Genomic DNA, 70146 nt, shown 5'->3' with positions numbered 1-70146 from the left:
ATGCTTCTCTTACAGGTCCAGGCAATTGAGAGATTCGACCATGGTTTGTTGATGCCTTGTCTTCGTAGTGACACTTGAGATTAATAGTTTGGCTTTTACCTACCAATTTGAGAATCATGAGGTGAGCAATGCAACTATACTCTATTTTTCAATAAAGAAAGTTTTATTAACTTTATCATTATATCAAGGTGATATAAATATATAAAAATTCAGCTTCTGCATAGCTCGGATGATGCACATAAAAAAAAAGATCGGAAAAATAAAGATTACCACTACAAGCCAGCAAAAGAAAAAACCGAAAAAGTCAATACAGCTGGTTATAGCGAAGCATCAATTTGAAGTCTAGATTGGCATCCAAACCGGATAAATATATCATTGATCATCCTCTCTAGCATAGTACATGCCCATGCCACCATATGCTGATCTCTTATCGCTGCAACACCACCCATATACATAGTCACTCGTATATGTATAAATAAACTGTAAAAGAGAGTTTAATTTTGTCTTATTGAAGTCAATATCATTTCTACATAGTTATATCGATCAACAAAAAGTTGTTGCCACTACTATTAATTTGTCTTTCTATTGCTTACTAAGACCACAAAATCAGTTACCAAATATACTTGAAATACTACTTGGTGGATAAAGATTCAAAGTCAGTCGAATGATAAACCATACAGATCTCGAAAATAATAATAAAAAAGAGATACTTAATTATCTTATTTTTAATGACAAAAGCAACACTTCTGATCACATTGCCATTACTTTAATTAGGTTATCCTTTGTTAAAAGTACATCTTTGCGTAGGTACCATATGAATACTTTTATTTTAAAGGTACTTTTAATTTCCACAGTTATCTGTTCATCATTGGTACATCACAATGTACAGGTGCTCTATATAGTGAGTTTATTGTGAATTTTTCAGTTTGTTCAAATTTCAATGAAATTCAACAGGCACTTGTGTCAGAGTGATATTGCTTAAACGAAATTCAGACAGATTTTGGTTCAAAATCCAACGAGTTTATGCGTCACATGTGTTCATCGTACTAGAGGCGATGAAAAACAAAATCAGATCTGAGATGGATCTTCATCACAGTGTCAAAAAATTCAGTTGGTTATTGGACAAAATAAGTTGATGCACCAACACTTCAATTCTTAACGCAGTTGATAATCCATGGCATCCATCTTTTATTTAAAGGGTGAGACAGCCGACCGAGTGTTCACTTTTATTTAACAATCATGGAGATTGTGATTTTTGCGCCTGACGAACCACCGTGTACGTTCAGGGAGGGCTGCAGGAGAACGAAGCGACCTCGAGCGGGAAGGAGGCGCTGCTAGTGTGCTCGAAGACGATGGTCTCACCGGGGGCCATGGCGACGCCGTTCTTCATGATGCTGTCCCCGGGGCTGATGCGCCTGAACTCGTCTGGGAGGACGAGATCCTCGCTGTCGAACTCGCCGCGGGAGATGTGGACGTCGTACACCAAGCGGTGGAGGGCTTTGTTTTTTTTTAAAACGAGATTAACTCGGCTGTTATTGAAAGTCAATATAGGAGCATCCAGACAAGACAACAGTATCCATGAATAAAAATAAAAAAAAAACTAGGTACAGCTAGCGACTAGGAATAAGATATAAACAGCATATCAGAAAACTAAATACAAACATTATATATAACTCGGTCAGACAAAAAGTAGCCAAACATCACAACAACAAAGGTGGGAACCAGCAGTTTGACCACAACAGATAACAACAGATACTAGCAGTATAAACAAATAAGGTGAGGTAACCATTGCAAATCATTGGTACTCCTCTAACCTTCTACTCTTCTCCTCCAAGTAAGAGTCCTAGATCATAGAAGCTAAAACTCCCATACATTAGATTGGGTGGTATAACTAACTGTTGCACCACTCTATGAGCTACACTAGAGCTGTGTCACATTTCTCCTTGTCGCCCTTCTACCCTGATTTGCCGATAGATTAAGTTTCTGACTTAGCCAATCAATAGTAAATTCATCAAGGTTCCTGGGTTGTCTAACCAGCCAAAGCATTCCCTAAATCCACTCCATGTGAAGATAGCAAGAACGCATCGGAGGAAAATGTGATTCATATTTTCTTCATTGCCATAGATACAGTAGGCATCATTGCCCTTCTAACCTCTTTTTTTTTAAAAAAAATGGTTGCTGTTTGGAGTCTATTGTTAAACATCTGCTAGAGAAAAATCTTAATTTTTAGGGACTTTGCTTTTCCATATTTTCTCACTGATTGTGCTTCTTATCCCACTATCCAAGATAAAAATGGGTATAAGGATTTAGTTGTGAAATTCTAGACTTCTCTAGCGCCCAATCTATTTCATTGTCCAGCTCATCCAAGTGAATTGAGTTTATCATCATCCTTAACTTTTCAACACTCCCTAACTCTGAGGGGTCAGAGCTCTCCTGAAATTGATCTTGAAGGTACCATTTTTAAAGTAATCAATCATCTTGGCAGTTGCATCCAATGTCATATTGTAAAGATCAGAGAATTAGACTTTAAGGGGGTGATATGAATCCATGTGTTAATCCAAAATCTAATCATTTTTTCATTGTGAACTTTATAGACAACCCCATTGAAAAAGATGCTTAACCTTGTGTAGACCTTGGTAGAATTGAGATGAACCTTTTCTCTTAGACCGTTTCTAAGGTAGTCCCTTCGCGGACGAGAATCCCTTTGCGAAGGGATTTTCGTTCTCTTTAGCGCTTCAACGGTTTTCTTTCATGATTCTCGTCACGAAGGGATTCGCAAGGATATTCCCTCCGGGACGGGATTCTCTCTCCTTTCTTTTCACAAATCTCTTCGAATGGAAGCTATTAGAGATAAGAGAAAAATAAAAGGAACGAGAACATGAAAAGGAATCGAAAAGGAGACAAAATTAAAAAAAATATGGTTGAAGATGGTCTTGGAGCTAAAGAAATCCCCATCTCTGATATACTTTGTATTAAGTCTGCACCAGAGGTCATCTCTGAAGGACCAGAGGCCAGGCTCGCCCAGCGCAGGCCCACCGTCATACTGACTCGCAACCCGAGCTTGTGGTCGCATTCATTATACGTACGGTTCGGTCTTAGGTGCTGAGAAGCTTGCGGATGTGCGCCGATGGCTGATGCTGCTCCACTGGGGAGAAAGATGGATCGCCCAAAACTGCAGCTGGTCGGCAGGCAATGTTGAGTAAGAGTTATCATCGAGACATAGATAGATAGATAGATAGATAGATAGATAGATAGATAGATAGATAGATAGATAGATAGATATAGATAGATGAATGTAGAACTTGCATACCATCACAAGCTAGGAAAAGGAGAACGCTAACGACCACGACAACTGCATCACGGTTCCATCTGGATACATGGTATCGAACTTTCTCCATTGGCTAGCATTAGCGGGATGTCAAAGCCATGTTTCATCCTTTTTGCGCTTATCGAAATGCCAACACATCAGTTTAGAGTCCCTAGGGTTTGAGTACAAACACTGCAAGTGGAAGATCACTGGCAGGTACAACATCACCACGGTAGGATTTCTTCTCTTCTTCTCCGTGTTGGAAGAAGTGTCTTCTTCGTCACGACCAGCATCACTCTTCTTCTTCTTGGCGGAAGCATCTTCGTCCTCACAATAATCATTCCTCTTATACCGACTTGCATTGCACACTGGGCATCTATCCAAGGCTTCATAATCTTTACGGTAGAGGATATAGTAGTTCAGACACGCATGTATTTTTTTCACATCCAATGACAACGAGTAGATAAGCTTCTTCGCCTGATAAGTAGTGGTGTGTAAAGAGTTAGGTTTCGGAAGCATATTTGCCAAGAGACTCAACAGATCCGAAAAACTCTTATCGGACTATCCATTGCTAGCCTTCAGCCTTAGAAGTTCAAGCACCGAATGTAACGCCGTAAACTCCTTTATCACAGCCAGTCGATTCCTCATACAAAAGATCCTTCAATGCCTTCTGTAACACCTTAAAATTATCTAAATCTCTCATGTTCCTTAAAACATGTGGTTCTGTATGACGCAACATTTCCTCCAGATCGAAATCAGTATCATCATCCATCATAACATCAGTGTCGCCTTCGACTACCTCATCATCACCATCCCCTTGGTCAGCAGCGATGTCGCCGTTTGGTTCGCTTGCATGTTGTTCACCGTGATTGAACCAACATGTGTAATCCTCGATAAAACCTCTCAAGATCAAGTGTGATTTGATTATGCTTGATTTGTCCTATAATTTTTTGTTCTTGCAGTCAAAACATGGATAATATATTTTTGTTGTCTTCTTAGTCAAGGCGTCAATATCGGTGACTTCAATAAAAATAGAGAGTCCTTTGATGTATATTTCTCCATATCTTGACGCATCGTACATCCATGCTCTGTCCATCTTTAACTTCAATCACAAAATTAGATACATAAATTAATTAATTAATAAGAAAATCATAATTTAAATTTTTTTTGAAAAATTAAAAAAACTAGGCATGTTATGATTATAATATGTCTACACAATTGAATCTACATTAGCGCAAATTTATGACTTAAAAAAATATGGATTCATTACTCTATCCCTCTACATCTAGATCTAGATCTATATAAAAAAATTCTCATTCATGATAAAACCTCCTAGAGGCTAAAAAAAACATCAAATTGAAGCTACATTTTTAAAATATAATGCTAGAATCATGTGAATCTACACAATTGAATAAACATTACCACAAATTTAAGCTAATTTGAGGATCTAAATGGCTATAACCATGAGCATCTCTAGAACCTATTCAAACCCTAAATAAGCCATAAATCTAAATCTAGATTTTAAAAAGATGCTAGCTAGGGATGAGATACTCTTACCTTAGTTGTCTCCTCCAAGGAATTGAAAAACAAAACATTCCCCTTTGTTTTCGAATTTCACGGCCGCCTTTTGAGCTCTACTGTTCAAATAATAGTGAGCTCGATCTGAATGGAGCTCCTCGCGGACAGGAACTATTTTAATGAATTATTTTCACAGACGATTCCTTATGTAAACCGCCTGTAGAAATAGACTATATTATCACAGGTGGTTCCTTATGTGAACCGCATGTGATAATGGAGCCATTTTCACAGCCGGTTCACATAAGGAATCGCCTGTGAAAATAAGTTTTCACAGGCGGTTTGAAACTGCACGGGCTTCCAGCCTACTACTCAGGCGTTTTGTCATATAAAACATCTATAGAAATGAATCTATTTGTCTCGAAAAATAGCTTTTGTAGTAATGATTCTTCATTGTTATCATTGGGGATCATGCCAACTAGTAAATAAGTAGAAATTGGCAATATTTTTTAGTGGCAATACTGGTGAGCTAAAAAACAGGATGTACATGAGCAGCTGCCATTACAAGTGAAGCTTTAGGAGAATGTTATTTGGATTTGCCAATAGTAGTGGATTGTTCAACAAATGTGGTTTCCTATTTTGTTGCTGACCGAATGCGCACCCATGTCAAAGGTTGGGGGAGAACCGAACCTTAGCTGTGCCGGATGAGAAGTACTTCTGAAGTCAGTGTCGCAAGCCATGCCGACGCGTTCAATGAGCTGTTTTAAATTACAGGCAAATCATTGTCAGAAGATGGCTTCCTATATCTCCAACTTTTGGTGGGGTATCTCGATCGATTGCAATATAATACATTGGTCAAAGTGGTCAAAGTTAAACTCGGTTGAAAGGTGATGGTTACTCAAGCACTGAATGATAATTTCGTGCAGCTGGACGTGGATGCCATTAAGCAAATCAAGCTTGGTCACATAGTCATTGATGATGTTTTGGCTTGGGCATATGAAATAAATAGTACTTACTCGGTAAGATCGGCGTATAGACTGCTGAATGATATTGAGATGATGGAATCTGGCCATTCTGCAGGCCTCCCATCAACCTCAACTGGTGAGGGCTATGGTGGAAACATGTGTGGAAGATGAAAATTCCACCGAAAGTGCGTATATTCTGGTGGTGAGATATTCATAATTTCCTACCAACTAAGGCTAAATTGTTTCATCGTCATTCTATGAGGATTGTGAAAATAACTTTTTGTTAAGCATCGGATCCCCTCTCCCTGGGTCTTCATTGGAGATCTTTTAACGGGGGTGTGAACGCCAGGGATCGAACCCACGGCAGCTGGTGAAGGCTCCCGTGCCTTACCACTGGGCTAAGAGCCCGTTCGCATTGTGGAAATAACTCAAGATCGGTTTATCATGTGGCTTTTGAATGTTCCTTGGCACTTCGTTTCTGGCAATGCATTCAGGAGCTAACAGGGAAGAAGCCGCCAACCTTGCATCCACTAACATGGGCCAAGGACTTGCTGGTTAAGAACCTATTCTCACCAGAGGACGAGACATTGTATGCTTGCTGCATCTGGTCAAGAATTCCCGTCGTCATGGGAAATAACGGTGGAGTTCCAATGCAACGACCATCTGTGTTACGAGAATGGTGGATGATGTAATGCTAATCCACTAGAAACCGGAGAGAAAGGCTACAATCCCGACGCACTGGCGCACGCCTGAAGTGGTCTTCTTGAAGTTAACACTAACAACGCCTTTGGTCAGCGAACCAACAAGGGAGGTATATGAGATGTTCTGCGTAATGACCATGGCGAGTTGATCATGGCACAAGCATGGTGGTATGAAGATGTCCCGGGCGCTCTCACAATGAAGGCAATGGCTGCTCGTGATGGCCTGGCAGTGACTGTGTTTTGCCAGTTAAGAACTAGGGATTCAGAACCTAGTTCTTGAGTCTGACAATGTATCCATGGTAAACATTCTTTCAGCCTCGGATGGCGCTCTTTCCTCGAGCATCTGCCAAGATGTCCAAGAGCTCCCATGAATTTTACTTCGTTTTCTTTCATTCTTGTAAATCGGGAGGCTCACATGGCGGATGAGTGCGCGAAACAGGTTAAGCCTGATAATAATCCTTGTAATTGGTCGGGTGGTGTCCCAAATTTCCTTGAGGGATGTATTTGCCGAAGACTGTACTCCTGCACCTGATTATAGAGCTCATGTTAAAATCGGAACAGATAAAGTAGGTGTTTAGTTTAAGGTCAAGCTAAAAGTTTTGCTCGTTAAAATTGAGGCAGTTATTTTGAGCCCTTAAATCTTATATAGCTTTGCTATAGAATTTTTGAAGTCCTACTTTGCTAGTTTATTTCGTTGTACACTAGCATATACTCTAAAAACTATTGCCAAATGCATTCTAACCCTTGAGTCAACACTTTTATGCAAAGCGAGAACAGAAATGTAAGAAGGATTCGATGTGTTGCACTTACATCGCACACACACCTCTAGTCCTCACATCTTTAGTGACAAGTGTGACCCGAGACACATGCTTAAAACGCTGAACACACTTGTGTACATGAATAAGTGATCATGATTTAAATTTTAGTGGGTGAAATTGTATTGTAAAGGCTCCACCATGATACCAAAAAATAGTTCCATTTTGAATAACCTTTTTTATGAGTACTACTTTCGTAAATCTGAGCGAACCTTATGAAGTCAACATACAAAATAGAAAACCACTTTCCATCTTTATAAAATGTTAAATCGAATGTAAGATTGTTAGCTTTGCGGTTCATATTCGAATTCGAGAAAAGAAATTTTATCGAACCTGTGAGGTCAAATATAAATTTCATCATTTCCAAACTCCCAATCTTCATCCACTAAAAGGACAAAAAAGTAGCGCGCGAGTGTGCTTTTACACATAGTCCACATACACCTCTAGTCGTACCATATCTACTGACAAGTATGACAGAGACATATGCTTAAAATGCTGAACTCACTTACTAACATAAATATGTGATCATGATTTGAATCTTGGTGAGTGAAATTGTACCGCAAAGACTCCAACACGATAACAAGAGATTGTTCCCATTTTGAATCATTTTTTGTGAGTGCTGCTTCCGTAAATCCAAGCAAATTTCATGGAAGTCAACGTATAGCATAGAAAACCAGTTTCATCTTCCTAAAATGTTAAATCGAATGTAAATTCCATCATATCTTCGTGGTCTATATTCGAATTCGAGAAAGAAATTCCATCTATCCTGTGACTGTGAGTTCTAATATCCATGTCTCCAAACTCCAAATCTTCATCCACTAAAAGGCAAAAAAAAAAAGAACAAAAAAATAGAAAACCCACGCATACTATCGGTGCCAGTTTTACATTTACCCCCTTCATTTCGGTACCTGTACCAGTACGCCGCACCTCACCAGCCCAGCCTTCCCCAATTCCGGTCACACCCGCGACGCCTCCGCATCCGCCTCCCCGCTTCGCTTCCCGTGAAAGCTTCTCCGCCGCCATCTCCCTCCTATCCTCGCGCCCCGCCCGCGCCGCGATTTCTCCAAACCCCCTTCCTCGCCTGCGCTGCCTCTTCCACCCGACCCCCTATCCGCCAATCTGTCCCCTCCCCCCTCTCCCATTCCGTGCGGGTTCCATTGCCGGCCGTGCGATTGGGGGGAGGGGAGGGGGTGATCCGATCGGTGTCGCCAGATGGGTCGCGACGCCGAGGAGGCCTCGCCGCCGGTGTCTTTATCGGAATTGGAACAGGAGGAAGACGACAACGACTGCTACCTGAGCGATCAGGAGGATGATGCCCTAGAGGAGTCCGTCCTCCAGGTCCTCGAGGACGAGCACCTCGAGGACTGCCATTGGTCCGCCACCTCCGTACGCGCCTTGCCCTGATTTTTACACTCCGCGTCTGTGTCCGTTGTAAGACCCATCCACCGATTGCTTGCGTTTTCCTGACGGATTCGTTCCTTGCTTGTGCTTGCAGGTGATCACCAAGGAATCCCTCTTAGCGGCTCAGGTGACTTCCGGGGCTCTCCCCATTCGATTTCCACACTGTGCACGATTTCTGATGGTAGTTGTTTTCTTTTTCCGATTTCGTTTGCTGGTTTGGGCCACTGGGGTTTGTAGAGGGAGGATCTTAAGAAGGTGATGGAACTTCTAGGATTGAAGGAGCACCACGCCCGGACGCTTCTCATCCACTACCGTTGGGACGTCGAGAGGATTTTCGAGCTTCTCGATCAGAAGGGCAGGGACAGGCTCTTCTCAGAGGCTGGTATTCCTCTTCATTACACGAATAATGCCGCTGGCCCACCCTCCTCAACGGAGGTGACCTGCCTCGTTTGCTACGATGATGTGCCCCACTCGGCCGCCTCCAAGATGGATTGCGGCCACAACTACTGCAACGATTGTGAGTAATGACCGTTTAGGATGCCTGAAATGATTCCAGCATTTTCATCTTTTGTTCTTGTCATTTAATTCTGATAGAAAAATTGTGTAATTCATTGTTCGTAGTAAAGCCATTGGGTGAATGCCACCTTATGACTATTATGCTTATTAACATTCTGAATTTCGCTCATTAGAAGTTACAAATTTATTCAGTGTGTGGAAGGTGTGTTGTTTGCTAACAACTTCCCCCTCTCATAGTAACAAGAAAACAGAGTAGCACTGTTTCTTCCTTTAGCTCACCTGTATAATTTTGAGGCATCTGCATCATGCATGAAACAGACGTTAGGGGAGTAGGAGGTATCGGTGTATCACTTACTATTTGCATGAATAGTCATTATGTTACTTTTATAAACCATTGCATCCTTGTGTGCATTTTTTCAAGAATGACCTGCTAATTCATATACACTCACCATATACTTTATCTGAACTTTCTATTAAGTTGTCTTTCAATTCTATCATAGTTTAAGTTGTATGAATGACAACTTCTATTTATGCCCCCCCCCCCCACACCCACACAAACATACCACCACCACCACATGCACAAAGGGACAAACATCCTATGAATTAGCTCTGTTGCACTGAGTTTTCTCTGATTAGCCATTTACCTGTGCGTTCCCTGTTCATCACTTAGGTTGGACTGAATATTTCATTGTGAAAATAAATGAGGGCCAGAGCCGGCGTGTCAGATGCATGGCTCCAAAGTGTAATGCTATTTGTGATGAGGTAATAATCCAGAAACTAGTCACTGCAAGGCGTCCAGATATCGCAGGACGCTTTGAAAGATTTTTACTGGAATCATATATTGAGGATAATGATACGGTCAAGTGGTGCCCAAGCACACCACATTGTGGAAATGCTATTCGTGTCAAAGGTGATATTTATTGTGAGGTGGAATGCACTTGTGGATGCCAGTTTTGTTTTAACTGTTCCTTAAAAGCACACTCACCATGTTCCTGCATGATGTGGGAGCTCTGGATCAAGAAATGCCGTGATGAATCAGAAACAGTTAATTGGATAACAGTGAATACTAAGCCCTGTCCCAAGTGTCACAAACCTGTGGAGAAGAATGGTGGCTGCAACCTGGTTGCATGTATATGTGGACAATCATTCTGGTGAGATTCCTTATGCTTCTTCATCTTTGCTTCTTCCATGCAAACAAATTCCCAATTGTTGCTAGCTAATAAATGCTTTGATTTGTGTTCTTGTAAACTAAGCATTTCATACTTTTCTTCTTCCTCCTTGCATGCATGGATTGCTGAAGAGCTTACTGAATCATTTTTCTTATTTTCAAGTCTGTTGATGTGCTATGAAATGGTATAGCATAACAGGCTCATGTGATCGTCTGAAGGTCTATGGCTTTACCTTAATTGTGTCGGATCCTTTTTCTATGGCTTGTGGTGTATCGGTAATTTTAGATATGCTCCAGTCTACTTGGGCACTTGAGGCCTTATGATCACTTGAATTGCCATTGAGTTGATATCACTCTGTTGTCTGTATCCTTTCAGTACCATGACACTAGAAGCTTGTGAAAGGAACAAGCTGTTGCTTCGATTTAAAGTACTTTATTTTTTTTCCCCTGTCACAAATAAGTGATTGTTCGGACATTGACATGGTCCCCATAATGCCATTTTCACCAATTATTCCTACTGTATCATATCTATAAAGCCTTCTAAAGTTATGGATTATATGAAGTACTTTTCAAGCCAAGTCTGCATATACCGATTTTATATGCCAAATCTAAATATTCATAGAGATATGGATAGCCAAAGTTTAAAAGGTTGATTGCACAAATTTCAAAACGCCTTTTATTGTTTAGTAGAGTGGGTAGATGATTACCAAAGGAATACATGTTCAAGCATCATGTTTCGTGATAAACTTTGTTTGTATTTTACATCAACAACACGGCTGTTCCTGTCACTTTTAGTTATCTAGAAGATGGAGCTGTTTATTGTCAAAGGGAAGAATGATAGTTAGGTAGTTCCTAGATTTGATTAGCCTGGATGGGGGCGTTCTTTGTGTGATGAAGTCTTCCGCTTTATTATTTTGGCAGTAAAACACTATTTTTCTTGTTTTTCTAGTTTTTTGTGCTGTACATTATCATTGTAATGTAGTTTAGCTGCTGTATTATAGCATGGTCACACCTTCATAACTAGTTGCAAGTTGTTTCCTGAAAAATCTTGTGAATTTACCTTCTTCTTGTATCAAAGCCTGTAAGTAATGTATGCACAAATGATTCAGGTTATTGTCTATGGAATATGCAGACATAGTAAGTTAAATGTTAACAAGAGCACATAGTATGGTGGTAGTCTCTAGATCTAAACCATGAGCGTATAATTAAATGCTGGTAAGGTACATAGTGTTAGTCTCGTTGATCAATTAGACCCTGATTCATTTAGCACTGATTGGTAGCTTGCCTACGGGATGATTGTTGTCAATATTGCTAAGCTGGTAGTACCATTGATTGTTCTTTTTAAGTACATGTTTGATAAGAATAAGATATTTGTTAATCGATAGTTTCTTTTGGTTAGAGATCACCGTTTAGATTGTTACAGAAATTTAGTCGCTAGTGGAGAGAATGAATAGAGTCTTTTGCCTGTTAGTCATATGTAGCATTGACAGAAGCATATATGGAGGTGGTCCTAGTTGCGTATTCTTATTGATCAGGATTGTAGGATGGGCATATAACATGGCGGCAAATCCCTTATTGAAAGTACTATAGTTTTCTTTATAATTGAGCCCACTAGAGGCTTGTAGGAAGTATGGAGACCGAATGCATACGCTAGTACAAGAGACACTACCGACTTAATTGTTTTTTTAAAGAGTCTAGATGGGCCCTTCATAAGCATGTGGCAGATAGGCAGAAAAGCTATGTTAACTGTTAAGCCTGGTGTATCATTATGTTGTCCTGAAAGTTGCATGCTCTACTGATTGAGGATGTCTTACCTTCTTCTTTCGAGATATTATTCCCTCCCTTTTGTGATTAAGATTTAAGTGTTATTTTGCTGATGTGATGCTTTTGGATGTAGTTGGTTATGTGGTGGTGCTACTGGTAGAAACCATACATGGTCAAGTATTAGTGGCCACAGTTGTGGCCGGTTCACTGAAGATCAGACTAAGAAGACAGAGCAAGCAAGGCGAGACCTTTATAGATATATGCACTACCACAACAGATACAAGGCTCACACCGATTCTCTTAAGCAGGAAGCAAAGCTAAAGGGTGACATCCAGGGAAAGGTTTCCATTTCTGAAAATAAGGAGTCCAAAATAAAAGATTACTCTTGGGTGATAAATGGATTAAACAGGCTATTCAGATCAAGGCGTGTGCTTTCATATTCTTATCCTTTTGCATTCTACATGTTTGGTGATGAGATTTTCAAGGACGAGATGACTCCCAAGGACAGAGAACTGAAGCAAAACTTATTTGAGGATCTGCAGCAACAATTAGAATTTAATGTTGAAAGACTATCTGGTTTCCTTGAGAAGGATTTTCAAAATTTTACCGATGATGAGGTTATGGATACAATGAAGCATGTCATCAATCTTTCCAATGTGGTAGATAGGCTCTGCAAGCAAATGTAAGAACTCTTCTCAACAAAGTTTGGCGGTTTGCCTTCAAAATTATTGTATTGAGCGTACTGTTTTGCAGGTATCAGTGCATTGAGAATGATTTGTTATATCCTCTGCGCACGCCTCACAACATTGCTCCATACAAATCCAAGGGCCTCGATAGGGCCTCAGAGCTCCATATTTGTTGGGATTCTGCTGAACAAAGTTCGCAGCCAATAAAATGTAGTCAGGATGTACACAGGAGCCAACCCGGTATGTATAATAATGAATCTGGTATTTTATATGACATTTCTTTTCTTATCTCAGCTAATGATCATATGAGAAGGATCACCAGACCTAGAGTTATTTCATTTATTTATTTTTAGTTGCTGATGCATATTTGAACATGCTTTGTAGGATCGACTATTCTGGGAAAGCGGCCTATTCTTCAGTTGCATGGATCGAGTTCTGATAATAGGGCGCACCCATCTCACAAGCGAGAGAGGGGAGATGCTAATGGTGGAGGTGGTGCGCTTTTTGATCTCAATGTGCCAGCTGAAGTGGCAGACAAGATCTGAAACTTCAATATTCGATTGCACATTCCTTGCATTGCAACTGTACAGCTGACCTGAGCTTCTTCAGCTACATAAAGGAAAAATACTGTTCTTTTTTGGTGCCTTACCACCATAGGTGTGCCTTCATTGCAAATTTTTTACCCTGGTGCTAGGATCCCAAGAAATAGAGTAGAAGTATTTCGACCCAATGTTCATAGTTCTGATAAAGCTAATTCTACCCCTCAAGCAAAACGATGACATTTTGGAAGAGAGCTTTACCATCCTTGTGCTGCCAATTTCAAATATAATCTAATGTATGCAGCATGATGAAGGAACTGGTTTTTAACTCTCATGTGGTGTTTATTTCCTGGAAATGGGTGATTATAGTGACAGTGTACAATGTTCTACAACTGCTACAGATTCCTCATGCTAAATGTTACCTGCGTGTGTCAAACTGGTTAGTGGCTACTGTCTTGTTCCAAGACCGGCTGATTTCTAGGTCAGTTTTCAATTCCAACTCGGATAACTCAGTTTTCTGGGCATGCATGCCTGGTTCTATGGTGAACCGTGAGATGCGTTTGTGGAAACGGGAGGCGCTGCGAGATGTCAATCTGGTGTTCAGGGCACTTCAGGTAAAATCTTAATCTCTCTTGTTCAGGATAGGTTTCGTCGCTTGCACTAGCTAGGTAGCATCTTGCCGTGCTAGCTTTCTAGAAACCGTGCAAGAAGACACGCATATGGTGACCCATTGGAATCGGGGGAGCATTTGTACGATTCATACACTTGGGAATCTAGTGCATGAAAGAACACTTTATATCCTCTTCGATAGGAGATGTCTGTCCTTCAGTTTGTAAACTCTCTAGCTTCTAGCTTGCTATGTAGCCGAGGAAAATTTTGCTCCAGCTATGCAGCCGTCTGACCTCGCCAATACGACACAATTGCCATCGTAGAAAGGAGTATTCACTCTACTGCAGTTGTTGGTAAGTTTAGTCTCTGACAGCTTGGAAAACCGATGAGAAGAATCTTTCTGGATCTCGGCCTGAGAGGCTTCCATAATCAAATGCTCCTGGAGTTGGTTTCAAATGTGCATTGCTACCACATGACTCGGATCCCTTACTGCCGGTATTTCACTTCACCTACTCTTTCTAGCGATTATTTACAGCCAGCAGATGATCACACTAGCAGGAAAAGGGTCCAGGAGCACATGAAACCTCGAGCATGTCTGTCGCCGGGACGTTTCTTTAATCCCCCACTAAGATTTGATTATCCAGATAATTAGGCTTACCAAGGTTCCCTTTGTCGTTATAACTGGCACGGCTTCCTTTGTAGTCATTGGCAGCATCATTGTATCCTACTTGTGGCCTCTGGTCCTGATAATGATCATTGTAACTGAGCTGGGGAAAGAAAGCAGCAACGGGCGTGCGTTCTTCTGCCTCCTTTGGAGAATTGGAGACGCACCACCAAGTGGCTAGTTTACGGAACCATCTTTTCTAAGACAATGGAATAAAACGATACCCCGGACTCTTCCTCCGAAGATACACACAGCACGTCAGAAAACCATCGTGTTATACACATTACAAATACGAACGGCTTTTGAGCAACTATGATTTTGTAGCATGATTTACAAAAAGACGGGTCCATTACTTGTGCAAAACCAAAAGAAGCTGATCAGATATTGCTGTAATGCGCTTACGCGTGCGTTGTACCACGCGCGCATGCATGTGAGATGGGACGCTGCCCCTGCATCCTGTTTCTGGAACAGTTGGTGCAGGCCAGTGACGCCATGGCAGCAGCTAATTGCATTGGGATTTGAGGCACCCAAAGCACTGAGATTCTGTGACAAGCAGAAGCAGCTACATGACACGTGGGGCCGGAATACCTTGGCGCACTACAGATGGTATTGAGCACCTACCAATCCAGCCGATATACCTTCCGTTTAGGCATGATTGGCACGATCAAGCCATGTGTGCACTTATCTAACCTGCAGTTTCTTCTGAGTAGTGTTTGGTTCAGGAAACTTTGTTTATAGTAACTAATGCATCTCACAACTGTTAATAATAGTTGAGGCACTTGAGGGTGGAAAAGGAAATGCTACGCAGGATTGGTCAAAACATGAGGAGCTGTAGCAGGACAGTGGCTGTGACGTCCTTGTGACTTTGTGAGTACTGCTGGTGTGCACCGGTAGACTGTACGATACGTGACCGTCTCACATGATCTGCCAAAATTCTTTTGGAGGCACAACAGAGGCAGCAGGAGCAGTGTGCATCAAGGCAAAGGAGCGCCTCTTTCAAGGCGAAGCGATGATGAATTTACCCCCATGTAGGGATGGGGTAGGTATAATACCCATAAGGACATGACCCATTCAGATTGTTGTGATCTGGTATTTTTTGGAATGCATGACCCATGGTCCCGTTTGAATTAAGAAACCACACAATATAGGCAAACACATGGTGACCCTTTTCTCTAATCTTTTTTTCAGAATTTTGCTATTGTAAGGAAACGAGTTGAGGACCTACAGTTCTCCTTAAACTTCTGTGCTTGGTGGAAAAGATACTCCACTACTCTGATATTTTTAATTTTGCGAGAGATTGGATCAATAAGTGAAGACAGTCTTATTTTTGTAGGACTATTATTTATTTCTGTTATATACACTTTCATGAAACCGCATAGCTACTCTTGGTAACAAGGGAAGGAGAGGGTATGTGGGCCCCACATGTCAAATTTGTGGAATAGGTATGAGGGTATAGATAGACTAATTTTATACTCATCTCTCTATACTAGTTAAATTTAACTTCAAACTACTATCCATATCGGCGGATAAAATATCCCCATTACCATCCCTAACCCCATGGCCGGCGGCCCCTTCACCTCAGCAGGAGTAGTCAGTTGTTGTGGCCTGTCCATTTCTTGGCCGCTTCTATGGACTTCCTGGCAGTCCTCTGCCTCGTCGGTCGCTACACCCTTTGGTCATGCCTGTGGTGTGTCCGTGTATGGCCATGCAGGCACATAGGACGACTTCCATCAATTAGCGGAGCAGGGTCGTCACAGGTCAAACAAGAGCAATGCATGCCACTGTCCTGCTTACACCTTACAGAACTTTTTAGGTGAATTACCTCTATACCATAAAAAAATAGCTCTTCACTCTATACCATCAAAAATTTCAAACTTATCTATCATCATTCTCTTCCTCTAGCCACTCCATCACACCTCCGGTGAAAATCACTGTACATAAAGCACATTTAAATAGGTTGCTGTCGGTGTATCAGGAACCGGGGGTCCCTGAGGTCCGAGGCCAGGCCAGCCGTCTGCCACGTGTCACCATCCCGCGAAGTCCCTCCCGCGGGATGAGGAAAATCTAAGTTTCGGGAGAAGGTGCTCGGGGCCACAGCCTCTGGTCCCCGAGCACCCCAGTTCCCCGATGACCCGCAGAGTCCAAGTACCGGGAAGAAAGTGTTCGGAGAGGTGCCCGGTCACCCCCGAGCACCCTAGTCCCCTGACGATCAGAAGAGCTAAGTTCCGGAAGAGAGCGCTCGGGGGGCTGCGCGCGGCAGGCCCCGAGCGCCCGGTTCCCCGAGGGTCAATGCAAAAGTGCTCGGGAGAGAGTGCTCGGGGTTGCACGTGGCAGCCCCCGAGCACTCGGTTCCCCGAAGGTTCGTGCGAGAGTGCTCGAGAGAGAGTGCTCGGGGAGGTAAACAGTGCCCCCGAGCACCCGGTACCCCGAGGGCAAGGGTAGGCATTCTCGGGAGAGGGTGCTCGGGGAGGTGAACAGTACCCCCGAGCACTCGGTGCCCCGACGACCCAGAAGGGCCCCCGAGGGGCCCGCCGATGAGGTGTCAGCCAGTCAAAGGTCCGAGGCCGCATTTAATGGGCATGCGCGGCCTGACATCCCCAACTGCTCCCGCCGCAGTGTCAGTTCCTGCCATGCTTTGGCAGAGAGGCGTGGGGCCATTAATTGCACGAGTCCCGTCCCGTTTCATCCGGTATGTCTCGGGATAACATCGCCAGGATCAAGACGTTCCGCCTGCCGCCCTGCCGTGGCAGAGGAACAAGACAGGGCGGGCACACCGGGTGCCTCTGTGGCTGCCCGGTGGGCCCTCTCAACGGTGCCCGTCGCCAGGGGCGCCCACAGTGACAAGTGACCGGACGCGCGCCGCGTTTTTTTCCACCGCCCCGGTCACTTCGCCCAGAGGAAATGATGACGCTTTTCTCAGTCGTGGCGTCTTGGAACTTGTGCCCCTTCCTTCCCGTTCGGGGTATGTCGCGACCGACGAGTGCATAAAAGGATCGGCATACAGAGAGAGAAAAGAGGAGGAAGCCCAAGCAGTCAACCGGGACACCCAGACGAAGAAGACGAACCCCACAACGAACCAAGCCAACAGATAGAGACATTGTGAACGGGTTTGAGCATAGTTCCAGCCGAAGAACAAGGAGCCTCAAGCTCTTACATAGATCATCTTTCTTGCAACCAGATACATCCTCAGGGGACATTCCTCAGGATAGTTATTGCATCCATACAGGAGTAGGGTATTACGCCCCCGTGCGGCCCGAACCTGTCTAAAATTCCGGTGCATTTACTTCTTTCCGCACTAGGTCGTCCCCCACCACCGGCCGTCGCATTTACGTTCACTTTCATTTATTTCTCCGACGAACTTATTCAGGATCATCCCCCGGCCGAATCTCTAAAAAGGGGTCTCTCGGGATCCCTGCGACAGGAGTTAATCCTCCAACAGTTGCACATCAGACTCTTATTCCTTAAAAATCAGTGGTATTCTATTTGTAAAAAAATTCTATTTACATATTATATAATCCATGTGTAATCCATTTTAATTGAATTTACTAAAAAACCTATATCAAATTTAAATTAAAATTCTTTAAAAATTACCATTTTTATAACTTCTAACCATTGTTACGGCCTCAAATAAATTATTATATAATTAACTAATTTTTAAATTATTTTAAACCCTAGGTTATATGATAAAAATAAGTTTATTTGTAATGTTCTATTTATAATTAATAATAAAAATACATATAAGTAGAAAAATATCCATGAACAATGATTTTCGACATGAATTCTGCTAGAGGACTAACGGAGTGGCAACGAGGGAAAGAACTATTTTTTTTTATGGCAGAGGGAATTCGCCCAACTTTTTATCTGCATGTGAGCTGCTCATCTCATCATTGCTGGGGAAACCTTGCATCCTACAATGAACCATACCGCCGTTTCTATCGACAGAAATAGCAAATATCTTTTTCTTGAAAGATCAAAATAGGTATGTATACTAATCAGGAAATGAACAAAAACTCATGCTCTAACCTCACCGTGAAAACCTTTTTTCTGAGCCAAACTGGATATGCTTAATGTGGTAGAAGATTCTGTTATGTAATCGATTTCTGAATTCTGATACGATGTGACAGAGCAGAAAAGGTCAGCAGCCTTGGGCCAAGTAAAAATTTGCCTGTGTGCGTAAAACAAAGTAAATCGGACAGATCTGGATAGAACACAGTAAGGCCCTTTCTGAGCTCTGGCCTCTACCTTGCACACAAAAGAAAAGGAATTGGTAAGTCTTATGACAGACATAAATATAAACTTACCACAATAAATAAAGTATCGGAATAGCCGGACACACAGGACCGATCTGGAGTGCTGTCCTGAATTTCTGATATAGCCTCAGGAACAGTACTACTAATAGTGCCACTGTACAAGCAGTGGAGTGGAGCTCCTCAAGTTCATCACCCTCCTCACACTACTGCTCATTCCTCTCCTCTCAGAGAAGGGACCTGAGAAGTAGAAGCAGCTTTTGGACAAGAAAAGAAGGCAAAGGTATCAGCAGGTCAAAGCTTTAGTAGGTGATCGACTCCTCATCAACAACTCCAGGCTCCACTTGTTGTGGATGATTCATCTGTAAGGTAGATGGTGCCTCTCCCTTTATAGTCTCTACCTGTACAATCTGCTCTCTTCAGTTCTCTAACCTGCAAAGCGGCTACAGATTTCAGGGGTTTGCCTAGCTAGCCTCCCTTGTGCAGGCTTGCAATGGAGGAGGGCTTCTTGAGCTCAGTGGCGGAGACCTGCAGAGGAGCTGTAACCGTGTAGCCCCCTTCCTAAGCAGCAATGTACCACAACCGCTCCAAGAGGTGCGCACCCACTTTGCATTATGCAATTTAACAAGCCTGTGTATAATACAGTGTATTTTACTTTGCTTAGAAAACCCTGTTGGAGTATCGATGCTGTCAAGTCACGGAAATTAGTCCCAGCAAGATATTATTTTAGTAAGTAGTATTTTAGAAGCGGTCCTTGGCTAATGCTCTTGGGGAATTTGTATCGGCAGTGATTCTATTAGAGCGCTCAGAATGGATAGCGTGGATTCGTCTTCTCCGAGGTGCCATGCTCGGCATCAGCAGGTAAGTTTGCGGCTGTAGAGAGAATGGCAGATTGCCAGATTACCTCTTGCTTCTTCACTTTCTTGAAAGTATTTGTTATGTGCTGTGGAATGCACCTATTTTGGACTAGACATCATCTGATATTTCTCCTTGCTCTCTTACCATTTCTGTTGTATGGAATGGAAGGATGTCGGAGAACTGAAGGATCAGAACAGCACCAGCAAGATGCCGTCCCATGCTTCTGAGCTTCCATGCTCTTTGAAGCGAGAGGTAAAATCAGATACCAGTTCTTTTATTCTCTAAAATAAATCCCTAGAAAAAGTATGTCAGTTATTTTTTAATTGTCTTAAAATGTTCCTTCCTTAGGACCATAGCCCGGTTAGTGTTTATTTCAGACCTCTCTCGGCCAATTGTTTCAGAGTTCCTATTCTGCCATGTTTTCTTCCCTAAATGTCATATGTATGGATTAATTTGTCCGTGTAAAGTTGGTAATGATAAGAACGACAAGATTAAGTTGGCCATTAATACTATAGAATTCCGTGACTAGCACAATTCATCCTTGCAATGTTAATTTTGATATTTCTAATTAGCTTTGATACTTATGATGCTAATTCTGCAGGTCCAAATCCTTGAGGAACGACTAAATGATCAATTTGTCATGCGCCATGCTCTTGAGAAAGCATTATGTTACAAGCCTTGTGCTATTCGTTCATCAAATGAGAGCTGCATTCCAAAGGTGAAAATCCTTTTCCGATCTAGTGAGTCTAGAAGAGACAAAAAAAAAAATTGTTTTTACCATCTCATTATAGTGATTTACTCCGAGCAGTAGTGGTGAGATTGAAGTGGTGTTTTGAACGGCCCCCGCGTCGCCCCCCTCTGGCGACTCGGGGGGTGATTCTCTTTCTCCGCCCAGCTCCACTGAAATCTTAGCTAGATCCCGGCCGCCGCCGTTGACGGGCAGACGTTGGCAGCGGCGGCCAACAGCGGCTTCGAAGCCGGGACCGTTGCGGTTACCTCCCCTTCCTTTCTCTCCCTTTCTGCTTCCCTCTCCTTCAGATCTACGAGAAGTTGTGCCTGGTGACGCGCCTGCTTGGGTGCCTGCTTGGGGTTAGGGAAGCGGAGGTGACCTCGTCTCCTCCTGCGCCGAGGTCGAGTTCGTCTTCTTCTCCATCGTTGATGGCATGTGCCATGCTTTGTATCTACGCGCCCGCTAGATTCGGCGCCGTTGCACCCGGCGTGGCCTTTCCTCTACGAGGGGCCGTCCGGGGCTGCGGTGGGCACTACCGGGGTCGAGGAGGAAGACGGGCCCTGCTTCACTGCCATCAGCTCGTTCTCTATGGCCTTCGTGTTGTACCGTGCCTCCTCGCCGTCGTCCTCTCGGTCGCCTTTCGGTGACGGGGTCATCTCGGTCGTTACCAGTCCAGGACGCCCAGGTCCAGGGGGGGGTGCCGCGGCATGAGGCCTATGCTGTCTTTCCTTGTTCGTGATGGCGGTCGGAGGAGGCCTCGACAGCGGGCTGGTGGAACGAGGCGACGTCGGTTGCGTGCATGGCGCGGACGTGGGTGCAGGTGGCCGCCCTCCTTCCCGTCCATGATCTAAGCAGTCAATCTCCGTGTCGCTCAGATCTACGGCGCCGGGGAATGGGGTCCCGGGGTCACGTGCTACTGGTGCTGCTGCCTCGAGGTCCGCTGTAGTGCCGTGCCAGCGCCGCGATCTGCTGCCGCCTCGTGTGCTGCCAATGTCGTGCTATGGCCGCCAGTGTCGTGCTAGGTGGTGGAGGCTTGCCGCGGTTTGCTCTCGCACTGTCACAACGTCCCGAAGCCATTGGGCTCATCCCCCTACCGATCTGTCTCTCCCACTAGATCTGGCTCATGGGGAGCCCGGTGGTTGCCGGTGGTGGGCGGTGCGTGCGCGAGGTGTCGGTCATCGCTCCTGGGCGGTTTGCAGCGGGTCTTCAGTGCAGGTACTTGGGGGTGGGGAGTTGTGAGCGAAAGCTCAACTCGGCTTTTGGCTGGTGTCAATGTCAATGACGCCCGCGGGCGCCATTTCCTCCCTGGAGGCGATATTGTAGCGACTCTCCCGCCCTGGGGCATATCTGGGTGAAAACCTTGGCCCGGTTTTTAGTCAGGCGTCGACGACATTGATGTCGCTACCTTCCTGAAGGCATTGTGTCCGGAAGCACTCCTGCACTCGTTAGTGGCTCCTGGTTCTTCTGTTCGGGATGTACCGAGCCGTTTGGGCCTCCGTCTTCTTTTGTAGGTTGGCGATTACGCCTCCGTCCGGCGTGGCGGCGTTTCCAATTCATGCGGCATTCCCAATATCAAGTGATGCCTGAGGCACACTCTGCGCCCACCGACTGTCTGAGGGTTTGGTTCGGCATGGGAGCAGGGCTTCGCCAACCAAGCTGCTGCTAGCGTGGTTGCAGGGCTCCGCCAGCTTGTTGCTCAGTTTGTTGGTTTGGTGCGCGAGTTGAGTTAGGTTGGGCGTGACTGTTCGTTGGTTGCGCCATGTGTTGTGGGCATCGTTATGATTGTTCGGGGTCATTCTTCGCTGGCTTCTTTTGTAGGTTCACCCCTACGTCATCGCTTCGTGGTGGCTCTTCCTTCAGTTTGGCGCTTCCCGATAGAGTTTTGGTCCAATGCGTACTCTTCTGAAATGACGTGCTGACGACTTGTGTGATAGTGAGGTGCAGCGTTGGAGCAGGGCTCCGCCGGCCGAGTAGTGTGGGTGACAGTTGTTTGGTTGATTGCAGGCGAGTTGAATTGGTTAGTCCTGTCTGTTATCAGGTTTGTTCTTCTGGTGTGAGTGTCGCCTGTGGAGTTGTGGTCATATTGTCGTCTCGAGGTTGTGAGGTTTTCAAGCCCAGTTTTCCTTATAAACTGTTTTTTAAAAAAATAGTCAATGCTTTTATCGTTCTTTCGAAAAAAATAGTGATTTACTCCCGAATTGTAATATATACGTTTTTTAAAGACAGTTTTCCGTTAGTAACACAACAAATTTCTTTCTTTCATGATATCTCAGCCAACTGAGGAGCTAATAACGGAGATTGCAGTACTAGAGCTAGAGGTCATATGCTTGGAGCAACATCTCTTAACACTCTACCGAAAGGCCTTTGAACAACAAGTTTGCACTGTAAATTCTGCTTGTGACATGAAAAGTAACAAGCAACCAGCAAGGTCTTTTTCAGGCATACTATCAGAAGCTTCAGAGCTCGATTTCTCAACCCCAAGGAAGCACCAACTGGTGCAGTCCAGTCGAATGGTCCTGGCACGCAAGTCGACACCGACAACTTCTACAAGTGAAAACAGCATCTCACAGCACCACGAAAAGACCAATATTGGACGCAGTCATTCCTCGCTCCTGCGCCGTTCCATTTGCTCAGCCAGAGTTTCTCCTTCGGCAAGCAACCTTGCTAGAGCTATGAAACAATGCCATACTTTGCCTCTATCTTTTGTTGAGGTACAGAATGATGTCCGAAACCTTTCTTTCGTTCCAAGTATTTAATCAGTTTGCTCCAGGATCTTGCATAGGTTGTATCCTAGCAATTTTGATTTATTGATTCTAACATAATTATCTTCGATGACCAGGAAGGGAAGTGCATGGATCCTAGCATAGTAAGTTTGGCAGATATCCTGGGGACCAGGGTTGCAGATCATGTTCCTCAAACGCCTAACAAGATATCCGAGGACATGATCAGATGCATTGCTGCCATATACATAAGGCTCAGAGACGTTCCTGCCGTGCAAGATGCCTTCTTCCCCTCACCATGCTCATCCTTTTCATCGGCAAGTGGACTATCTTCCAAATATACTGCAGATATATGGAGCCCAAGATGCAGGAAAGAGAGTTTTATTGAGGCGTGGCAGGACAACGCATTAGGCAATGGTGAATCAAAGGAGTTGGGTCTGCAATATGATACTGTGGTTGAGGTATCTGCTCTTTGCAAGGGAGATCAGAGGTCTGCTGATGTTAAAGATATGTTGCGCAAATATACGTGAGTATTCCATGAAATTTTGTTCTGTTTCAGCTCATAGCTATCAAATAGCAACTATTTGCTGACTAGTTAAAGCTGCCACTCTGTAGGTCACTTGTACAGCTGCTAGAAACTGTTGATCTCAGTGGAATGAAAAATGAAGAAAAGCTTGCTTTCTGGATCAATGTGCATAATGCCATGATGATGCATGTAACTAATATCTTCGCCAACACTGTGATATCTCTTTCTTTTTCAATGGAATGGAATTTAATCTTAGCATTTGTTATTTTCAGGCCCATATTGAGTACGGGATTCAGCAGAGTAATAGCAAGAGAATATTGCTTACCAAGGTGGAAAATACCTCAAACTGCTATATTTGTAGATATAGAATGACGCTCCTCGTTTTTTGTTTGACGACAACTTTTGCACCGCAGGTATCCTACATTATTAGTGGTCAAAGAGTAAACATGGAGTTGATAGAGTACCAGATATTGTGTTGCCGAGCACACTCTTCTGGACAGGTTTGTTCTACTTCCTGCAATTTAGCTCGCCTTCAAGCCTTGCAGGAATTTGCAAGCTGACAGTACAAATGACGGGAGAGAATGATAGACGCTTCTTTCTAATATCATTTCATTCATGCTGGTTCCTCTGAATGAATCCCGCAGTGGCTTAAACTACTACTCTACCCGAAATGGAAGTCCAGGGACAAGGACGAGCTTCGAGGCTTCGCCGTCGACCGCCCTGAACCTCTCGTGCACTTCGCACTGTCCTCCGGAGGCTACTCGGATCCAGTGGTACGTACTTAACATCGAACACGCCCAGCCCAATGCCCCAACTTCCAACGGCAACGCACATCACGTACCAACTCCAAGGCATTCATCATCTCCAACTGTCACGTTTCACCAGGTGCGGCTGTACAGCCCGAAGCGGCTGTTCCAGCAGCTGGAGGCGGCCAAGGAGGAGTACATCCGTGCCAACGTCGGCGTCCGCAGCCGGGGTCACAAAGTCATGCTCCCCAAGATACTCGAATCGTACGCGCGGGACGCCGGGCTGGGCGCGCAGGAGGTGGTGAGCATGGTGGAGTCCCACCTGCCGGAGGGCCTCAGGGAGGCCGTGCGCCGGCGCCAGGAGGGCGTGGAGTGCAAGCCCCACAGACTGGCGTTCAGGTACCTGCTGGCCAAGGAGCTGGTCGGGCTTGGGGCCCCCGCGCGCGGCAGGCAGACAGAGAGCGGCCCGCTTGGTGCGTGCTGATCAGTGATTAGATGGATCACCGTGGCTGCGCCGAGCGGAGCCCAAGGTGTAACGAGATTTGTGATGTGCGTGAGCTGCGTGGCGCTTTTTTCCGGCGGGGTGGGGTGTGTTTGTACAGAGAAAAGGACAGAGGCCATGTGATTTAGGGCCTAGTTCATATACTAACTTTGTCATTATTTACTATAATTTTTTGTCACACTCATCTAAAGTTAGTCGATCAAAATCTTCATTACAATTTAGCACGTTTAAGGAAATCTTGTTATACTTTTTTTTAAGTTAGGACTATAATAGCAGAACGAGAATCTTACCATAATTATTACTACGAATTAAATAAATATCTAATATGATTAAACCTAACTAAGTTTAGACGTGATAAACTATAGTAGGTTTTGGCTATAAACAAACAAACCCTTAAAAGCTCTCCTCCCCTCCCTCCACTTCCTTCTCATGCAACAGGAGCAGCTCTCAATCGCACAGAGGTTGAGGAGCCTCTTGATTGCGGTTCAGAGATTCTTCCCGGTTGTCAATGGTCACACCTGAATTCCCCCGCACACACGCACGGGCAATCAGGCACGCGAGGCTGGAACGCATGAATTTCTAAAGAAAATTTTATAGAAGTTCCACATAAATCAATTCAATTCGTGTGCAAAATGGAAATCATAAACATTTCCACGTTGCAAACAGGACCGGGGCCTTCTTAGAGTACCATGGCATTGAGAAGTCCATACCTGACCAATGAGACTTCCACTGGGAGCTGCAACTAACATTACTGACTTAGAGGTACTACAAAGTTAGGCCCGTCCAGACCTGTCCAATCGGAGTCCGATAACTGGCCCAAAAAAAGGCCGGGCACTTTGCCCATGTTTGTGGAACGTCCCGCAATTGGCCATCTGGCCTGGCCTTTGGCGAACACGAAAGGACAGAACGAGCATTTGACTTGGAATTTTTAAACCCGCCGCTGTTTTCCGCGCGCCCAGCCGCCCACGTTATTGACGCTCGAGCGCTGCGGCTGCGCTTGCACCCCAACCCAGCCTCGCTTCGTCGCCGCGGCACACGGTTTTCGCCTTGAGTCCAGTCCCATCCGCCGTCCCCGACTCCGTGCTGTATGCGTAATTGCATACCACTATCAGAGGAGCACCACAACATGGCCACTGCGTACATGCATCTCGGCTCGTCAGGAACCCCAAGGGCCAACCCCGGCCTGGCCCGATCGACCTATATAAGCCTCTGCTCCAGTTTCGTCCGAATCACAGCCAATTTCAGTGGCTACAGCTCGATACGTGTACCGATCCACTAGTGTCCAACGCTCACTCCAAAGGCCAAATCAAACAGGAAGGCATGGCGCTCGCGGAGGGGAACGGCGCGGTCAGCTTCGGCGAGGAGCAGGAGGCGCTGGTGCTCAAGTCGTGGGCCATCATGAAGAAGGACTCCGCCAACCTCGGCCTCCGCTTCTTCTTGAAGTACGTAGCGTCGATTAACCTACCCTGGTGCTCGTAGGGATCAATGCGTGGCACTGACTGTTGCACTACGTTGATATGCTGTGCGCATCCTGATTGGCACCGGCTCTCTTCCGTCCTGCAGGATCTTTGAGATCGCGCCGTCGGCGAAGCAGATGTTCTCGTTCCTGCGCGACTCCGACGTGCCGATCGAGAAGAACCCGAAGCTCAAGACCCACGCCATGTCCGTCTTTGTCATGGTAAGTTATACAGGCCAAAACCGATGTGACGCCTGACCGGCAACACCCGATAGGGTGTGGAAATTTAAACGTCAGGGCCTGACGACTGACAAGAATGTGTTGCGTGCCGCGATCAATGGTGCAGACGTGCGAGGCGGCGGCGCAGCTTCGGAAGGCCGGGAAGATCACCGTGAGAGACACCACCCTAAAGAGGCTGGGCGCCACGCACTTCAAGTACGGCGTCGCAGACGGCCACTTCGAGGCAAGTCACCAGCCACTCCGTTGACCTTTCCGGCATGGAAAGGCGGCGAAGGGAAGCTTTCTGGATTGGTGGAGTCAACATAAAAACGTGCTTAATCTAATCGTGTCCTGATCACAAACAGGTGACGAGGTTCGCACTGCTTGAGACGATAAAGGAGGCGGTACCGGCTGACATGTGGAGCCCGGCGTTGAAGAACGCCTGGGCCGAGGCTTTCAACCAGCTGGTCGCGGCCATCAAGCTAGAGATGAAGCCCGCTGCCTGAACTACTCGACTTCCAAGTCCCCCCATGATGCACCATCTCCAATCTACCGTTTCTGCTTGCCGATTGACATTGTGTGACTCTGCACTGCGTTTTCAATATTTCTCGCAGGAGAAGTGTGTATTTAATTTGTGCGAGCGCGCACTGTTGTTCCTTAATTTTGTGATGAATCGTCAATAAAGATGTACTTCCGTCTGCCAAGCTATACATTTGAGAAGTGTATGTTACATATTATTTTTTATTATATCTTTTATTTAAAAAAAATCAATATTCCAAATATACTATCCTTACAATTCAAATATATACTTGTCCCAACAAATCACATGTGAAATGTTGGACATGTCAGCAGGCAGAAAAGTTTGACCCTGCCACCGACCGAGCCTCATTTGCTGCCGCCGCCGCCGGCCTCCCCTCCCTCCCTTTTCCCTCCCCCTTCTCTTCCCTCCCCTCACCTTCCCTTTTTAGGTGGTTTTTGGTGCCTTTTTGGCGCGGCGGCCATAGTTCCGACCGGTAGTGGCCAGGGTCTGCTCGGGCGGCCCAAATCTGGATGGCTTTAGTCTGGATCCGAGCTTGGGGGCATTGCGTTTTCGGCTCTGAGCTCGTTGTTGCGGTTCCTGCCAAAGTATGACAGCAACAACGCCGATGGTGGGTGTTGTGGCGGCGTCACCCTGGTGAGCTCATGCCGACGTCGTGCTTGCTGCTGCCGCGTCGGCTGCAGCCGTGCGTCTCCGTGGCGTCAAATGTGTCCGCCTTGGCCTGAAGCATAGCCGTCGCGGTGGGGGCATCCTCCGGCGGTTTCTCATGGGGCTGGACGTTCATGGTCCCTATGGGCGTGGTGTTCTTCGAGGGTCGAACCGACGTCCTCGTGTCCGTGCTCTCTGAGGCCTATTGCCGGCTCGTTGGTGCCACTCCGCTGGGCTGGTGCGGCATCCCCGTTGCCGTCGTGTTCGGCGGCCTCTGCGCGCCATGCGCGATCCTCCATCTCTGCTTCTCGTTGTGGGCAAGCCCAGCGGCGAGGCGGCGCCCCCACATGGGGCCACACCGTCATGCACCTCACAGTGCGGGTGCTCAGCCTCGGCGATGACGCGCGGCTTGGGGCTGCAACTGCACGCCGTCCGTGCCCAGCACTGTGCAGCGCCAGTGCTGCCATGTGCTGCGCTCGCTTGCTGCGCTCGCCATGTGCTGCGGTGCTGGCGGTGGTACTCGTCATGTGCCGTGGTGCCTCTACTGCTATGCTGTTGTGCTACTGTGGTGCTCGTCGTGTGCTGTGGTGCTGCCGTGGTGGTCGCCGTGTGCCGTGCTGCCTCTGTTGCTATTCGCATGCTCCCTCAGCTTTTCATCCGTGTCAGCCTAGGCCTTTGGTGTTCTGTGTTGCTCTTCCCCTTGCCCGACCTCCTCTTCTGCAGGTTGGGCCCGTAGGGAGTTTCATGACGCTGGGATGGCCTTGGGACGACACGACTGCTTGGAGGCTACGTTGCTGCTGCTTTGGTCTTGGCCCTTGCGCGGGCTACCCGTTCCACATTTTGTGCAGGTTTTCGGGGTGGGGAGCCGCGAGCAAAAGCTCCACCCAGCTTGCTGGTGCCAATGTCTTTGACGCCCTCGGGCGTCATTCCCTCCCTGGCGGCAACATTATCATGTCTCCTCTGCCCTAGTTGCTTCTCTGGGTGAAAACCATGTCCGGGTGTTCGTATGAGCGACGGTGGCATTGATGTCATTACCTTTCTAAAGGTGTCGCTTCGAGAAGCCTCTACTCTCTTCTGTAGGTCTACCCCGTACATCCTCATTTCGTAACGACTTTTCATTTTGGATTGGCGCTTCATGACAACGTTTTGGTCCAATATGCGCTCCTCCGAAGCGACACGCTGCCGACTTATGTGTCAAAGAGGTGTGGCGTGGGAGCAAGGCTTCGCCAATAGAGTTGTGGTGTGGGAGCAGGGCTTCGCCGAAGTTGTGAGTGAGGCAGTTGTTCAGTTGGTTAGCGCGTGAGTTGAGTTGCGTTGGACTTGTCTGTTGTCTTATTGTGTAATTTGGTGTGGGCATCGTTTAGTCGAGTTGAGGTCGTATTGTCGTTTTGGAGTTGCCAGTTGTATGATTTTTGGGCCCAGTTTCTCTTATAAACATAGGTCAATTCTCTTCTTTTTTTAATAACATTGGCATTACTGGTGTCATCCTTTGTAGGATCAAGGATACCGACTAGAGTGGGGGTGAATAGGTAGTTTTAAAACTAATTACGATGCGATCAATAAAACTTGTGAAATTTAAACTAATGATCACAAAAGCAATAAGTGGAACAACTAGAGCTATATAGAAGGTTTGCAAATTTAAGGGACAAGCAACAATTCAATTTATAGGAATAAGTTACTTAAGACAAATGCTTGAAAGATAAATATATCAACAATAAAGAGAATTGCTCAAAGAACACAAAGGATTTTTCCCGTGGTATCGGTGATTTGCCGATCACCCCTAATCCACGTTGAGATGAGTTCAAGCTACAATCCGCTTCTCTATCAAGTGTCAAATCTCGCAAGAGAAAAGGCTCACTCCGAGCAACTTGATCTTAAGCCGGAATTGACAAGAACTACTCAAACCTCGTTTCCACTAGAGATGCACTTTGTCACTCCGACAAGGTGTGCTCAAACCTTTTACAACCACCACCGCGGCTCCTTCACAATCTCCTTGAAGGGCTCAACGGTGCCACAACCTCCAAGCCGTCTAGGAGGCGGCAACCTCCAAGAGTAAAAAACCGATGATGCTTGCTTGAAGATTCACTAGTGCCTAAATGCTTAAACCCTCAAGTTTATGCACTAGATTCTCTCAAATCTCACAGGAATGCAATCTTTAAGCAAAGTGAGTTAGAGAGGAGAAACAAGAGCTCCAAGAATGAATATGAAGTGTTTGGAGTGCAAGAGAGAGGTCCAAATGACCAGCACACTTCATATTTATAGCCAACCCAATAAATTCGACCGTTACAGAACTCTGACACGCGAAGGTTGACTCTGGCGGTCTGACCGAGCCCAATGTCGGTTAGACCGGCAGAGAAATCCGCTAGCGCCCAACGGCTAAATTGACTTTGAGACACTACGGGACGGTCTGACTAACAACCCTCTAAGACAGACCGTCAGCACGGAAAGTTTCTGTACGCTGCCGGTTAGACCGAGCCGACCTTCCGGTCAGACCGAGCACTCACAAGAAAAGCCAGAACACCAAAACATACACAGCGGTCTGACCGGGCGAGCACCTCGGTCAGACCGAGCGAGCACTCCGAGAACTTCGGTCAGACCGAGCGAGCACATTGATCACACCGGTCATACCGACGAGCAGAAAAACTCATGAGCTGCTCAGAAGAAAACAGCGGTCAGACCGCCCAGAGGCACGGTCAGATCGCCAACAGAGAAAATCCAGAGACAGCCTTTTTCAAATGGGTTTTTCTCTCTAACAAGTTTTTGACATCTATATGAAAGCAAGTTTGAGCAAGTTGGCACTATAGAGACTTCAAGTAACCATACATCAACCCCTCTTTATAGTACGATATTTAACATATAAATCCGGTCACTTTCTTCTCTAAACTCCTTTGACCAGCAAAATTAAAATACCCTAACATGTACCTTTACCTTGAGCTAGCCTTTTACGCCTTCCATACATGCATTTTTCTAACTCCACAACATCTTCGTGACTAACCTTTTCACAACTCAATTTAAACAAGTTAGTTCACAAAGATATATTGTCATTAATTATCAAAAACCAATTTAGGGGCCTAGATGCTTTTATCCTTTCGGAAAAAAAATGTTGGACATGTCTTTGAAAATTTCTGAATTAAGTTTCACAGATGTTGTATGCAGGTTTTAAAAAAGTCTTTCCAACCATTGAGGTATATATCAAGTCTTTTTAATTGATGAATTTATATTTGAAAGACAAAAATAAAAACTTTCTAAGATTGAAACTAAATCTGTAGCATACTCAATTAGGTATAAGGATAGAAAGAAAAGAAAAAGAAAGAGACGCGTGCGTTCGTGGGCCGCGTTCCCTCCGGTTGGCATTGGTTGCTTGGGCCTCGAGAGCAAGAAGCGTTTTGGCCCGGCCATCTTACCAGATGCTATGAGCTTGCTAGTGGGCTGTTCTGTGCGTTTTCTTGCAATCCAGCGCACGCTCACTGGACAGGAGCCCTTGCAGAGACCTATCTATAGCCCAACCAAACCATGGTCCATGGGCTAAGAATGTCCTATATTCCTTCCAACTGTATGAAATGTTTTTTTTTTAATTTTTGCCATCTTTAATCTCATCATTATTATTAACTTCTCCCATATTAAATTTGTGGAACTAGCGCCTAATTTGGCTTTAAATATAAGTCGAGAAAAGTCTTTTTTCTATTTTTTTTTTCAGAAACTAGCTATTTTAGTCACGATTTTTGGTTCGTGAGCTGAGGAACAAGAAGAGACGCAGATTACTACGTAGTACTTAAACATCGGGATACACTGGAAAAGAAATTAAACGTCGCAGCGCATGGCTGGCGCGTATGCAAAACGACAATGTCGATATGAACGCCGAATCCTCGAGTTGGTTGAGTTACACACGGCGTGATTTTGGCCCGGATTGACTCGCGCAAGTAGGTCAAACTCCACACAATCAGTGCTGCACGGGTCCAACAGGAAATATTGGCCAGGACAGTGCTGCACGTTGTCCTGGACTCTTAAAATGATCGACTATACTATATAAAACAGAAATTAATCGTACATCCTCCCCTCTCTCCCGCCACCTCTTATTCTCATTTATCTAATAAAAACCGAAAAAACTAGTAAGTATATGCACATACGGTTTTCAGGATCTGGCCGGCTGGCCGTCTTCCTCCTCCCTCTCGGTTATTTAAGTCCTCCACCGGCTCCCTTGCGACGTTCCGCACCTGAAGAACCCGTTTCCCCTCTCTCTTGCGCTCGGATTTGCCCCGGCCGTCGCCTCCGCCATTGCTGCCGGTAAGAAGCTCGGCCGCCGCCCTATTTCTCCATGGCCGTGCCCCAATTGATATTGTTCTTCGCTCAATCGGTGTCGCAGGGTCTCGGTCAACGTCCCCCGTCGCTTTTTGGAGCTCTCCGCGCCGTCGGACGCCATCCCCGCCGAGCTCCAAGGCCGCCGCCTGTTCCTCTCCGTCGCCGTCCGTCTCTGGATCCCCTCCGCCGTCACCGATCCCGCTGTGAGACTCCCTTTCTCCCCCTCTCTCTTTTGCGCCACTCGTCATCGTGAACAGAGGCCGGTAGCACGTTTTCGCGCTACTCCAGTGAGCCCTGCCGCCGTCGGCTGCCGCCCCTTCTCTGTGTGCCGCCGATGCCCCCCCCCCCCTTTTTTTCTCCGCTGTGTTTTCTTTTAGACCATCGGGTCCTTTTGTAATAAGCTATATACGATGTTTTAATAATGGCACTGTGATGATAACACTGATGATGTAAGCACATGTATAAAACTAGGTCTTGGCATACATGTGTTGTGCCCGGTTTTGGCCATTTAAAACTGGGTGTTACAGATGATGTCTGACTCGTTAGAGATGTCTGAGATCATGTTACGCCTGTCGCTGAACCGACAAATGAAATCTCAGAGTGACTCATCTTCACCCTAGTTCAGCTGATGGAAATCGTTCTCCATTCATGGGCGCTCGAATGTGCCTTGAAAGTTGGCTATGAACTGAGCCTTCAACTCGACCCGCGATCGGATCGAGTTAGGAGGTAGGTTCAACAAACAGGACCTGGCAGGTCCATCGAGCACGATCAGCAGATAATTGGTCATTACCTTATTGTCACCACCCGTAGCTCGAGTAATCGTGGTATAGATCTATAACCACTCGTTGGGATTGATCTTCCCATCATACTTCTGGATTGGGCCTGCCTTGAACTTCTCGGGCCATTGGATCGATCGAAGCTCGTGTACAAAAGCTTCGTAGCCTCCAATGAATTCTTCAAGAGTGGGTGGCGGAAGACTATCACGCCTGTTCCTTCGAGCAGTGGAGTCACGTCGACCATCTCGTCTTTAAGATCTTTGATCATAATGACAGTGGTCATCCTCGCAGCGTTCCTCACGGTGGTTGTCTAGCACTGTATGTAGATCATACCGATTGTGAGGAATGCGATTCCTCAGGTCTCCTTGGTTCCTGTGCTGATGGATAGGGCAGTTACAATTTGGCCCGCAAATTGGTGCTCGGGCTCGATCACCTGAGCTTCCTGCTTGGGATCCCTCAACTCGGGGATACTCACGTTTGTTGCTCCTCGAGCTGGTGCCTTACTGGATGGGGCGTCTAGAGTTGTTAGGATTGTTTGCTTGAGCGGCTTGGATTTGGGCCGCATTGAGTAAGGTCCTGACCTGGTTAACCATAGGGGGTTAAAGGATTTATCGGATCCAACTCTGAAAGAGATCTCAGAATCAGATGGGCTCCCTAGATATTAGCATCCTGAGTGTTGAAAACTTCGCTGCCCAGACTTGGCTAGGGTTGAGACGATGCTGCTCCGCGTTTGCTATTCTAGAGGACCTCATCCCTTCATGTTGGCGGTGGAGGTATGCCCATCGGAAGTCGTCGTTGAAGACCAGGAGGTATTTGACCTCTTGTGGTCCGTCGATGGAGAGTTGTGTCAAGGACATGTAAGTCTCTAGCTGAGATGTTTCCAGTGGCATATCATTGGCAAAGCTGGTACCACGAGGGGCGGCTACCGCCGCTGGGTCCTCGGGGATTTTCGTGCCATTGTTTACCATGGTGTTTAGATCTTCCGCCATTGGGTCAACCGGTGGGGTATTAGCTCCTCTAGCCATCAACACGAATTGATCTGGCAGTGGAGTCGTCATCGCCACCCTCATCGTTGTTAGTGTCCATACATTGGAGAACATTGGGCTCTTTGGGATCCCACTCGAGATGTACTACCTCGCGGTATGCGTCCAATAGTCTGCACTCGATAATATCGGTACGGATCAGTTCACCTTGATGGTCCTAGCGGAAGATCGTAGTTCTGAACGTGATCTCCGACCCGGCTAGGAGCGATCGAGGGTGATCGCTGTTGACCCGAAGTGGTCGTAGAAGCCGATATCAGAGAATCCAGTGCTGATATGCACTCGAGACATAATCGATCCTGAAAAACAGAAGACCCCTACCTGGCACGCCAACTATCGAGGGTTGGTTCCTGACGATGTGTCCGAAAAATAATGGGGTTACCTTCGTGGATCAGAAATCGAACATAAAGCGAGGCTCATGCGATGTATACAAGTTCGGGCCTCCGGTTGGAGTAAAACCCTACGTCATGTGTGGATGATTATGTATATATATTCACTCGAGTATATACAATGTGACTAACCAGTTACAAGGAGTAGATCGGATATAATTTAACCTAAGACTAAAATCATCGAGTTCTTTATGTGTCAAGGTCTTGATGCTTATCTCGAGTAGCCGGAAAAATAACCTCTCCTAGGGGATCTGGATCACTGCTTTATATAGAAGTGATATACCACATCATATCCATCTGTAGTCGATAGGAAATCCTTCTTATCGTCTAAGTAGATAAATTTGTTATACTTACTAGTCTTCTCGAGTTAAGTAAGTAACTGGGGCCTTCTTAGTATTTATTTTCTAAATTCCGATAGTATTAGAAGCCGCATATTTAATTTCGTAATATCCGGAGTTGTTAAATATGCACACAATATAACCCGCTTATACATGATATACTTCTTTTATATATATATATATATATATATATATATATATATATATATATATATATATATATAACTATAGCGATGTTTGCAAATCAGCCATGTGATGTATGCAAATCACGGTACGTATCATACCTGGACACTGCTGTTCCACGACTCCGATCATTGGAAGTTCTTTCTAGGCTCTAGGCAACGCAAAGGGTACTGCAAATCCACAATATCTATGCTGGTATCTTTTTCTTTCTTGACGTACGTGTTAAAAAATATGACCTCGTGTTATATGCTTCAAAACGGAAATAGTTCGGCGCACAGTAGGTATGACTAAGAACAATGCATCTGCATGCATGCTTGCGTGAACCATTTTGTATTATCAACCTTTTAACCTTATCTTGGAAATAAGTTTGTTGTGCTTAGACGTCAAAGGCCGTACTGACACAAAATGTAACCAACTTTATCGGAAAATGAACAACACAGGCAAGGTTTGAGTTCGTGAACCGAGGGGGACGAAGATAAGTAAACAACTAAAGTACGCCGTCAGCTGCAGTGTCGTTTTCGCACGTCTGGAGCTTTTACGAAACGACAGTAGTGATGATACAAGCGTCAAATCCTCGAGCTAATCCAGTTGCACGTGACATGATGTTGGCGCGGATTAACTCGCGCCAGCAGTCCAAAGTCCAAACTCCATCCAATCACTGCTGTACGTACCCCATCGGGAAAAAAATTGGCTGCTGCGAACGAACGGGACAGTGCTGCAGCCTGCTCTGAGCGTGTCATACCTGTCTGTCTGTGCCTACATTGATACGTGGCTGAGCAGCCAAAAATTAATGGGAAAGGGATTATGTTGCAGATTATTGCAACTGCACCGGTATACGCGCTGCAACGCAATCTGATCCATTTTTGTTTCAAAGCTAACGAACTAGATGCTCTCCTACAACACACGAGTTACAGATATATTGTTGTACGTACTGAAAAATTGCTATGGCATTTGCACAAGTACGGACGTTTGATTGATTTTTGGCCCAGTAGCGGTACAGGAACGGCCAAAATAAAAAAATAGATAACATATCCTACTGTTTTGCTAAAATAGATAATATATTAGCGTATTTGTAAATTTAGCACATGTATTCGGCACATTAAACACCGATAAATTGATTCCGGTATCTAGGCACCGAAAAACGATGTGTTTGGCCTGTATTCGACACCTTACGTGGTGCTGTCATCCCTTCACGTCGTGTCGTGTTGCTATTTTCGATGCGTTCGGTCGCTTTCGCTTTTATTGGTTTTGTCACCCCACGTGTTGCTATCCCCGTGTGCTCGCATGTCTTAGCCCCGTGTTGTCGTGTTTCGTTATAAGAAGACATATGCTGGTAAGGAGACGCAACGCGAGAAGAGAGGAGATGAGCGGCGTGAGCAAAGGAGGAGAGGAGAAGCAGCATCGCAAGGAGAGGAGAAATAAATCGAGGTGAGGAGGAGCAGCAGCCCAAGATGAGGAGGAGCAGCGGCCCAAGATGAGGAGGAGTAGCAACTCGAGGAGAGGAGAATCAGTCCAAGGTGACGAGAAGCAGCAGCACAAGTTACAGTAAGTATTTAAATTATGCATTTAATTAATATTTACATCAATAATAATAATATTTTTTTAATTATTTGCTTAGTTTGATTATATGAATTTGATTATTTGCTTAGTCAGTGTAATAGTAATTAGCGTGAATTTATATAATAGTAATTAGCATGAATTTGTATAATAGTAATTATTTGCTTAGTCAATTTAATTAGATTATTTGATTAGTTTAATAACATGATAGTATATTGGTGGCACTTTGTGCTAGTGATGGCGTAGGGTGGTGGCCTAGTACATGTATGTTTTTTATAGGTGTAAGTAGGGTGTCGGTGCAACGAGAGAAAAGAGAGAAAAAGAAAGGGAAAAGGAAAAAAATCAGAAAGATTAAAAAAAACTTGGGTTGGACAGAAAAATTCGATTAAAATCACAATGCATCGAAAAATTATCAAATTGAATTTTTTAAGTAGTAGTGGTGTGCATGTGTTTAATTAGTATTTTAATTCAATCCATTAAAATAGTGGTGTGCACCGAACAACTGCATGGCCAGACAGATGGTCAGGGATGGATGTGATGTGAATGATGGCTGGATAGTGGTGTAAGCATGTTTAATTAACATTTTAATTCATATATTAAACATTAATTATTTTATTTGAATTCAATATTAATGATTTAATTAAGCATTGTTAATTACTTAGATATTTAGCATTGTTAAGTATTGTACTATTTAATTTGTATTGTTAATTTATTTATTATTTATTGAGGGGTGTAATTAGTTGTATATAGTACATATATCTAAGTATTTATTTTATTAGATGTAGCTTTGTTTAGTAGATATGGTATGATTTTCTATATTTATTATGCAGAACGTCCTGCAGTTTTGCACGGAAGGTTCATAACAATTCAGAATTGTTAGCACATACAGAGTTCGGTTGAGGTACCTAATGACCTAGATGACCTGAAATCACATGGTATAAACCTTTTTTTTTTGTGTGAACCAGCAATCTCATATTGTTGTTTTAGAGGGTGTGCGGTCACAGCTTGTTCCAAACAGCTTGGTCGTTGTCCATACGTTGTTCGAGATGAGAAGAAACAATGCATGAGTTTTGTACTCACGCAAGGTATTGGAGGAGAACTTTGATATGAGGGCTGCCTACATATCTTACAACTATGGAGCTGGAAGTACCTCTCGGTTTGTCGGCCTTAGGTGTTCAAGAGCTACTATCAAGTCCCCATCTCCGATAGCATTGTGGATGACAGGAGGCCTATAATGAGGTACGGTGGATGCATGCCAGGTTGAGATGGAGTCACCAGCAAGACCATGATATCTACACCCGTCGATGATTTGGACATCCTTAGCGCCGATCTCGTGAAGTGGGATCTATGGTGTATGACACGAGTGACTGAAATTGCAATTGGAGGGCTCATCATATCATGTTATTGGTGTGACTCAGACTTATGGATGATCAGATATTTTTTGTTGTACATGAACAATGTGAAAGTATATTCTCCTGAGCGTGTACAGAGACAGTTCGGGTATCGACAAGTGGTGTCAGTACCTCCCCCATAAGACGTTGGTCGGACGTAAGAGTAAGTGTGTTATTGTAGGTAGCATTAGTACCTTACGTGATCCATGTTAATAAATTATAATTATTTGTGTCACATACAGGACGAGCGTACCGGGGGTGGATGCATGCGGGAATGGGCATCTGTGAATGCCGAGCACCTACAGAGGTGGACGGAGTCAGCCGCAGTGGATGTCGTCGTTCCTGCTGGATAATACGACGACACCACATACGGGGAGTACCTCTCGTTGTACCGTTCGCGCACGCGTTCCACCTTACTCAGCGGACTTGTAGAGCCGACCCCAGACCCTTTCCCAAGGATCATGCTTGCCTTGAATATCATGGTAAGTGATGCGATACTTATAATAATTTTTATTTGTTAAACCTTTATATTATTGACATGGCCCTCATCTTATATAGACCAAAAAGGCGTACGAGATGCACACGCAGATGAGCAAACTTGTAGGGAAGCAAGCGAGTCATCAATGCGGAGGGATGAGAACCCTCTCCGAGACTACATGAGGACGAGAGGTTCCCGCTTTCTGTCTGCTATACGTGGTTTAGGTGGTTGTGCCCCGCGTTGGAGGGGGTATGACCTACCAGCCATGGACCCATCCCATTCCTCCCATATTAGGTGCTCATCCAATGCCAGTGACAAACCTGTTTGGGCACATTCACGAGAGGCACCTTCAGCTTCAGAGCATCGTGAGGAGAGCATGCAGGCTCCTATGTCCGAGCAGTGTACACTGGATTTACAGGCCCTACAGTAGACACAGCCTCCTCAAACTACGCTGACACCTCCGCCTGCAACATCGACTCATCATGAGGATGTCATTGACTGCGCATAGTAGATGCCTGATTGGAGCGACACACATGATTTTGACTGAGTTGCTGCAGTGTAGGCCGTCAGCTTCACCGAACTCCTCAGTGTATAGTACCCCCAATATCCCGATGCACCTGGAGGTTCACAGTGGTACTAGTAGGGTGAGCTTTCGTTACACTGGACTCTGTCGGAGCACGTTCTAGAGGCATTCACACTACCTCATGAGGATCCTTCTTTATGGTACAGGGAGGGTAGAGTTAGCAGGGCGGGATACACATTCGGTGAGGGTCCACAGGGTAGGACGATGATGATGACGAGTAAAGGAACACGTGGCAGGGGTTAGCGCAGGCCGCCGGGATGAGGGCCACACACCCACCAAATACGTACAGTCCCGGGGATTGAGTGCGGTGTCGTCGTCGTCGTTGAGTCGCCAGTGCAGTTGTTCGGTGCACTTATACTTGTTAATGACACATTTATTATTAACTTTATTGTCATAGTCATTTCTATTATGTATTATTCACTGTATTGTTAATTCAATTATTTTTAATATATGTAATGTTTGTCAAATAATTCTGGTACATAACTTTATTTGTTAATTATTTATTAAGCTTTGTTACATATTAATTATAATATTTAATACTTGTTTAATGTTTCTTAAATAATCATGGATTAATGCTTTGGTGCAGAGTCACAACGTTGCAGTGATGGATCAATAAATCTATGACAGGATCTTTGAGTACAGGCGTTTTCCATTGATTCAAGTGCTCCTCTTCTGCGTTAGGTGTTCCCGGAAGATGCACGGTTGATCAACAAAGATATCACAAACTTCTTGCTGATGTATATGTTTTTCGACGGAGGTGTCACGCCTGGTTCACGTAGAAGACGATGACGGTCAGTGAACCTAAGGGGTACATGGGCGCCCTCTAATACTCATCCAGAAAATAATGAGGACGATAATTTCATGCCTCCAATTCCTCGACGTTCCAGCAACAATACAAGAGAAGGTTCAATGATCACTGCAAGAGGACATTCATGCACCACATTGTGATATCGTACAACCAACAAGAAAATATAACGTGCTACTACCATTATAGCTCAAGATGACGACAATGATTTCATGCCACAATGACCCCTCTCTTTGGAAGACATTGATGACCTTAAAAATAATGGTGGATTTACTGGCACCCATCCTTACAACTTACCATTACCACCTTGAAGATGACAACCGTCTTACCCTGATAGCATTGACTAGCACAGCTGGCATTATTCCGCTAATTTGCGTCACCACTTTCCTCTGCCATCTTGAGATGATCTAGGTATACAACATCTGTGCACTATGAACTATGCAAATGCCAAACATGACTATTTTTTTATTTACCTTTCCATTTCATTAGTTCAGTTCGATAGGTATATGGTTAGAGTCTTATATTAACATACTATGTTATGAACTATTTATGAACTTTATGTCTAATTAATGTGATGGTAAGTTTATTATATTAACGTACTATCGAAGCATACTTCTTTCTAACATATGAAAAATATTTATGAACTCAGGCTTTAGACATGCCAATGATTACGCTAGTGTCCTCTTATAACTAATATTGTAGCACGAGCACCTTGGAGACTGGCATAGACTGGGTTTGTATCACTAGCACCTTGGAGACTAACATTAATTGTAGCTCTAGTATCAACTATGTGATTGTATGAACCGCTCAACCTCGGGTTGTGCTTTCTTTAGGATGAATGCTTAAAGCAGGATTTGACTTTGAATTAAGATCAAAGAGATAGATGTTACTTCTACACCCACTCAAAATCAATAGCTTTCACATGAAATGCTTTCATAGGATTTTATGCCTCCATGCAGAGGCAACAATAACTGATTGTTGAACTTTTGCAGAATAAAATGACCACACCAAGCAACAGTTTTCACAAAAAATCTCTACCAACCATCAATGCTATAACTTTTTTAGCTTTCACATGGAATCCTATGCTCCAGCCCCTAGCCAATCTCATGCACTCAGTCCATGCACCAGCCTCCAGCCACCATAAATAACCCCTACCTCATCAATGGATAGACCACTCCTTCCTCAGCTCTCTCAACTGCAATGCTTTTCTCAGCTCTACCAAGCCCACCTAAGAAATATTAGGGGATTTTCATCTCCCATGGGGTCAAACCACCGATGTGCTTCTGTAGCGATCCTTATAGGCTTCACGAGTCCCAAGACATCTCCTATACCTATGACCTATGCTTCTTCATATGTGCCAACTACGAGTACGATAAACCTTGACATGGACCATACGAGCACCCACCGGTATAATGACGTATATCACTAATATGGCACTTTCCGTATGATTTCATGCATTGTCTTACTAATCTCCCCTCTTGTTTCATTTATTCAGTCTCCTCTAACTATCTGTGACTTCATAGAATGGCTGGATATAGAGCAATATGCGCACCAGAAGCGGTGGATCGACATGAGCATACGGTGGAGGAGGAAAGAGTACGAACATCGGGAGTATGAGCAACAACAAGAGGAACTACGACTCGAGTGTCAGGAAGAGGAGCGTATGAGTAAGGGAGCGCGCCGCGGCTGAGGCAAGCAAAGCAGAGAGGGAAAGAAAGTGGGAGAAGGCCCGTTGCACTAAAGCGAAGGTCCCAGATGCCCTATGAAAAAATAAATATCCTATGTGCACTCAGTTGAGAGTATTTATTGTAACCTGGTCTATTTTTAATCCCTAAGACATGTTTGGTTTGGCAACGTCATACTATTAAGTTAGTCTTTAGGTGTACCATACATGCCAACATTTGTTGTCGTCATTTATTTATGGTTGGGATCCATTCACGCAATGACGAAAAACCCCATATCATATGTAATATTTATCAGTGTATGTAACCTTATATCAGGTTATATGATAATCGTACTTCACAACTATTATTATTCGACAAATTAAATTTGTATCATCCCAACGGTACTTCACTAAAAAGTTGCCTACACAAATATATTAAATGAATAATAAAATGTTGATAAAATTACATTCAAACAAATTTACACACCCTCACTCTTCCAATTCCTTTCTTTATTTATTTGCTCGTGCCCTGATAAAACAAATTTGTACTACTGCACTCTATTCAGTCCTACTATCACCAATAGGTACTGCACTCTATGCAGAGAGATAACATAAAATGACGCACACTCACTCATTAAAATTCCTTTCTTTATTTATTATAACATACTTTAGTGGAACAAAGTTGTGCTACTATACTTTATTCAGCCCTAAAATGACACATGACAAGACACGACGTGAGCGACGAAACGGCACGGCCGACTTGTATTCGACACCTAAGATGTCGAATATAGCATTGTTCACCGTATTTAGCACCTTAGGTATCAAAAACACCCGTATTCGGCACCCCTCCAGGGCCGAATACAGGTCGGGTCCATCAGTTTTTGGTGCCTCAGGTTTTGAAATTGATTTTTTAGTATTTGAGGTGTCGAATACAGGTGCTAAATTTATAAATACGTCGATATATTATCTATTTGGTAAATACGGGGGTGTTTATTGTCTATTTTTGGATTTTTTTTTGCCTACAACAACTGCCTAAATTGCAGTTGCACAGGATCCTTGTCAGTGATTCTGAATTTCTGATACGGAGCAAAGATAGATAGGGAAAAAAATTAATCGTGCATTTTGTTTTAGCTGTAGACGGTAAAAATCAACTTGTAGATTATATATTATAAAAAATTTAATTATGAAAGTTAAATTGTAAAAGCTGGACTGCACAGTTTGTAGGAGCTGATGAAAGATGAATTGCTAGATTATTATAATCTGAAGACTGAATTATATAATCAGCTTTTATAATCTATAATGTTTGTTTTAGTTTTAAATTATAATTAGAATATGCAATCTATCCGCTGAAAAAACAGAACCTTATTTGTCGGTTAGCAATAATGCACCCATGAGTCCTTGACCCACCCGGCCGGCTGGGGCTAGCCGCGTCACGCGCGAGTCCGCAGCCGCTGCAGCTCATCGGTCGGCAATCCCCATTCATCACCGGCGAGATCGAGGAGCGGCAGGCATCCAAATCAGGGACTCGAATCTTCTGACGTTGTGAAGCAACGCCACATGTGAACAGGACGGTTTATAAAGTATTATACTAAATTTACTGCCATATGTGTATTATATCAAACTGCAGTATCAAATCTGGACATTCGATTGTCACTCCAACTGTCCACAGTGGGATTAAAATCATAGCACTGTAGCTCCCTGACTTCCCTCGGTAAATTCAGAGGAGACGTTCCCCAAATCAGGATAGAAGCGGTTGATCTGATATAATGTCACCAGTGTCAGCCTATTGAGAGTTAGCCATCAGCTACGTCACGGGATCTTCTTACAAGCGGTATGGGCTTCCGGTGTGGAGAGACTGACAAGATTGCAAGGACAGGGTCGCCATCACAAAACAGCGCCATGTGATGCACGCATAGCCATGCCTGCATTCACGCATGCAATTAGGCAGGTCAGCGACTCCGATTATTGAAAGTTTTCTAGCCCTATAGGGAACGTAGGGTACGGTACATCGATATCCATGCTATCGATTCCGCTAGAGCATCTTAGTAGGTGCTATTTTTTAACCGAGGAAACATACATCTTAATATCATAATTAACATGATTTTCTATATCTTATAGAGAAGAGAGTAGAGTAAATTACTAGTTCGTGAAAAGAGATAAGAAAAACTAGTACTTACAAGTTATCTCAATACCTCCTCTATAAGAAAGTATAATTTTTTTAAAAAAAATATTTTTTAAGTAAGAGATAGTAGTTATATATAACTATTAAAGATGATCTAAATAAGGCAACGTGTACTTAAGAAAATGCTATACAACGTGACGTGCGACGTAACAAGGTCGACGGGAACTAAGAATGACCAAGAGCAGTGTATCTGCTTGCGGGAACCATTTTGCATTATCTACCTTTTAACCTTACCTTGCTTAGCTGTTGTACTCGTAATGACGTGAAATGTAACCAACTTTTTCTTGAAAAATGGAACACCAAAGGTTTGGACCAAAAGCGAGCGACTATCATGGAACAGCAAATTTAGGTGCACCACAGCTGATAGCTCCATAGATAGTGCACATTATAGCTGTGCTAAATTCTCCGGCAACTTCCATCATAAGAAATGGGTTCAACCTCTGGTACTTCGAGGCGCTTTTGCATTGTCGTCTACTCAGGTTTAGCTTGCGCTAGGGCCGTAATCTGCACTATGCTTTTGTCATTGCACCACCACTATCTATTATCTTAATATTTAAAATAAAAAAACCACCACATTCATTCTTAAAATCATAAAATTACTACGTTAATAAAAAAATAATAATTTGAACCACTTATTGTTATGAACATCTAATGATTTAGATTTATCCAAAAAGTCCATATGGAATTCTATTAACCAGTTCTGAGTGCAGATGGATTGGAAGATATGTAAACAAAGAGTCCAAGTTCGTATTTGCTAAAGGCAAATATGTAAACAAAGAGTCCAAGTTTGATTTGGTTACAAAGGGATGCTCGGTAGAAAGGCCTATATATTAAAAAGTACATGACCAAGTTCTGCATTGCTTATTTGTCTTCATCGATTTGCATTGGTGCTGCTTCGCTGAATACTCCCAGATTGGTTTTCTTGCCTGTGGAAGTTCTGCATTGCTTATTTGTCTTCGTCGATCTGCATTGGTGTAGCATCGGTGATGCTTTGCTGAATACTCCGAGATTGGTTTTCTTGCCTGCGGAAAATTCTGTCAGTTTGTGTTTGTCAGATTGGCTTTAGTGTCGTGTTTTCTTAATCTCACCTGCATCGAAATTATTTGTCAGGATCTTCCTGGCTGTGCCGTCTCCACCTTCTTCGGTATAGCATCTTGATTAGCTAACCTTTTTTTCGGTGGTCTTCCATTATCTAGGAATCTTTTGCCACCATCTAATTGTTTTTATCATCTGTATATCTTGCAATGGTAATTTTTTTTAAATAAGCAAAAGATGAACTGCCAAAAAGTAGAATTGACCAGAAATTATATTTATAAGAATTATGTTTTTTCGGTGGTCTTCCATTATCTGTCTTTTTTGTCACCATATGTCTGTTTTATGATCGAAACATCTTGCACCGATACGTTCAATTGAATAAGTAAATGATGAACTGGCATAAACTAGAGTTGAGCACAGGGGCGAAGCTAGATCCAAACCGAGGAGGTGCACGTATGGTTACTATTCACAAAATTACTATTCATTTACTGTTTATCATCCATATGTTCAGTGGCAATTTTAGATGGGAGGGGGGTGTATGTGGTTGAGCAGATATTAGATTTATAAGTAGTCTTATTTTATTATAAAAGAATCAAATGTACTTAAGTTGTACTATCTTAATGTTAATTTATTACATCAATTCATATTTGTATTTGGTTAAGCAGCATATATATATATATATATATATAGGACACCTATTCTATACTCTTAGGAGTATGTACTCCTACATGCAATATACCATCTAAACAAACACTTTATACTCTTTTATCATTTTTAGTATACTCTAATACTAATTCTAAGATACTCCAATATGAGTTGTATGAAAAAAAATTTAATGTTAGCCTTTCATTTTTGCTATATACTCTTTTTTATATATAAAAGAAGTATATACGCAAATTAAGATAAAAATCATGGAATTTCATAAAAAATTTCGTGGGATTTGTATTGTAGTATCTTATAATTACTAATGAAGTATATTTAAAGTGATAAAGAAGTATAACACACGTGTAAAAGTGGTATATGAGAGGTGGGAGTACATACACCCAGGAGTACATACTAGTTTTCCTATATATATATATATATATATATATATAGTATTAGAGTATACTAAAAATAATAAAAGAGTATAAAGTGTTTGTTTAGGTGGTATATTGCATGTGGGAGTACATACTCCTAGGGGTATAGAATAGGTGTCCTATATATATATATATATATATATATATTTCATTACAATAAATTTAGAACCTGAACATTATCAGTTTGATACATATTAGATGAAAAATCACATGAACCACACTAGAGTAATTCAAAACAATCACAGCAAGGTAACTCAATTATATTTGTGACACTACTACAAAACTAGGCTTATATACCGGTTCATCACTATCGGTTGCTAATAGGCCGGTAGTGATGTCACTACCGGTTCAAAAGCCGCGCGGGAAAAACCAGCGAATGTGGCGTATGAACCAACAGTGACGAAGGGCATCACTACGGCTGATGACTTGAGCCAGTAGTGATACTTCACTGCCGGGTGAAGGCACCAGCTGACACTGATACCTGAACTATCACTGTCGGCTCGTATGCCGGCAGTGATAATGCGTATCACTGCCGGCTCATAAGAAGTACCGACAGTGATAACGGGTGAGCAGCGACTGGTCAGATGAATAGTGCCTGGTCAGGTATCACTGCCGGCTCGTGTTATGAATCGACAGTAATGGGAGTATCACTGCCGGTTCGTAACACGAGCCGACAGTGCTAATAGATGACAGCTTATCTTCAAAAATTCATAACATTTTCATACGAAGTTGGATAGGGACAAATTTTATATAAAAATTATAGCACTCGATGAGATTTACAACTTTGTAGTTGAAAACTTTTTTATTTGAAGTCATTTAAATGTCCAAATAATCGTTTGAAATTTTAGACAAAAGAGATACAAAAGATTGCATATGCTATTGTTATCACAAGTACTTATATGGTGGGATGGTAAGAATGTTTCACGTGAGTTGAGAGGTCTCAGATCCAAGTGCCTTGAACCACATGCGCACGTATTTCGCACGAAAAATTGTGTGACTTGTGATTTACGACGGCGCGGGCGTGGGGTTTCCTCAAGTACAAAATGTATTTATTTTTTAGTTTTTCCGTCCCAAAAATTCAATCAGGACTGATTGTATCACTGCCGGCTGATATATTTAGTTGATAGTGATAACCGACTATCACTGCCGACTAAAGCCTTCAACCGGAAGTGATAACCCCTTCATTGTCGGTGTTTGCGCCGGCAGTCTGCCTGTTGCCCACTGCCAGCTCTAAAATTGACAGTGAAGGCCACTTTAGAGCCAGCAGTGATAGAATTTTCTGTAATAGTATGAATAAAACTTACTGTTCATTTACTTATGTTGAAATATCTACCTTCTGAAATATTCATATAGTGTGTTAAACAAGGTACACTAGAAAAACAATATGCTACAGCAACCAAGTGAAGCTCAAAACAATATAAGTTTAACCAACACCGTCACATAAATATCAACAACAATTCAACATGCTTTAACTGAAACCTAGCAATTTCCTTGATAAACCATAAAAATAAAAAACCATGTGATCATCTAACAGTTTTTGTTAACAAAATATACACTTAGGATTGAAGGCACATACCGTTGTTATCATTTAAGTCTTATTAACTTGATAGTCGTTGGTTGATACCGCTGTTAGGGGCTACATGAAATTTGCACTAGTAGTGTATGTAATGCTTGCATCAGGACACTTATCACTGAAAAATGAATAACATCATGTAGTCTATTTGCAGGCATTGGAATAAGGCTAACAGATATGAAAAGATAAAGAAAGCATAAACTAGACACCTACAAGTCAATGATACACTGCAAGCACTATTAGGTGGCACAAAAGCAAAACTTACACTTTGCTGGTTAGGTAAACAGCAAGAGGCAAATACCAGGGAAACATTCCAATAGCAGCATGAGGATTAAGCGGTGGAAGAGTGTGGATCTGGTGCTGTAGCATTATAGGCAGAAAGTTGATGTTGTAGCTGCATAGAAGCATATTCTTGTGCTTCATAATTCCAGCTGTTTGATAGTTGGAGTTGCCGAAGATTATTTCCAGCTTAGCTCCTCAAGCTCAAAGTATCGTTTGACCTACTCATCATGCTCCCCTTGCTGACCTGTGCAGTCCTCTTGCCAGTTCGTAGTAATTCAAAAGCTAGTAGTACCTCATAGAAGCAAAGGTATTGAATATCTGTAGGAACCCGTTGGATCCGGATCAAGCGGGTAGCTGACTGGATAGATCAATGTTCGATTTAGCTAGATCTGTCAGATTAAAGCCGCATCAGCTTGTTTCGTTCAAAACAAGTCGCTTCAGCTAGCGTGTGCCCAGTTTGCTGGTAAAGATTATAGGGTGCCATTTCCCTCGAACCACCACGTAGATCGGACAGAAACTTGCAAAGATCTAGATCGTGGCAAAGTCGTAGTCCAGAACTTAAAGTTCAGATTAAGCTAAGGTTTTCGTCAACAATCTTGAATAGTATGCCAGGCTGCTAAAAGATTCCGCTGATCGTGCGACGTACGTTTTGCTATCCTACAATGTGTGAACACATCATACTTGCGTAACGTAGATTTGTGAAAGATAACATTGAATAATTCACTGCAATATATATATATATATATATATGCATTACAGATTAACGGTCAAACACCTCCGATCACACGAGAAGAGGAGAAATCTTATTGCACAGGGGCCGGGGGGCAAGGTAAACCATCCAATATAATCTTATCCATGCACGTACGGCAAATACCAGCGGGGTGCAGGGATTTCCGGTATTACATAGAACCAGGACCGGAAGTAGCTTTCGTCACGCCGGTGAAGACCACACTGGTGCCGAGCAGTTCTGTGCCAACCTTGGCGGTGAAGGTGTCGTAACGGAGGAACAGCTCGACGAGGAAGAGCCTGCCGACGAGCACCACGAAGTTCTTGCCCGGGCACTGCTTGTTGTCAACGCTTGGGTTCTCGGTCTCACGGCCGTTGGACCAGTACACGTACTTCAGCAGCTTGCTGCCCTCTTCGCCGACGAACCGGTCGGGCACGAACTCCTTCGCCGTGGGTCCGAACACGCGGTTGTCCTTGGTGGCCAGCGGCTGGTAGCCGAACAGCATCTCGCCCTTCTTGACCTGGAACACCGCGTCGTGGCTCTCGATCTGCAGGTCGGTCTTGGCGTGCCCGTACTGGAACTTCACGGGCGGGTCCAGACGCAGCGCCTCCCACACCACGGACTTGGTCAGCTCCATCTTCTCCAGCGCCGCGAGAGTGACCTTGCCGCCGGCTTCCTCCACGGCGGTGCGGATCTCCGCCACGAGCTTCTCGTGGAGCTTCTGGCCGGCGTTGGCGACGTTCGCCAGGACCCCCGGGAAAAGCACCTTCAGGCCGCCGTAGCTGTTGAACGTCGTCGCGAACAGCAGGTTGTGGCAGGCCTCCTCCCGCGACAGGCCGAGGCTCTCGGCGGTGTCGAGTACATGCTTCCCGGCGGTCGAGAAGTACTTGTACAGCGCCTTGTAGTCGCCTTTGACGAGGAAGGGCGGGAGGGGAAACGTGTGGAGGAGCGGCTCCTCAAGGATCATGGGAAGGCCGAGCGTGACGAGGGGGTGGAGCTGCCAGATCAGCCACTTGGCCGCCTTGGTCGGCCCGCCGGCGCCGAGTTCGGTCGCTGAGGGGCGCACGCCGAAGTAGGCGTCGCCAATGAAGTCAAACGAGGTGACGTCGTTGAGCTTGTTGAACTCGGCCTTGCCGCCCTGCGCGAGCTGCGACTCGACGGTGGCGAGGAGCGAGGAGAAGTTGGAGCGGAAGGCCGGGATGACGGCGTCCTTGCGGGAAAGCAGGAGGGAGAAGAGCATCTGCTTGACCTTGGCGTGGGTGGGCTCGGACGGGTCGAGGTAGGAGCAGACGCGGTAGCCGCCGGTGAGGGAGGTGGAGGGCATGTAGGTGCCCGTGAAGAGGTTCTTCTTCTCGACCTTGGTGACGTCGAAGAGGACGGGGAAGCTCTTGGCGTCGAGGACCGCGACCACGCGCGGGTCTCGCGCCATGAAGGGACCCGGCGGGACGTTAATGCGGACGACGGTGGAGCCATACTTCTCGACGCGAGACTCGAAGTACTTGTCCTGACCCTGGAAGTAGTAGAAGTCGAGGCGGTCGCGCACGGCACCGATCACCGGCAGCCCGTATGCGCCCGGCACGGGCCGCGGGGCGCTGGAACCCTCGGAGCTCGCCATGCACGCTTCAGAGCAATCTCTCGTTGCTCGCAGATAGCTCAGCTCTCGATGAGGACTTTGCTCTGCTCAAGGTTTGGAGGAGACGTTGTCGCTGTGCCTTGGATGACGCGAGGGGCGGGGGTAGAAATAGTAGCCCGGCGTGTGGGAGAGCACGGCAAGTAGGACCACGTGATAGTACCGGCACCGGTGCTTGTTCCGCATGCGCCAATCTTGTTTAGATGTGTGCAAATGCGTTGGTGTGGGTGTGATGTACGATGGTTTACACTTGATAACAGAAAATTCATGGCCCGATCGGGCCACAGTTCTGACAGCGATGAAGATCTGGATGCACGGGGCAGATCGATAGGCTGGATCGGATGAGGATTGACGTTGCGCCCTTGGGCTTTCACCTTCACCCACGCTTGTATCACTATCACCCGGCGCGCGCGCGCCTGTTTCCGGTCTACTTCCTCGGCGCTGTTCGTGCGACGACTGCTAAGGCGCGCGGGTGCCCGGTGACGTGCACTGCAATGGACTGGACAAAAAAATCTCAACATGAGGGTGCAAACTGCGAGATAAATAAACGCCGAACAAAAGATAGTGGTCTAGTGGAGAGATAAACTAGGTCCAAGTGGGATATTCATCAGCAACTTGAAGCAGTTTCTTATGCTTATGTTTACGTCAGAGGCTAGTTTTTACAGGATTAGAAAGGTCCTCAACTCTGGAACTAAAATGATAATAATCGAGGAATCTCGCGTACAACACCTAAATGATTTGGACCCAACAGAGAAGTGGGAACTGATAAGGCATTTGACTACGTACGCATTTGAAATAAGCACTATGCAAAGGTGCTAACAACGAGCCACGCACTCTTGGACCTTGCCTGTTGCTGATTTAAGTTATATATTCTCGATCACGTCAAGCTGCCTGATCACTCCTGGGCCAAGCGTTCTCAGAGCTAGGCTGGGCATGCGAACTTGCGGCTTGTTTGGTTGCATTTCCCTATAGGATACCTTACTTGGATCACTATTTCGTTTATGGACGATAGGGGAGATGAAAGATTCGGTTCTCTGTGGTACTTTTGCCTGGCTTTTTGTACGTATATGGGTATTCGATCAAGATGCATGCAGAATGACTGAAACGAATGATACTAATCGTACTATTTGTCGGTTGGATGAATGTGGCAACACGTGACCATCGGTGGGGGAGGATGATTACTTGTTCCCATGCTTGGAATATCGCAAGTTCGATCGCAGCCACTTGATGTAATCCTGAGACGGATGAGTCACATAGTGGTGGTATTTTGGTGTTAAATAACATTTTTTCCTTATCAATTCCAAGTGCGAATCTTGTATTGCTCGACCGAGCGTGTTGAACGCTGCTAACATGTACTCCCTCTATTTCAAAATATAGGGCGTGACTGTATATGTAATGTGGAAGGTTGCATTCATGTATGTGTAATGTGTTCATACAGAACGCCGTGACTGAAGTGATTGGTATTTTCTGCACAGTTTGTGTCTGAATGCACACGGCTACACGTGACTCGATGCGCGAGGAGGGTGATTACCTGTTCGCGTGAATCGGAATAGTAGTATCGCAAGTTCGGCCACAGGTTCACAGCTAGCTCGCAGAAAAGTCTCTTGAGCACGGCCAAAACCGTCGTGCGTCGATGGACGGGCCGGCTTGTGTCCGACCTCGATCGATTTCCCCGCGTGAAGCGCAACTTAACCATGCACGGCTGAATCCCAACTCGCGGCGCCAGCCATCTACCGGTCCGGCGTCGGCATCACCGCGTGGCGCGTGCAGCTAGCGCCAGGGGATAATATATAATGCCGGCCAGGGCCGTGGCCATCGCGCGCAGCAAGGGACGTCCCGCGTCAGAAGGGAATCACGATCGAGCGCACGTCCAAAATATGGACGAGGACTGATAGGGAAAGGAGGGTGCGTGCAGACGCAGACCGTGCTTACAGGTTGTTTGGAACTTTGGATCGTTGCTGCTCACTCCGATGCAAGTGCCAAAGTGCGATATGTATATTATAAGCACATATGCATGTTCCATTCATGTGACACCGTACAAAATTATTTCCGTGGAGTCTGCTGCTGCACGAGGGAATAGTGTTAACAAATACATTTCGGTGGAGTCCGTCGCTGCTGCGAATTCGGAGCCATGAACAAGCGCGTACCAATATCTGCGTGAAGATGAGTACGTCTCGCTGGCACGTGCTTGGGCAGAGGAATGGACCCCTTCTCGACTGTGAAACTGGGCCGGAAAAGTAGTACGCAAACAACGTGACAAAATGGATTTGTAATCAGGAGACTAGACGGCAATTTGCAGTTTTGCTGATCTGTGTTGATGGAGACGTCGTCAACCGAATCTCTCCAACAATTTTCACAAAACATGATCGTTCTAACTTCTAGATGTATTAACGGCAAATATTCGTCATCCCTGGATGAAAATTGAGCACAAAGCATGTCTATACACCATAACGTCATTAAGAACGTGATTGGTTGTTTGTCTGTCCTGTTATTCGTATGAGCTGTATATGCAAGTTGAGTGGATGTAAAAGTATTGAAAAGTAGAGTGTTTGATTAGTTATATCTGTCTAGATAGGTTATATTGAGTTTCTATTTGGTTGATTAGATATGAGGTTATATAAGTAGATGAAAGAGCTAAGATTTTAATTAGTTGTTTATATAAAAGTGATTTTATGATATTAATAAGTGAACCTAGTTGTATAAACGGATGCAACAGTCTGCATCTGCCTAGCAAAACTGTGGAGAATGGAGCTGATGTAATTAAATTCTCTATTCTATGTATTCTTAAATCTGTATTGATTTTTTTTACCAAATATTGTTTGTGCTAATCGGTCAATGATGCATACCATATTTTTCTTAACCCCTTAGCTGTCGTTGTTTATTATGGTTTGACTGCTTTCTTGAAGAGCTATTGCAGGTATTTCTTTGAAGCTCTTCTAGAATTAATAGATGGCTCAGATCTTATATATGTACACATATGCCATAGAAGACATGTAAATGTCTGACAACTAAAAAGGCAAATTATGTTATATCTTGGATGCACGTGAATACCCACGATGAATGCATGTGTCATGTCTGATTAAAAAAGTTTGTTTGTGGCAAATTAATCAAGTTATTTTGTATTACCAATACAACCCATGCATGCGATCTGTATTGGAAAAAGGATTGCATGCGGTTGAGTATAATTAAAGGATAAATGTCAGGGGCCAATATATGTGAGTGATGAATGATAAATTAGGACACTAGAAACCTAAATTAAATTGACTCTAAAAACTTCATAAGATAAATTTATATTAATTTTTATCTAAATGAGTTTAATTTTAGGAAAAAATCCATTTTACTCCCTCAAACTATCACGTTTGTCCGGATAACCCCTAAACTTTTAAACCGTCCATTTTACTCCCCCGAACTATCAATACCGTCCATTTTACCCCCTGGAGTGATTTTTCTTGATGGTTTTGATGACGTGGCAGTGGTTTCGCCACGTGGCAATCCCAGTCAGCATGCTGACATCAGCGTTGCGCAGTAATTCGATTTTTCTTTAAAAAAATAATTCATGAGAATAGATTATTCTGAAAAATAGGTTTTATGTTCAGAAAAAATCCAAAAAATATAAAATAATTTAGATAAATGTTTTAATATGTTTTTAGCTCTGTTTTTATTTCTGTAAATATTATTTAATGTTTTTCTAGTGTAAAAATTATTCTAAAAATGTTAGAATAAATGTTTTAATTTGGAAAATAGTTTTAGAAAATATAGATTAATTCTAATAAAGTTTAAAAATATTTTATTTGATAAAATAAATGCTTTTAATATGTTTTGTTGTATATTAAATTAGTTTTAATTCTAGAAAAATTAGGTTTAATTTCAGAAAAATCGTTTGTAGTTTTCACGTCCCATTTGGACAAATTTTGATCACATTTGGCCATATTTTGGTCATATTTGGGCACATTTTGGTCATATTTTGGTATATTTTTAGCACATTTGGATATATTTTTGTCACATTTTGGCATATCTGGTCATATTTTGGACATATTTGAGTACATTTGGGTACATTTTGGTCATATTTAGGTACATTTTAGGCATATTTGGCCACATTTTGACACATTTTAGCCATATTTATGTACATTTTGGGCATATTTTGGGCACATTTGGACACATTTTGGTCACATATTTGCACATTTGGTCATATTTTGGGCATATTTGGACACATTTTGAGCATATTTTGAGCACATTTGGACAAAATATGGTCAAACGTGCCCAAATATACCAAAATATACTCAAATATGTCCAAAATATGGCCAAATGTGCAAATATGTGACCAAAATATGTCCAAATGTCCTAAAAATGTGCCCAAATATGACCAAAATATGGCCAAATGTGATCAAAATGTGTCCAAATGGGACGCGAAAACTACAAACGATTTTTCTGGAATTAAACCTAATTTTTCTAGAATTAAAACTAATTTAATATACAACAAAAAATATTTAAAGCATTTATCTTATCAAAGAAAATATTTTTAAACTTTATCAGAATTAATCTATATTTTCTAAAACTATTTTCTAAATTAAAACATTTATTCTAATATTTTTAGAATAATTTTTACACTAGAAAAACATTAAATAATATTTACAGAAATAAAAACAGAGCTAAAAACATATTAAAACATTTATCTAAATCATTTTGTATTTTTTAGATTTTTTTTCTGAATATAAAACCTATTTTTGGGAATAATCTATTCTCATGAATTATTTTTCTAAAGAAAAATCGAATTACTGCGCAACGCTGATGTGAACATGCTGACTGGGACTGCCACGTGGCGAAACCGCTGCCACGTCATCAAAACCACCAAGAAAAACCACTCCAGGGGGTAAAATAGACGGTATTGATAGTTCGGGGGAGTAAAATGGACGGTTTAAAAGTTCAGAGGGTTATCCGGACAAACGTGATAGTTCAAGGAAGTAAAATAGACTTTTTCTTTAATTTTATCTAGTGTGTCTACTCTACCATTTAAGAGAATTTCATCTACTCTAGCAAGAAAAATTACAAGTATGTAAATGTATAAACGTATAAGGTAGAGACATAAACTCGGTATAAGAGATTTTTATCCTGTGATATCGATGATATGGATATCACCACTAATCTATGTTAGAGCTTCACAAAAAATATGCTCTAAGTCATCAAGTCTCTTCTGGTCCCGGCTCTTGAGCTATCAAATCACCAAGACAATATCTCTAGCACGATGAGCCACCAAGCCACCAAGGCAGGGTCTCACCACTAGCCTCTCTTCCGGTCACTTGCCGTCGTGATCACTTCGGAACTTGAACCATCAAGGCAAGGGTCTCTGCGTCCCCATACACGTACCTTGTCGCCGTTTCACACTAAGTTGGAGTGTCAACAAGCTTGAGCCATCAAAACCTAAGATGTAGACGAGTTATCAAGACTTCAAGGTACCGACATACCACTCGGTACAAGCTAGGATCACTCTTTAATCTATTTTTCAAGTGACATCACTTAATTATAACTCACTCTAGACCTGTAAACACTAAATACTCTCTAATCTTATGCTTAATCGCATTAGATGATCACTTTAACCACTTTGGTGGCTTAGATATCTTCTCAGTGTATATAAAAATAGTATGTCACACCCTCAAATGACTAAGTGAAGGGATATTTATAGTCTTAAACCCATCAACTAGCTGTTTTTTCAATAGCTTAGAAAAGACGTTAACACCAGATAATCTGGTGAGAACAATAGTACTAACACTAGATCATCTGACGAGTGCAATCTCAGAAACTAGCCGTTGAATTTCCACTCAAAATCTCTGTGAACACCGAACATTCGATGTGCCTTCAAATCCATCAACAGACATTCCAGTGAGTTATTTTGAACCATCTGAGCCTTTACAGCATCTCTGTGTAAAATATCCCGATGCATTTATTCGGTATTCATTCCATTCATACCGAATCATCCGGTGAGTTGAATCTTCTCTTCTTTTTCTTAGAAATGCTCCGATACAATTATCTTTGTGATAATCAAACTATCCATGTACAATGAAATTTGTCTTTTTATAAAGAAAAAAAGAAATGGTACATGAGAACAGGAGTCAGGAGAGATACTATGATACAAGAGTATAGTAAAGGACTCACCGCTTCAATATAACAGCAAGGAATTGAATTCACAACTTACAGTTGGAAATTTACATCACATTGATTACTTCGCATGACTCCTCTAATCAACGTTGTATCAAAAGGCATGGTGCATAGACCTCAGATTTCCAGTATAGTTCTTATCTGCTCAGGCGAGTGCTTAACCAACGACCTCGGGTCAGGATAACTGTTCTTTGGATCCATCACTGCCTTATAAATGAGTTCATATGTTTCTGCTAGTGCTCTAGCCAAACCATAGCACGCATCTGAACGTAACCTTGGAACCTGCAGCTGCTCAAATTCAGGCAAGGAACCTTCTGTTCCAGTCAAAAGGCCATAGAATGCCTTCAGGCATTCCAGAAGCATCTGTGGCGATGTCTCGACAACATCTGCCAGAGGTCTCGCGTCATCCATGCTGCCATAGTCCTTTATGTATGGCATCTTATTCGACAGTAAACATTTCCTAATAATGCTGTCAATTTCTTTATCTACAAGGGCACGAATATGAGCTTCAACCATAGAGCGCAGGTTGTTTACATAGCTTGTAGCAACCTCCTGGCCCATCAATGGTTCCTGAATTGCTGATAAGCAGTTGATGAGGTAGACTTTGGACGAAGATTCAGCGCTCTGCATGTTATTGGAATGAATAAGGATTGGGGGAAATGGTGATGTATAAAAAAGACTAAGTTCCTTGAATGAAAAGCAAATGTTCAAAATTGGGTTGTGAAAGCTGAAACAGACTACCCCATCTGGTTATAGTAAAAACCAAAATAGGTTTTTTTTAGTGCAACATCAGAAATCACTGAATCATTCATCCCTTCTTCATACGATTTTACTGGAAAGAGGTTATCACAGAAAATAAAAATCAAAGCCAGCAAAAACCAATCATGAAATTCACAACATGTGAAATTCCCTCGGAATCAGTGTCAAGGAATGGAAGAAATGCATGTTTACAATTTAGTAGTTGAACAATCATAACTGTTATTCAATATCAAATAACGACATCTGAAAAAGAATCAGAAATAAACTAGAATGTCTTGAGTTTTAGTATTGCAACTACAAGTAACCTTTTAAGGCTTATCCTTGCAAAGCATCTATGTTTCATTAGACCATGTGATAAGCAGTTGTGATAGAATTAAAAATGAACTAGAAAAAAAGGTTCCTAGCCTTTTTATTGCAGCCAGAAGGAACTTTTCAAGGTTGCTGCATAATGTCCACATTTTGCTAGTTTAAGTGAACCACAGTTAAGACAAGAAATACTATATGCTCAGTACAGTGGCCACATATTTTGAATATGATACAGCCATCCCCATACATGGTAAACATAACAAGTATGCTACTAACCAGAACCGATGTAGATAAATTCTTGGACAGAATAGCATCAACTGCTATCGAATCTCTGCTATTTCCACTAGGATCAGAGGTAGTTCTACCACGCCGTGCAAGTGAACCTTTTGACTTTTGCGCCTCTGCAGCTTGCTCACACATCTGGAAAGTTAGGAACATCAATAGAAGTACCACAAATAAATTATACTGCAGATAACATCAAATTATAGTGGTAACAAGAACTGCTACATAAGATATATTTTGGTAACATCAAATTGCCTATTTCTGGGTATAGAATAACAGTTTTTGTACCAGCACATGTCATCTCTAGTAATTTGGCTACTTGATACATATGAACACATTAACCTAAAAATGCGGTTACTGTATCATTAAAACTGAAGCAAGGTATTGGTTCTGCAGCAACTAAATGGCTAGATTGGAGCAACTCAGGTGTTACGGTATGTATTGCAGCTAATTGCTACACGTGGGCTGGTGCTAAATGAGAACATGCTCACTATTATATTTCCAGGTAAGGCTAGTAGCCTAGTACTACTTCATAGAGTGCTAATATGCTATTACCGAAAAAAATGTACAATAATGACCTCAACCGCCTTGGTGGCGCTAGTAGGCATAGCTGTGCAATTTGTTCACCATCATAACTGGCCACTAGCCAGCATTATAAGCACACTGCTCAAGTCCTAGTCTTCTCTGTTTAACTCCTTTTTGATTGTGAAGTACAATTTTGATATCATCACATAAAGATACTTTTTACTTCTAGCCTTCCAGGGGATGTCAACATTACTTTTAGTGGCGCTGGTGCATGAGGGTAAGTCACAAAAAAGGAAGGAAAATAGACGAAAAAGACATTAAACGACTGTAAAGCAATGATTGCTTGAATTCATGGATGAGTACACGAATTGATATGTTGCTACTTCCAAGAATTGCCCCGAGACATTATAGTGAGCTTTAATGGCTGCTGTATAGACTAACTCTGTAAATCGCACTATGGGTAAAATTTAGCAATAGAATGAAAGTTTTTATTTGCCAACAACACCCTTCAGATATAACCATAACATTACAAGGCACACTCGACACAAAAAGCTCACCTGAATTATAGGATCCAGTAACGCAGAAATGACAGGATCAAAGTTTGGTCCTTTTCCAGAGGCAGGAACCATCATGCTATTGTAGGTATCTATGAGCTCAAGCAACAAAGAAACTCCTTCTCTCACAGCTGGTGGAGGAGAGAGGTCCACTGCAACTAGTGGAGGATAACGCAATAACTTGTCTCCCTGACTCTTCAGGATATTGAAGAATGTTTGCTGCGCTGCATCTCTAAGTGACCATATTGTATTGCACAGAGCAGTGTCCCCTCCCAGCATGTCCGATATCTAAAATAGAAGGAAAGTATATGTAAACAGAAACACTTTTTGATTTACTAAACTGCAAAAGGTAGTACTCTGGACTCACCGTGTAACCATAGAATTCCAAGGTATTGCTAAGTTTGAAAGAGACTAACAGGCTTGGTTGTGACTGCAAAACTTGCTCAACTCGAACTTTAAATGGCCGACATGCCCCTTCAAATATTCTATCAAGCACAAAAGTTACATCAGACTCTCCTCTGGAGGAATCACCATCTCTTCCAGAATGACAACGAGTGGTTGGACCACTGTCAGTTAATGCATCAGGATCAAGCAAGACGACTATAAGCTCTCTTTCAGATGCCAGTGCCTTCACAAAATAAAGAATGAACATTCAAGAAAGGCTAAAGCAATATCTAAAAATAGAGATGCATGATCTGAAAAGAAATAAAACGAATCACTACTTGTTGGTTCCTATGTCTAGTAGTAAGGACAGAGCAAGGGAAACACCTGATGTAGCCAACCCAGCATTTCGCCTACATAACGAAGAGGATCATGAGCATGCACTTCTATTGGTCTTGGGAGCCCTCCAGGTCCACCTCTAGTAAGAGCACTTATAAACCGCCTGAATAATGCATGGTGTCTCATGTTGGCAACCTATGAATGAAGATCGCCCACCATCAGATATCATTTCAATTAGAGGTAACTTTGCAATGCAAAAGGTTTAGCATACCTCTTCTGCACAATACTTGAATAGAACAGGTCTTTCCTTCAGGCAGCGAACAGCCTTTTTCAAAAGTTCGCTTACTTCAGGGTTGTCACTATCACCTAATTTTTTACATTCAGCTTGAACCCACCTGATAAAAGAATAGAAAACTGAGTTCTATGCTGCATGTTACTGTCATTTGGTATTATTATAAAGAGCAGAATTCAATCCAAATCAAAATAGCATAAAATGCTAGTTTGATGGTACTTATCCTGAGAAAGGGCAAAGATCTATCAAAGTCGCCAAAGAACATTTTGGAGCATTGTACTCCCTCGTTTCATAATATTTGTCCAATTTCATGGTAAAGGATGATTCACAATGTTTGTCCATTGAAGAAATCAAGAGTATAGTAATTGCAATATTTCCACACTCTAACCCTACTTTAATGCTGTGAAAGAGGTTAGATGGCCATATCATGACATTCAATAAGGACATCCGTGGTCATTTTTAATTAACTGTTTCTTACATTTAGTGCTTATTTGGTCGATGTGCATGGTGAGCTTGGGCCAAGATTGTGAAATGGAGCGGTTAGCCGGTTAGTAAACTTAGCACTAAAATCAAGTGGAATTAAAAATAGTGTCCTATCATGGAAGAAACCCTGACATGACGAATTAATGAGAGAAACACAGAAATAAAAGATGACTATATAAGGGCATACCTGCACAATCTTTCATAAGCCCCTTCTTGGTACACAGACATCATATCCATAAGTTCTAAACCAGCACGCTGAAGAAATATCCAAAAAGTTCGACATTTGATATAAGTATTTCATGCTCTTTGACTAGGAAACTAGCTAGTAAAACTTTATCCAACTATGAACAAGTCACAATGTCAAAGCATCGTTGAGTATAATCCATGCTTGGAAAAAAAGATGGGTTCATAGAAATTTAGCCTTTTGGAAACAAATAAAAATCCAAGATAAAAGGTTCAACATTGAGATCTCCTGTCAGTTTTTATTTTTTAATATGTTGGATAGTACTTGTTTTTCTTCCTTTTTTTTGGTTTCATGAACATGACCCCCTTTATTATAGAGTATAGAAAGTTAACAATCCATTTTTCTGCTTTGATTGAATGGCATGATAAGAGAACTGTTGATGTATAACTTGTAATCTTACAGGTAGCACAAAGTTATTTATGGTTTCCGAAGAATCAAGGCTCCAAAACTTCAAGGACAAAGTGATGGTACCTGGTGGTGTGTCCGCAGCAGGACCTTGCAGTTTGAGTGTATTTCTTGGACATGCAGCAATGCCTTGAAGAATTTATCATCTATCTCTTCTTCCCGGAGTGCATTTATCTATTAATCATTAACAATAGAACAATAGACAAAAATCGTGAACGAGTGATCAAGATATCATCCCTAAGACAATGACTGAGGCATCACATTTTACATTTAGCAACCAAACATCATTTGAGTCAATTAATTTTGTTAAGGTAGGAAGTGGTACCTCTTCATTTGAAAGTTGATAATCCTGCAGGAAACATGAAACAATTTCTTGGCGCTGAGTGATAACCTCAAGTTCTTGTTGCAACCTCTCCGTTGTACTGATAATATCCCCAGTTCTCACACTACAACTGCTCAATGCTTCCTCAATCCTAACATAATTAAACATAATATTAAAAAAAGAGTAGACAAGCATACCTTGATATTAAAAGGAGATAAACAGAATGAAAAACAAATATGTGTAGTATAAGAAATCATAATGTGACTTTTTTAATTTATTTCAAAGCATTCGTATCGCTAGACAACAGAAGTATTTAGGCAAGGGGAAAAAAGGAAAAAGAAGAAGAAAACCAATACTAACGATGGAACATAATGTCTCAGTAGCAACTGAACCAGCATAACAACTCATGATAGAAGCCCTTTGCAACTATAGAGCACCATCCTTTGTATCTTCTCTACTGCCTTAGTTAAGACCCATGACATGATTCTACTTGTTAATTACAGGTTTTACATGGAGCACTATTGCTACATCCAAAATACACTTCGCACAATGTAACAATTCGGAGATTCCTATATGCACTGATCTACATAACATTAAGCTCAATCTAATCTAGGGATATCGGAAAACCAGCTAATACTAGGATTCCCAGTTCCATTTCCAGGCAGGCAGAGGGGCAATGGGCAAAGCAACTCACTTCTTCCAGGAGTCGTTCAGCGCGTGCACCTCCCCCTCGACGCGATCCAACGCCTACACGCAAAATAGCAGAGCAAAGCAATCACCAAACAGGGCACGGCAGCTGCGAAAGAATGGGCGGTGAACAACACCGCACCTTGTGGGCGGGGAGGGAGGCGTCGAGGAAGTGGCGGTTGATGGCGAGCGCGCGCTGCTCGATGGAGGACTTGAGGTTGCGGCGCGCCTGCGGGGTGTTCTGGACGTAGAAGGTGGAGAGCGCGCCCAGCGAGGCCAGCAGATCCGGGCTGTCCGTCCGCGTCTCCAGCACCTTCTTCAGCTTCCGGGACACCCCCGGCGCCAGAGCCGCCACCATCCCGCCCGCCGCCGGTGCGCGATCCCAACCCGGGCGTGATCTCCCCCGCCTTCCTCCGCCGGCGAAGGGAGTTTGGTCGTTCGGGATCTGAGGGGAGTGATGGGTAGTAGCCGGACGCGGGGAAAGCTTCTGCCGTGCCAAAGGCCGTGTCCGTGTGCCTGCGTTGGCTCGAAAGCTGGGCCAACTTTATTAAAGCCCAATTAAGCAGAAGCTATAGCTTGCTAGTCCACTACGCCTCAGTCATAAATACTTTTCACTTCTGATTCAGATCCAATCAAACTTTTAGATATTTTAAAATTTTAACCATCCATAGTTTCTAAAATATTTAGTTTGAAAATATAAAAATCACACATATAGATTTATCTTTAAAAAACTCATAATATTATATTTTTACTATATATTATAACTATATTCTAATTAAAAATAATAGTTAAAGTTTCACGTGGATGACCGTAAAAAATTATTTATGACCTGAGGTCTACCAGACTACAACGAGAAATAGCTGGGCCAAGGAAAAAAAAAGGCATTAGCCGGACCATCGGTTATTTCACCAAAACTTTCATGCTGGCATCTATAAGAAGGTTCTAAGCAACACGATATTTTCCTCTCAGAAAACTCGAAAAATGAAAAGGCTGCCTGTTTACAAGCCACAGCTCACGCTAGAAAACGCAAGAGGTATAATCTTGCAGTCTCTATGAAGAATGTTTCTGCATTCGCGCAGAATAGATACAACTGAAACTACATATTTAGTGCCACCAAGACAAGGATTTTGCAATTACAACTACCAGATGGCCATCACAAAGGATCCGACTCCGATTTTGCTAGTCTATCGCCCATATCTGAGAGTATGATTTATGAACCCATATCCACGGGTTCTGCAGCTGCATAAGATAGCTCCTTGCCCATTATCACTGCGGTCATCATCAATTTACCGGCATCTGGAAAATCCTTGTGCTGCATCAGTACTTCTTCCACTGAGAAGCATTTGGCCTCCAAACCTCTCAGATGTACATCCTCTTTCTTCACAGGCAGCACATCCTCAAAAGTACCGTCATACACCACTGCATCTGGGCTATAACACAGCCTGGATGCGTTGAAGAGGACGGTTCCTTGAAGAGATTCTTGGATGACTTCGTCGCTCCAACCTTCTGACATGGATGCCTGCGAAAGCTTGACCCAGTCATCCTGGTTGGCTGCATTCACCCAGCAAGCCTCAAGAAGGCCTCTATTGGAACTTCGGAACGAGGAACCTGTCGAAGCAAAAACTTCAAAAGCTTTAAGAGAAAGCTCTCGGTCTCTCTTCAGGCACATCTCAATCAGTTCCGGTGGAGGAAGTAGCTTGTTTATATATTTGCCTTGTGCATATTCTGGATCATGCTGAACTATCTCTTCCTGTACAGAAAAGAAAGGGCTAAAAGCAATCTGGTTTGCTGATCATCCCTGCTTCACTCAAAACATAAATCTATACCCAGGTTTTCAAAACCCAGCTTTTAAGAATTTCCCACACTTGGGTCAGGAACTGGTAAGCCCGGTTACCAGACAGTCAATGCCTGGCTCCCGATTTTGTCCCTGTCACTTTTCATATCCTCATTTTTCTTTCAAACATCCAACAGCTTTAAAGTTCCAATATGTTCTAATAGCTTCCAGAGTTAAAAACAACCAAAAACAGCTCAAAATAATATACTATCATTACAGTGCTCTTTGTACCCACTGGGATCAGACGGTTATTGTGAGGGTTTGGAACCTTGATGTGTAAACCTAAATGCGAGCCTGTAGGGTTTTCCATCTTTTTGTAGCTTGGTTTCGAACGGTCTAAGACTAACTAAGCATAAATAACATAGAACTATATACAACTCTAGGAGTTGGGAATACAGCTACGGTGTCATGAATCTAAATATGGAACACATAAATTTCTAACTAGACTCTGGGCTCCTATCCCCACCAAGAAGGAATGCAAAAATGATATCATAACTAGAAAGCAGAAATACAGCAGAACATTTGCATTAGACAATTCACCTGCAGTTTTAGAATCCGCATGTCTGCTTCTATCCGTGCAACCTTCACTTCATAACCAATATCCTTACCTACTCGGTAATTGAAATATATCAGGAATTCATCTACTAATGGGAAAAAAATCTATGCCATCTACTAAACAGAAATGAATACAAACAATGATGCAATCTTATTGGTTCATTAGCTAAATAATATTCTAGACAGTAAGTAACCAAGCCTTTCTTATTCTGTGGAAAGTTCAGCAGAATTAGGCAGGTTTCAAGGTTAAGTGGCATGCCACATAAGACAGTACAAGGGTATGCACAGAAGCAATAAAAGTGCTAACTGCTAAGCATGAGAAACAACTTTAATAACGGAGACAATCATGATTTTTCCTCGCACAAACTGCAACTGATAAGCTACCATTATCCATCATCAGGAAGATAAGAGAAGTCTATTTGCATAATTCCAGCAGCATATGCAGAGAATATGCAAACTTCCTGAATTATTATTTCAATGCACAGCTGAAGGCATACAGGAAAGTAGAATAGAAGAAACAGATAACCTGCTGTTGCAGCAATTTTAGAGAGATAGAGAAGACGTCTTCTTTCAACAAAGGATAGCAGCTTTCTGCCGGTTGTGAGGCTAGCATCTTCCTCAGGACCCCCAAGCAGAGAACAGGTATGAAGGGTATCTGAAGCAGACGAGAACTGGTTTAAGCATATCTGATGAAGCCACAGAAGATCACTTCGCTCTTTCAGAAAACTAGCTAGCTCTTCCTGGAATTCTTCACCCAGCCTTAACAGCTTAGCGTAGTTGCGGTTGTTGACTAGTTCTTTAAAAACGAAGAAACTGAATCCCCCATGAGGTCCTACACTATCATGCTGCAATAAGATCAATATTAGAATCATGTACTAGAAACATCTTGGTAGAAACTAGAATGCAAATGGCCTAGTCTTCAATGCTAACCATTGTACAAAAATGCTATATGTTATCCCCTGCATATTGTGCAAAATATTACAGCAGTAGAAAAAGGATATGAGATAACTTTGGAATGGAGTCATGTGATTATACCATAAGACTACGGAGGAGACCTGTATCACTGAGATCATAGCAAATCTGCCACAACGTTTGGTACCCTTCATGCCGTTTAGCTGTTGCCAAAATAGGAGAAGTAACTTCTCTAAATATAGATTCTTTCAGATCCAGATTGTCAGTGCCTTCTCTTGACTCCTGATATATATGGAGAAAAGATATTAGTTGTTCCATACCAAGATTGAGAAGCTCTACAAACACCGAATGCAGGACACCAGCCTACATAACTACATGTAAATATAATGTTAAGGAACTGACAACAACACCAGACCAATGGATTATTTTTAAAAATGCTTCCGTAATTAAAAAATGATAATAATCCAAATAGACCTTTGCACACTTCTTTATCATATCTAGTAGAAAATGTCTTTTGCTCATTAATATCAAGTTACTATGTTAATACTTGCAAACTTACATTCGTGGCAGCTGACCATAGAACACTCGTGTTATGAATTATGATCAGAGATTGCTATGAGTTAATACGTGCATAGTTAAAAAATAGACAAAATGACTAACATGGAAACTGATCAGAGAACCAATCAAGCAGCAAATCACCAAAATGCAATTGGAAATCATGGATTCAATACCAGGATGCCTACCTTAATACCAAAATGGTACCAGAATTATTATTACATACTACATGTGAAATCAAGCTAGAACTTTTGCAGTGCATTTCGGGCAGAACAGCGCATAAAGGGACAACACAAAATTGCAAAAGATAAGCACCTTACTGTAGTAAAGGAAAAAATATTAGGAAAAAGAGTGATGTTAAATTAAACAAACCTGATACTTGGCCTCTACTATTTGTTTTGCAAGATTGTAGAGGGATCCAAGAAGTTCATCTCTTCGTTCACAATATTCGTGGACTAGTACACCATGTTCCTCCCCACGTTCAAATTTTGCAGTTAAAAGACATATATATGCCTCCAATAGAATGTCTGTGAGTCCTTCCAACTGAGACCATAGATTGGACTTCATTGACATGTCTGCAGCTCCTGATTCTCTCAAAAGATCCATAATTAGGGATGCTGTACTCCAGATTCCAGACCGTACGACAGGGTGGCTGCTCCAGGTTATCAGTCCTTCAGGAGAAGGATACCATTCCTTGTGCTCCTTCCTGTAATACAATGCTGCCTGAACTAAGGTGTTACAAGCATTTGATAACTCAAGTGCACGTTGCATCTGAACAGAAGGGTGTTCTTCTCTATTTATAATGTATTGAAGCTGATGAGATAAACAATAAAATAGATCATCTATATCAGAAACTCTACTGTAGAACACTTCAGCATTATCACGATCCATTAAGAGAACAGTGTTTCTTCGAGCTTTCTCACCAACCAACTGAATGAGGTTCCAAAGGGCACCAGTGGTTTGAGTTTTTGACTGAGACAAATGTGTGCTTGAGCGTTGCTGGCTAAGAGTGTTTTGTAATTCCCTAAGCTGTATCATTCCAGAGAGCTTTTCTCCATGCTCCATGATAGTTAGCATTGCAGCTCCTGCAGAATGGTCAATTTGCTCGTTTGTCAAACAGAAGTATCATTAATAGAATTCTGTGACAATTAAACTCAGAACAGAACTCAGCTCCCTTATATGGCTGTACGCCATCATTGTGGTCCTACATAGTGTTTTTGTTACTGCTCAAGTAAAAAACTAAACTAATGTGGTGTCGTTAGACAAATGACTAATAATTAACTGATACAAAACCCACCCAACACAGCACAATAGTAGGTAAGACCAGGTAAGAACAACCCTACAAGGTAGAGCACATGCTCTGGCTCATGATTTAAAACAATCACGTATGGATGGCAGATGGGAAAGAACAGTTCTGCAATTGTACTCCGCTTTTAGGACTAACAAGAAAGTATTCTATATTCACAAGAATTACAACATCTCCTATACTAATAACTCCAACCAAAATGACATCATTGTTACTGTATTCTGAACAGTAAAGAAACCAATGTATCTGATTACCAATAACAAGTATGATAAGGGACGAAGATAATAAACAGACTGATGGTAAGAGCAAATCCATACTTTGCTTTGAAGCGAGTTCTTCATGGCACTTCGAAAATACAAGAAACTGAAGGAATCTCTCATGTTTTTGCTGCTTCTCAACAAGGGATGAAACAATTGTCGAGGCAAGAAATTCAGCTTCTCTAGTTGTTGTCCAGTGCTTGGCTAATGTGTTTACAATGGACTTGCTCATTCGAACAAATATGTTCATTTCATCCTCTTTCTCAAATGCTCCTGCTGCTCTAAGCTTCTGAAGTGCCTCATTAACTGCACCAGACAAAATAAAATCATGAAATAACCGGTTCAGTAGCATTTCAGACTCTTCATCAACCACAGCCTGCTGAGCTATGCCAGTTAATGTAGGCCTTTGCCTCTCTCCAGCACTCCAAGCCTCAGAGCTAGCTCTTCTGGGAACAACACTGGCACTCAATACCTGAGTTCTTCTTTTCTCTTCAGCAACCACCTCATTACAACTACCTTTTCGTGATAAGCTGCGCTCTGGTGGTTCAACCCCACCAACTAATACAGCCTTTTCTGGTATTGCCCAGAATCCTGCCTTTTCTGTTAGAACAACCCAAGCACCTTCATCTCTGTCTTCAGCAGATGGGATAATGGAAGCATCGAGAACTTTTCCAGCATCCCAAGGCAGATCAAATTGATAAAGTCGAGTGGAACCTCTCCAATATATGGCCACTGTTGCTGTACCATCACCTGACAGGATGATCACAGAACCAGAAGGCTTACCACCAGTTTTTAGCTTCATGGAGAACAAGAACTCTTCATACTCTACTCTAGCCTTAGGGATAATCACCTGAGAAGGAGCTTTTTTCTCCAAAAACCTTTCACTTTTAACCACATTATCTTCAGATGAAAACTTCTGGTTAAGTCTGTACAGCATCGTCAGAAGAGAATACTGAGTGTAGTTTGACCCACTCACCCGATCTTTGCATAACGTAGCAACAAGAATGCTAAATTCCTTCCCATGCTCATCTATATGCATGTCCAAAAGCCATATGTTCTTCTGCCCAGCTATATCTTTCTTTATACTCACATCCCCATCAGTACCAACGATTTCCTGAGACCCTAATTTTTTTACATTGATGCCATGCAGGAGGGAAATACTCCAACATTGTATCTCATGGTTAGTCAACAAAAAGAACTTCCGGTCAGCAGCCTCGGATGGTACATTACTAGGGAGCCAAACCAAGGACCTTCCACCATTACTTTTCTGAGAATGCTCGGCACCACTATCACCTAATGTATCCCTATGAACTTTACTTCGATGCACTCCTGCTGGTGAACACTGGAACAACCATAAAGCACCTGCAGGTTCAGAAGCTATAGCAATACATTCATGAATACCTCCCGGAACTGCAGCTGCAATAATCGAGTTGAAACTGGAACAATTAGATGCACCATCACTTGCAGATGCCTCATCATAACCAAACGAACTAAGAACTGGACTCCTATTACTTTCAGCATAGATATCAGGCCAATAGGCAACAGCTTGTGTTCTTTTGTTGCAGAGGATAATGCCAGTCGAACTTCTCTGATGCAATATCTCTCCACCATTCCTTGTTGATGCACCACTACTATGCCATCTCATTATGCAAACTGTCCATTGAATACCGGAGAGGGGTTTCGCATCTTTGTTTCTAGTAAGAGAATATGGAACCTCAAGTACAAGACAGTCTTTTGCAACAGAAGCCAAGTAGCTCCAGATAAAAAGCTCATTCCCACATATCATCCACGCAAGGGATGTGTCTTTATCAATGCCACCAGAAAGCATGTTTTTTCCTACAAGAGATGCAGAACAGGTACGTATGGTTCAGTATAGTACAAGCAAACTATTACTGGAAAGAATAGCACTTGCACACTGAGTGGAAGCTATTACTGGAAAATTTCTGCTGTAGAAGGCTGGCTTGGGCATTCCGAACGACTTGGGGAAACTCTGCTACGTGCACCGGTTGGATCTGGTCCGAATCACCAGCCCTGTCAGTTTGCTTCGATGTCGAAATCCTATAAATTTGCACCAAGAAACAAGACATGGTACAATCACTAAATCAGAGCTCATTTGCCTGTGCTAAACGTGCTAGGCTACTAGAAATCTAGAATGAAGAAAGCAAAGGTGCTCGCTACTAGCTTCCGGCGCCTTCAATCAGACATGGCCATACGACGAAATGTTGTGGTTTGGTGAAAGCGAACCAGGTGAGAAGAAAGGGGCACCTGGCGAGGAGGGAAGAGGAGGTCCATGGGGCCGGAGTGCCAGTGGCGGGCCGGTCGGGGGCGGCGAATCCACGAGGCGACGGGGTGTGGGCGGGACCTGGAGGAGGAGGTGAAGGGGACGCCTCCTCCCTGTCCCTGCGGTGGAGAAGGTGGGGCTTCCTGATCGCCGGCGAGAACATCTTTGGCGGCGCGGCGGCCGAGCTGGGCACCTCACTCTCCGACTAGCCGACCTCACGGTCTTGGCGCTCCCTCCGGTGGGCTAGGGTTTTACTAGTGTTTTGAGTTTCTTCTTTCTTTTTGGCTTTTGCCCCCCTGATTAGGTCCTGTTTGTTTCAGCTTTGGATTCTGGCTTTCAGCTTTTATAATTCGAAGCTGAAACAAACAGACAGCTTTTGGTTATAGCTTTTTAAAATCTGCTGGTTGGATTGTGATAATCTGAGAAGCTGGTTTTCCTCAGCTTTTGATAGATTGTGAAAGTCCATTTTACTAAACTGTCCATTAAATTTTTTTAGAATCTACAATCTAAAAGCTTTTAACAATCCAGCTTTTCACAATCCAGCTTTTAACAATCCAGCTTTTATAAGCTGCTTTTCAGAATCTCTAGCTGAAACAAACAGACCCTTAGGGACACGAGAACTTGGAAGACCAGTTGAATATGAGGAAACTTTTGTAAATGCAAATCCTGGTTTTTTAAAGAAAAAATCTTTCACGAGAAATTTCTAAGAAAATGGCACTTAAATTTGGGGTTCTCTAGTTCACGGGTGCCTATGACTTCAGCCAGTCAAGGGCACCCCAGACTGAAAACTCTCTAAGGAAAAAAACATTGAATTCGAAGCTAGATCTTCGAACCAATGAAGTATTCGAAATTACATCTTGAACATCA

The 70146-nt window shown here is 43.2% G+C and overlaps 6 protein-coding genes across 8 annotated transcripts; 3 read left to right on the top strand and 3 right to left on the bottom strand.

The window, feature by feature from the left end:
* Positions 1-8197: 8197 nt before the first annotated feature.
* Positions 8198-14261, top strand: LOC133911948 (probable E3 ubiquitin-protein ligase ARI2). Of its 2 annotated transcripts, XM_062354449.1 has the most exons (7): positions 8198-8689; positions 8799-8831; positions 8942-9221; positions 9891-10371; positions 12286-12834; positions 12906-13078; positions 13223-14261. In XM_062354449.1, exons 1-7 carry the CDS (start codon positions 8516-8518, stop codon positions 13381-13383), a joined length of 1851 nt encoding a protein of 616 aa, XP_062210433.1. In that variant the 5' UTR covers positions 8198-8515; the 3' UTR covers positions 13384-14261. The 2 variants fall into 2 exon arrangements, with proteins under 2 accessions (XP_062210433.1, XP_062210434.1); XM_062354450.1 differs by lacking the exon at positions 8198-8689 and having other exon boundaries at positions 8804-8885; positions 8976-9221.
* A 4707-nt stretch (positions 14262-18968) lies between these two features.
* Positions 18969-25125, top strand: LOC133911947 (uncharacterized). The gene is made up of 12 exons (XM_062354448.1): positions 18969-19266; positions 19347-19491; positions 19686-19758; positions 19924-20007; positions 20357-20473; positions 22759-23196; positions 23325-23731; positions 23821-23920; positions 24004-24060; positions 24145-24231; positions 24376-24504; positions 24617-25125. Exons 2-12 carry the CDS (start codon positions 19469-19471, stop codon positions 24959-24961), a joined length of 1860 nt encoding a protein of 619 aa, XP_062210432.1. The 5' UTR covers positions 18969-19266; positions 19347-19468; the 3' UTR covers positions 24962-25125.
* A 1073-nt stretch (positions 25126-26198) lies between these two features.
* LOC133910948 (non-symbiotic hemoglobin 2) lies at positions 26199-27362 on the top strand. The gene is made up of 4 exons (XM_062353187.1): positions 26199-26421; positions 26543-26657; positions 26782-26898; positions 27020-27362. The coding sequence occupies exons 1-4, from the start codon at positions 26300-26302 to the stop codon at positions 27158-27160; spliced, it is 495 nt and encodes a 164-aa protein (XP_062209171.1). The 5' UTR covers positions 26199-26299; the 3' UTR covers positions 27161-27362.
* Positions 27363-48273: 20911 nt separating this feature from the next.
* Positions 48274-50036, bottom strand: LOC133911946 (allene oxide synthase 2-like). The gene has a single exon (XM_062354447.1). The coding sequence runs from the start codon at positions 49830-49832 to the stop codon at positions 48390-48392; it is 1443 nt and encodes a 480-aa protein (XP_062210431.1). The 5' UTR covers positions 49833-50036; the 3' UTR covers positions 48274-48389.
* A 5819-nt stretch (positions 50037-55855) lies between these two features.
* LOC133911945 (conserved oligomeric Golgi complex subunit 6-like) lies at positions 55856-62078 on the bottom strand. Its single transcript, XM_062354446.1, has 11 exons — positions 61722-62078; positions 61587-61639; positions 60896-61043; positions 60637-60744; positions 60109-60176; positions 59418-59541; positions 59195-59341; positions 58794-59054; positions 58430-58714; positions 57342-57485; positions 55856-56624 (listed from the first exon to the last, which is right to left on the bottom strand). The coding sequence occupies exons 1-11, from the start codon at positions 61935-61937 to the stop codon at positions 56118-56120; spliced, it is 2061 nt and encodes a 686-aa protein (XP_062210430.1). The 5' UTR covers positions 61938-62078; the 3' UTR covers positions 55856-56117.
* Positions 62079-62479: 401 nt separating this feature from the next.
* On the bottom strand, positions 62480-69578 carry LOC133911944 (nuclear pore complex protein NUP133-like). 2 transcript variants are annotated; one of them, XM_062354444.1, is made up of 8 exons: positions 69264-69578; positions 68932-69056; positions 67059-68834; positions 65808-66520; positions 65004-65162; positions 64495-64813; positions 63954-64021; positions 62480-63329 (listed from the first exon to the last, which is right to left on the bottom strand). In XM_062354444.1, the coding sequence occupies exons 1-8, from the start codon at positions 69440-69442 to the stop codon at positions 62790-62792; spliced, it is 3879 nt and encodes a 1292-aa protein (XP_062210428.1). In that variant the 5' UTR covers positions 69443-69578; the 3' UTR covers positions 62480-62789. The 2 variants fall into 2 exon arrangements, with proteins under 2 accessions (XP_062210428.1, XP_062210429.1); XM_062354445.1 differs by having other exon boundaries at positions 62993-63187.
* Positions 69579-70146: the final 568 nt, after the last annotated feature.

Source organism: Phragmites australis, chromosome 3 (genome assembly GCF_958298935.1).
Source record: "Phragmites australis chromosome 3, lpPhrAust1.1, whole genome shotgun sequence".
Taxonomy (NCBI): Eukaryota; Viridiplantae; Streptophyta; class Magnoliopsida; order Poales; family Poaceae; genus Phragmites; species Phragmites australis.
The sequence above is the reverse complement of the archived record's forward strand: the minus strand, read 5'-3'. Positions and strand labels throughout refer to the sequence as shown.

Coding starts and splice junctions, on each gene's coding strand:
- LOC133911948 (XM_062354449.1), top strand. CDS start 8,516: ATGGGTCGCGACGCCGAGGAGGCCTCGCCGCCGGTGTCTTTATCGGAA. Junction 8,832..8,941: donor AATCCCTCTTAGCGGCTCAG/GTGACTTCCGGG, acceptor TGGGGTTTGTAG/AGGGAGGATCTTAAGAAGGT. Junction 13,079..13,222: donor TGTACACAGGAGCCAACCCG/GTATGTATAATA, acceptor CATGCTTTGTAG/GATCGACTATTCTGGGAAAG.
- LOC133911947 (XM_062354448.1), top strand. CDS start 19,469: ATGTACCACAACCGCTCCAAGAG. Junction 20,008..20,356: donor CATGCTCTTTGAAGCGAGAG/GTAAAATCAGAT, acceptor CTAATTCTGCAG/GTCCAAATCCTTGAGGAACG. Junction 24,232..24,375: donor GAGCACACTCTTCTGGACAG/GTTTGTTCTACT, acceptor TGAATCCCGCAG/TGGCTTAAACTACTACTCTA.
- LOC133910948 (XM_062353187.1), top strand. CDS start 26,300: ATGGCGCTCGCGGAGGGGAACGGCGCGGTCAGCTTCGGCGAGGAGCAG. Junction 26,658..26,781: donor CCATGTCCGTCTTTGTCATG/GTAAGTTATACA, acceptor TCAATGGTGCAG/ACGTGCGAGGCGGCGGCGCA. Junction 26,899..27,019: donor TCGCAGACGGCCACTTCGAG/GCAAGTCACCAG, acceptor GATCACAAACAG/GTGACGAGGTTCGCACTGCT.
- LOC133911946 (XM_062354447.1), bottom strand. CDS start 49,832: ATGGCGAGCTCCGAGGGTTCCAGCGCCCCGCGGCCCGTGCCGGGCGCA.
- LOC133911945 (XM_062354446.1), bottom strand. CDS start 61,937: ATGGTGGCGGCTCTGGCGCCGGGGGTGTCCCGGAAGCTGAAGAAGGTG. Junction 59,055..59,194: donor TGCTGGGTTGGCTACATCAG/GTGTTTCCCTTG, acceptor TATTTTGTGAAG/GCACTGGCATCTGAAAGAGA. Junction 57,486..58,429: donor TACTGGATCCTATAATTCAG/GTGAGCTTTTTG, acceptor CTAACTTTCCAG/ATGTGTGAGCAAGCTGCAGA.
- LOC133911944 (XM_062354444.1), bottom strand. CDS start 69,442: ATGTTCTCGCCGGCGATCAGGAAGCCCCACCTTCTCCACCGCAGGGAC. Junction 64,022..64,494: donor TAAAATTGCTGCAACAGCAG/GTTATCTGTTTC, acceptor ATTACCGAGTAG/GTAAGGATATTGGTTATGAA. Junction 63,330..63,953: donor TGCGGATTCTAAAACTGCAG/GTGAATTGTCTA, acceptor TTTTCTGTACAG/GAAGAGATAGTTCAGCATGA.